We start from the raw sequence: 72,089 nt of genomic DNA on the forward strand, positions 1-72,089 counted from the left end.
TTAAAAACTGAAGACGTAATATCAACCTCTAATATGATACTGCACTTACTCGTTCAGCATATTCAAGAATCAGAATCAAGAATCTTTATTTCCAAAGTACTTTACAATAATTTGTTCACACAAAAATTACATCAAAAAGTATATAAAAAGTACAATGAATAGGCACTTCTGAGCTATTAGCTGAGTTGAGGTTGCCATCACTAATTAATTTAAGGCAGATGGGCCTGGCAGCTCCTCTTTCAGAGTAAAATATACGTAATTAGAATAGTGAATAAACCATACCAATATTTAAAACAAAGCACACAATTAAGGTGTATTTCATAATGAAATTCAATACATTACATTACCACAACATATAAAAAATAAAATTACTACATAAATTCACATACACATACATACATATACATAAATCTACACACATACACATACACACATACAGATACATATACATTTATACACATTCACACATACATACAAATACACACACATAAACATAAATTTACAAACACATACATTACTGAAACATATACCACACATACAAACACACTACAAAGATACTTAGACACAATAGATAAAGATGTAACCATTACACACTCATACAATAAAACAAGTCTTCAACAAAATATCTAATTTATGAGTCGCTCTACATCAACAATTGTAAAAAGCCAGCATTTCAAACTTCGTATGAATGTACCCCATGTTTTCGACGAGGACACATTGAAAGGTAATTTTTTATAGAGCTTCGGAGCTATGAATGTATAAAACGCTAGTAAACTTCTAATTTAGGAAAAGGAATAGTTACTCGGTTTAAAATTTGTAACCTAATCGAGTGAACATTTACATTTCCCAGTGTGTGGCCGCCTCTTGAGAAAAATATCCTGAGTACCCTATAAATGTACAAATGTCTAAGCGGAAGTATTCCAAGCTGAATATAAAGAGGAAAAGAAGAATCACGCCGATTAGCCCTGACCATAACCCTAATGATCTTGTTTTGATTTATAATAATAGGTCGAATAATAGAATAATAGGCTCCTCCCCAACATGAAATACCATATTGCAATTTAGAGTTAATTATAGAATAGTAAATAGTTTTCAAGACATATATTGGACATAAATACTGAAGAAAATAAAACTTCCTCAACGAATTGTTTAAATAGTTTTTCACATTCAAAATGTGTACCCTCCAACTACACCTTTCATCCAGAATAACCCCCAGATACTTTATTTGTTCCACCCTCTCAATTTCAACGCAACCCTGTCATGGATTTCTCCCGAAAATTAAGCATTGCTTGCATTTAAAAAAGATATCTTGTTGTATGTCTTTTCTATATCTTAGAGAAAAATTCATAAACTTCGTCTTTACGCTCAAGACCATCCTATTTCTAGCAAACCACGTTTTCAATTTGTCAAGGTCTTCTTACATTACGCTATACACTATTTGACTATTTATAGTGGAATAGCAAAGGGCAGTGTCATCTGCAAAACAAGTTAGGGAACCCGATAGATTTCCATTACACAAGCTATTAATATAGACTAAAAATAGTATTGGACCCAAAACAGACCCTTGTGGTACTCCAAATTTAATCGGGAGAGTTGAACTGACGGAGTTCAGAAATCTTACACATTGAGATCGGTTTGTTAGATAGCTCTTAAACCATTCATAAGGGATACCTCTAACTCCTCTAACTTAACTATTAGTCTAGGAAGTGTGTAAAACAACTGACTTGTAATTCTTGCTGTAATGCACCTCTGGTCTGTCCGAGTCACTTTATCGACAATGCTCTCACATCATGCCGAAAACAAGTACTTGGCTTGGCATGCTAAAAAACAATCAATTCACTTGAGCGCTCATAAGTATATTTGTCATAGTACAAAGTGATCTCACAAAATATGTCGTGACACATTGAATATTTATCTTTTACACACGTAAAAATTATCTATTGCCCCCAAAATAAAGTTTGGCTTTGGTTTATTTATAAATCTGTATATATATAGAAGAATGTAAAAAAAATTCTAATAATAAAAGTTTGTTAATGTTTCATATGCTTAACGTAAAGTAAGAAAAGAAATAACCTACCTTAAAACATGGATTACTCATTAAGGATTAAGTATTCAAATTAATCATTAATAAGGCAGATGTTCCGTATTAAATGTGCTACCAACAGTCATCGTAAATTTATTGTTGATTTATTTATTGTGAGCTACTAAATTGTACTATATTAAAATTAGTATAGTATTTCAACCTATCTTAGTAAAACGATCAATAAATAGCAATAAGAAAACAGGCTCTTGAAAAATCCAAACCAAATATGTTTTAGAGACCCCGATCTCTCTAATAATATTCATCCCCCTTATCCCTTTTATCATCCCATATTATACCTATCCTAGTGGGCCACTGGCCTGTGCGAGGACCTTGTCGAACAGAATAAGGGTTGGAGTTGACAAAAATTGGAACGGTGGAAATCAAGATTGAATCCGCGCCATCTCTAACTAAGATGTCGCACGTTTAATACCGTTCGGCCTTCGGTACTCAAAGTAATCAAAATGTGAAAATGGTGATCTAGTAATAAGAAAAATTACGGGCTCTTATCTATTTTACTTATTGTGAATTAGTTTATAAACAAACTTGATATAGACTATTGATATTGTCAACCAGTTGATTAGTTTAGTCGTTAAATGTTTATAGGAGCGTAAGCACGTGATTATAATTCGTATAGGTATTTTACAATAACTTGTATGTACATATGGAATTATATAAAAGAAGGTTCCCAGTCGCGTAGTTGTGGTCCTATCTTAAATATCTAAACCAACGTTATCACGCTTCAGAAATTGTATCACGTACAGCTAAGTTATAATTCTATGTCCTGTAGTTATAAATTTTTCCTTTTACTATTCAGCTATATATATATATATATATATATATATATATATATATATATATATATATATATATATATATATATATATAGCTGTACTTGGTAGCTGTGTTTGCCTTCAGTTTTGTCAAAAGCTGTTTTAAATTAGTTTTAGGAATTCCAAAAATTATAAACAGTGCTTTTACATGTAAGTAATTGTGCTCATTTATACGTGTATATGCGTATGCGGTTTAATCTGTCGAGAGCAATGTCACGGTTTGCTAGATTCTAGTCGATGATAGGGTGATGGGAAATGAAAGCTCTGAAGTTTGGGAAGGAAGATAAAAATGTGCTTCTCAGTACAAAGGAGACAGTTTTAATATACTTTTAATTCTAAGTACCAGAGGACTATAAGAAGTTATGACTCTTATATTCTTCAATTACTAGATACTGCTTCAAAAGGTTCCTGGATTTCCAGATAGAGAAGAATGTTACTTGGAGAGTACACGTGTCAAAATTTTGAAACGTCTTAAATAGCGGTAATTTTGCTATTTTTGCACAATTATAAATACAGATAAGTTCTAGGTGATTTATAATCTATAATAGCCTACTCAAGTAATAGTAATAGTATCTTCCCGGTAACACTTATACATTTATTAAAAAGATATGTAACTCGTTCCATCGTTCTTTTTTACTATATACCAATGCAAACCTCTCATAGGTATATTAATAATATTCTCCTGCTTTTTTACATATAGGATTTTGAACAATTATGAAACAATCTTCATGCGTTTTTAATAGAGGCAGATAACAAATAAAATACTTTCAATCCTTTTAGTGTAAAATGTTAATTTTTAACCTAAGAGGGGCTTCCCATGTTGGATAAAAGAGCACAATGTTTTAAACACTTTTTATCTTTGAGAAAGAGCCTCAAGGCGAACGCAAGTCACTCTATCAAAATTGATCTCAATCTTTGATCTGTGTCAATTTAAAAGAACACATTTGTAGAACGAATTATTTCCAATGTTCCCCCAAAATCTTTCTTGCTGGAATACAAATCGCACAAGATATAAAACAAATATGACTCTCCATCTTCATAAATAAATATTATGACCAATTTACGACCTGTTTAGGAAACTAACACTTTAAAAAAACCTCCTCTCGTTTGTTTTACACGGCCGACTGGGCTTCTTTCTTGAAACATACAAATTTAAGTCTTGTTGCTGTATGCCATATTAACTTTAATTTTTCATCATAGTTGTTATTGAATTATTCTTGTTATTCAAATATACTCGTATTTGTATTTTATTTTACTTGTAATGTATTAAATTGTCATTGTTTCATTATTGATAGATAATTCTTTAGTAATATTTATTCTTTTTCCATTTTAAAATCTATGGTTTTCAAAGTCGTATTGTCTAAAAATAAAAGTTATAAGTAACTTTAGCATTTTTCATTAATAATTTAAAAAATTTAAATTCGATGAAATATGATGACTTTGTACAATTTATGTAAATTTTAATTTTGAAATAATTTAATCATGTTAGATATATCGCTTTGTTTTATGTTACTGCACTGCGTGTACCAAAATATGTGTTGTATATGTTATATAATATTTGTTTACCTTCACTGAGAAGCTATTGCTATGTATCTAGTAACGCAACTAGTGACATTATCGGTTACCGATACTTTCAAGGGTCATTGCATGAAATTGTAGTAGCGGAAGTAACTATAATGACACAACCGAGTAACTGTACACAACCGGGTTTGGTGACAAACCGGGCAACATTTTGTTGCTCAGCAATGTTCTGGGGCATTGCTGTAAATATAGCCTATGTGCCGAAGTATCTATTGTGAGACAACAGAGTATTTGTACACAACCGGGATTGGTGACAAACCGGGCAACATTTTGTTGCTCAGCAATGTTCTGGGGCATTGCTGTAAATGTAGCCTATGTGCCGAAGTATCTATTGTGAGACAACAGAGTATTTGTACACAACCGGGTTTGGTGACAAACCGGTCAACATTTTTTTGCCCAGCAATGTTCTGGGGCATTATTGTAAAAGTAGCCAATGAGACAAAGTATCTATTGTGAGACAACCAAGTAACTGGTGACGGACGGTATCTGGGTTTGGTGACAAACCGGGCAACATTTTGAAGCAGCGTTGTATAAGGACCTTTCTCCAAACATAATAAGACATTTCAATAAAAAATAACACTTTCTATTATTAAAAAATAAATATTATTTAGACATTTTTTCTACAGGATAGTATTTGTATTGAACATATTCTATTAAGTAAAACTTAAAAAATATTTTAACAATTTATTTTATATAAAAAATACTTAATGACAGTAATTAATTAAAATAATATACTATTTTAAAAGTAATAATCTCAAACTTCACTAAACAGGTTGTATTGATGTCCAAAAACTAACTTTTACTCTAAACTATACACATGAACTCAGAATACCAAATCATAGTCTTTCAAACTATTTACCTTCTCACAGACAAAAATCTCGACAGGCTCATACTTGTTGTAGAAATGAAGAGTTACTGAAAAAATGAGTGCTATACACCTGAGTTGAAAGGCCTTTATCATTTTGACACTGTTTTGCTGTTTTTTAAGCTAAAACCTAATTTCATAAGCTAAAAAATAATTGCATATAATAAATTTAAGAAACCGTTTTTAAACGTTGAAAGTTGGCATATTATACTTTCTATAAATAAAATATTATATTTATTTCAGTTGTAAAGTATGTACAATTGTATCTTAAGTTTTAATGAACATACATCATGTCGGTCAAAGCTTATAACATGTGGGTTGGAGAGAAAGTTTTTGCTCTTATACAGCATGTGACCACGATATATAAAAACACCAAAGCAATTCAATACAGTAAAGGATATGTTTTAAGGACATTTATAAGTAGCAGTATGTCACTCCTTTTTTAAGAGTTGCTTATGATATTTTAGACTTTGATAGTAAGATACTCTCAAAAATATAAATGAATATAAAGAACATAACGTTTGTAATGTACAATGATATATGCTAATAATTTAAACAATATATGAATGTAAAACTTTTACGTTAAGTAAAAGATTATGCGTATACACTTTTGTACTCTGGATATAATGGTTGGGTGAAAACCTTACTGATGATGTAAATGAATATGACTACTTGAAGTATGATCAAAAAGAAAATTATTATCAGATCTTTAAATTGTAATTCTGGTTCTTCAATTGCTCTAATCACGTTAACACGGTTGTGACGGCGGCGTGCAGGACCGTGGGAATATGGAAGTACATATCTTGAGTTGTCGATTATATCATCATCTTCTTTGTTCTGTAGCTCAACTTCTGGAGCACGCAATGACTGTGCTTGAATTTCATCCAGTGTATCATATGCAGGGACTAACTCTGACATACCAGAGTTTAAATTGTAGTAATGAAATCCGCCAAACTGATTAGAATCATCTTCTAACGAAACACTTAATGAAGCCTTGTTATCCAACTTGGCACTCGGAACCTAAAACACAAAACATTAAGTACATTTCTAACTCAAAAATGTATTTTAACTCTTTTTTGCAACTTTTTCGTAACTAGTTCCAATGCTATAATTCAGTTTTAACCACTTAAATTGCAAAAATCTAAAAAGTCGAAAATTATTATTGTATGTAGAGTAGAAAAATATGTTTTGTACTGATTCTGAGTTTAGGATGTTTTATATACATGACCAACATAAATATTTTAATTAAATTCAGCAGAATGAGATGAATAAATTTGAAGGGATAATCTTAATTCCATAGTATAGTAATCTTGAGTATGCTCAAATTTTTTTTGCCATTCCCTCGGCACTAAATGATACATGCAACTTTTAATAAATATAACAGCATGGGGAAGAACATAGAACACATCATAGTTTAATTATACAACATAAGTCATAATTAGCTTATGCTAATTGACTAAGGAGAAAAGCATCATTATTATTTGACTCCTTAGAACAAATTAGAATTTATAAATCTTACGAGAATATTTTAATTGGCTTTTATAGGACGTGTTTAAATAATGCACTCAGTAAACTAATTTATACTATTTTTTATATTCTGAAAAATAATTGTAATAGTATATGTTATAGTATAATAGTATAGAACAGTTTATGTTGCTTATGAACAGCATTTGTTATAATAAGATTATTATTACTGTAATTATTATTAGTTTGTATTAATATCAATTGGAACTGGAATGCACGCACAGAAGTTGCTGTATTAACTGTCAAGTTTTATAACTTTTTCATGTATTTTAAATATTTCTCCTATGAATTTTAAGTATATAACATTTAATAATATTTTTTATATATTTTTTGTGTCATCAAACTAGTGTACTAACACACACAAAATGTTAGTTTACTGGCACATATAACCAATATGTACACAGAATCTGGAGCATATAAACCAGTTAGTCAAGTTTTATACTAGTATATCATCGTTACTGATTACGTTGACTTCTGCAAGTAAAAATGTGCTACTAAATAAAAGATTTAAAGTATTTTTTGAACCTTCTCCACCCACATCAGGATTGAAACTTTCAAATACGTTTAAGGGTTGGTAATAAGACCACCTGATTTTGTTATTATTATGCAGCAAATATATCAGATTCCACTGAATGACATTGGAAATTAATCATGTTAATGTTGGACATGTTGGAATAACATTGTTAATGTTGATGGAGCGATTCAAAAAACTAATAAAACTAATTTTGTTTCCTTTAATGATGTCCATGAAAAATAGGTGTTTAGGAACAACTAAATATATAGGTATTTTATCGGAAATATTCATTATATGACGACGCCTAAATCTGTTATGTCTTGATGACAAAAATACAAATATAATAATATTCATCATGTTGATCAGGGATCAGGTAGGTCCCTATGGCAGGCCCTTCTAACCCTTACACTTGTGTAACACCTAGTAAATTTCGCCAAAGATAAAAAAATCTTCTGTATATATGATTTAACTTCCTCTCAATCCCACCATGTTGGTGAGCCAAACCAATATACTAACTCTAACCATATGAAATGTGTTAGTTATTTAGCCTCTTTAAAGATATTTAGTCTCATATCATCAATAGTCATTATTTTGCAACGTAACTTAAGTGAGTTAGTTCCCTTATCTTATAGTTTACAGATATTTCCTATCCCTACTATGCTTAATAATGAGGTATTATTTTTTAATACCTTTAAAAACTTATAGAGATGTCATCAATAACCCCCGTACGGTGTTTAGTAATGTTAAATATTTTTAGAGTAAATAAAAACCAAAATACGCTTTAGACAATACAAAAGTAGGTTGTAATAAAATACAAAAGTACAGTGAAATATCAGTGTATTGACGTGAATATCTTCGAATGAAGGATACAAAAGTATGCACGTATGTGGGACTTTTGGTCAAGTTTGTTTTTTGCAGGTCCCATTTTAAAATTACATGAAATGTACAAACAAAACAAGAGAGTTTGAAATTCCTATACTCTTCCAAAACTCGCTTGGTACATGCGGTAGTCTTTCTGTGTTTATATGACAGGTGTCGGAACGTTGTGATACGTTTTTGTATTTCTCCTCTGCAAATAAAACTTTGCTCAATGATCAATACTGCATTTTTAACATGTCATTATATGAATGTCTTTACAAATGACAGTTATATATAACAGGTACATAATATATCACAGCCAATATTAATTGGAGTGATGAGTCAGACTCGGAGTAGGAAAGACGTATACAACCGCGCGTGCTGTCTGTGTTATCTCTATTACTAGCGTGCGTTGTTTGTTCCTGTCATGGACTGATCGTGTTCTACTATCACTGTATTAATGGCAAATTTATATTATTTATTAGGCACGTTTTTTATAGAATTCTCCAATTATTTTTCAAAAGACAGTTATTTCTAACTCTGTACATTTAAAGCAATATTCATTTTCTCACCGTCGAATTGGATCTTTTATTTTCTTCTTTTCTCTTAATTATTATACTTATACATTACGTGCAAAACGACTGACTGTAATATTTGCTTAAAATCACTCCGTATGTTAAAGCGAAGGTTTCTTGTGTTGATTGCATAAATGGTTACCATGGTAAATGTGTTAATCTGAGCCCCGAGGACATTAATTATTTAACTGAACAGGGCGATGTGTGGCGTTGTGACCCTTGCTCCAAAACACGACGTAAAAGTATGGTTCTCGAGACAAAAAGTAACGTTTCCCTCTACGATATTTTTAATCTCATCACGGAACTTAGGAATGACTGTAAGAAAGTTGAAGCGAATCTTGGAGCCTCATTGAAGTCTTGTCATGAAGAACTCGCAGAGACGAAAGCAATGGCCAGCAAGCAGAGGGAGGAGTTGGCTGCGTGGATGGAGACTGTGGAGAATCTGATACAAGAGAATTCTACTCCACGTAAACAGGTGGTGGACTTGGAGTCGCGGTTGGAGGATATTGAACAATATTCTCGTCTTAACACACTAGAGATCCACGGCATTCTGATTCAGAAAGGTGAGAATTCACTCTGGTCAAGGCTGTGGGATAGGCGCTTGACTACCCGGTTGACGACACGATGGTCGACACTTGTCATCGTCTTAGCGCCATAGATAAATCGGGAAGCCTCCTGGGATAGTCGTGAAGATGGTCCGGAGGCTGGACGCCGAGGGGCTGCTACAAAAAGGACGAGTCAAGCGCAATCTCAACACCCACGTCATCGGTTTGACATCGGCACCGGTGGAAGTTGTGTATGTGAATGAGTGCCTCGCTCCAGCCAGGCGTAGACTTCTTCACGCGGCTCGACAAGTTAAAAAGGAAAAGGGATACACTTATCTTTGGATAAGGGGCGGAAAGATTCTTCTGAGAAAGGACCAAGGGGCGAATGTACAGGTTGTATTGTCAACGGTGGACTTAAACAATTTGTAAGTGAATATGTTTATTTTATCTACAGGTGTTTGTATTTTATTTCCATACAATTAATTTCAAGATAAGATACTTTTATTTGTATTTCCGTTGTGACCGCTATAAATAAGTTTTAGTACTGAGTAAAAATTCAGTTTTATTTTTTAATGATTTAAATAAAAAAGTATTTATTTATATTATTATAATTAGGTTATTTTATTAATTAATTACGGGGTGTACGGATATTATGAATATGCCTAATAAATTCCAAAAATTACAACCTATTTTGATGTAATATTAAACCGTGGGAGATTTTACACAACTACTCTACTTTACATTTTACAATACTTTATTTAATTTTACAATTAAAATTAATGATTTATGCATGTTTTTACTACTTATTTACACACTTAATTCATATCAAGAAATGTATATATTCTAATTGCATTAAATATTGGTGTATGTCACAACTGTGTTATTTTTACTTATATTAATTACTAGAAATATGTCTTATGTATAACGATTAATATACAAATGTTTCGGTATAATACTTCGAAGTCAATGTCTAGTTTAAAAAGGGTTATTTTACAGTTTATTTTTCCAATATTGTCAATGTTTTCCGTTAGATAATTGTCAAACAACTATCATTATTAAGTATTCATTTAATTTTTGTTATGTTTCATCCAAGTTAACTTTTCATTAAAGTTTTGATTTTATTTAATAAGAGCTATGAATGTTTTTGCAACTTAAAATTGGTTGGAATTGTTGTCTGATGTCTATTTGCATGTTTAAGGAAGATTTTAGTAATCTTGCAATTTTTTAATTTTAACTATGTGAAGAATGAAGATTCGTCTAACGGAATACGTTTTGTAATTGATGTTTTCTGTGACTTCCAATGGCCACTAATAACAATCTCAGCAGTTTCTTGGAAAATAACAGTTTAGTATTTTTTTAATCAAAATATACGAAGTACTATGCGGCAAAATGTTGAATTTTTAGTGGTGAAATGTATAATCGTAACTTTTTTCCTGATTTCATTGTGCTCACTGAAGTTTGGATTACTAGTAACGAAATTAATTTGTATAAAATTGATGGTTACAAAAATTTAAGTCATTGTAACGATGATTATCGATTGGGTGGAGTTGTAGTGTACGCTCGGTCCTGTTATCAGTGCAGTGTAGACATACTGACAGACGTGCGGTCGGCTGACTGTCTCCAACTCACTTGCCACACAGTTAGCGTGGACTGCGTCCTCCTAGCCATGCACAGGTTGAATAGCGTCCCGATAGCACATTTCATCATTGATATCGAGCACCTGATAGCACGCTGTGTTGGAAAAAACATTATTTTTACAGATGACATAAACTCTAATATTTTGGCGGATGATGTCACAGCTGATGCGTATCTAGGCTTAATGGCCAGCTATGGGCTAAGTTCCCATACGGTATATACGAATCGACAAGAATAGTAGGCGAATGTTAAACCTGCATTGATCACGGTTTTGTTAGATTTAATAACATTACGCATAACGTTAAACACGATGCTTTAATATTACATCTTTGCGTTACAGATCATTCAATGCTTGTTTTGAGAATAAATACTGAAACCAACAAATTAAATCAAATGTGCAATGATACAATTGTTTTAGAGATCGATTATAGTAAATTGGAATTGGAATTGGACAGTATACAATGAGCGCATATATGTAATGAGAATTAAGTCTCAGATGCATTTGATTTGTTTATTAATATTTTGCAAAATTCTGTAAATAAATGCAAAGAGAAAACGGCAATGAAATGAAAAAAATGAAATATAAGTTTATTTACAAAATCTTCATAGGTACAGAGATTACAAATGTGTTTGCAAATAAATATTAGTAAACAATGAAATTTAAAACATTGTAATTTCTAAATATATATTTGTTGGAAATTAGCGTACATGGGCAAGCAGCCTGTGCGTAGGCTAGAGACGCTATCCTACAGAAATTAATGTTAGTTTGTTTTGATGGGTGTAGTTCAGAGGCAAACGAAAGAGCAACAATAACAATAATAATTTAAATTAAACAATCCGACTAAAAAAATTTATATTTAATTTACTTGAAGAAGTTATCACTTTAAAATGTAGATGAATGACAGGTGGTATCGGAGGGGGGGGAAGGGATGAGAGAAAGGACCAAGGTCAAGCCCGCCCATATTCTGATAAGATTAGGGCCTCAGCACCCTCAAGGCCAATCTGTAGAAGGAAGAAATTAACGTTTTCTTAAAAATAGATATTGATGTTGATTCGAATAATTTGAAGTGACTGAAGTTTTTATGAGATTTTATTGAATACATGGGAATTATAAAAGGAATTTGTTATTGAAAATGATTTAACTAACCTTGTAACAGGTATACCGACATAAACTGCATGCCTGGTGTACCGATTGTATTAAATTGTATTTCTGGGATAACTGGATTACCGGTGGAAGGAGTAGGCCCATAAGAATGATAAGGACTGGACTGTACAAAAGAGGCTGCTATCAGCTAGGCGCGCATCGCAGATGGCAGTGTTTAATAACGAAATTGAGTGGTGGGGTAAGGTAGACGTGCCGTACCTCCCGTCTCAGTTGATCAGAAGTTAGTGTAACGAGTAGACTTTGATAGTGCTTAGAGTTAATCTTTTGCTAATCGTCATCGAACCTGCGGGTAAGTGAACCTTTTACCAGGAGTCCAGTCAATAAACATTCTTAGTTATATTGAATAATTTTGGGGAAAGAAATATTGTAAAAATTAAATTTTAATGGGAATTTAGGAACTTGTCCTTTTGATCTGTGCAATATAAAACTTGTTGGTGCAGTGAGCACATGTATATAAAATGTTATGTAAAAATACTAAAAGAGTTTTGTGGTTGTTACAGATGCTTTCCGCAATATTTTAAATCTCTAACACTGAAAAGAAGTAATATTTAAAGTACAGTAAAGAAAATTAATAACAATATAAAATTGAATTTTGATGATAAATTAAAGGGAAGAATTGCCAGATCAGATTTGAGTGTGAAAGTTTTGAATTTTGAAAATTGAATAAAAGACAAGCTGTAAGAACTTTGTACATTTTGTTTGGAGTGACGAATATATTACAAGTTTGAATTTAAAGTTATCAAGAAGTTTTTATTTAAATTTAGATCCAGTAATTATTTTAAAGAAGAAGTTTTATTTTAGTTTGAACTTTATTTATTTCAGAAGATTTTCTTTTATTTTTTGAACCTTCACAAAAGTTTAAATTTCAAAGCTAACCTCTCATGTACCAGCAAAACGGTATACTGGTATTATAAGAATGTGATGTTTCTGGGAAAATTATGTTGTATTATTTATAAATATGAACTAAAAGATGCTTTATGTACAATTGTTGCATGGAAAGGAGTGAAGATTCATGAAAAAGAGTGTCAGTAGGATAACGCTTGTTTTTCCTTAATCCTACTTTTAAGATACATTTTTGTGTAATGTAAAGGGGCTCCAAAACTGATTTTAATGCGCCACCCCAAGCAATGTTTCAAAATGTAAGAAGAGATTGGACATAAACGCAATATTTTATTTTAATTTCCTTCTCATTTGAAACATCGCTTAAACTTCTGAAAGCGAAAATATATTTTCTTACCTTTGCTTGAATATAGGCTATATGATCAGACCATTTAAGGCGATGATCAAAAATTACACCTAGATATTTGTAACTTGTAACACGTTTTATTCTTTTACATCCACATGTTAAATTTGCAGAATTGCCACATTGATGAATTCTCAAACTATTTAAATTGTTGTTGTTGTGTTAGAGAGGGCTTCTTAGCCCTAACTTCGCCTGGTAAAATAAGACATTTTTTACTTTTTTTTAAATTGTAATCTGAATTATTGTTCAAAGAAATAGGTAGAAATTTTGTCTTAGATATATTTAGTGAGAAAAAATTTTGATCTAACCATTTTTTCAAAATCATTAAGCCGTTCGCAGCCTTTTCCTGTACTTCCATCCAATTGTTACCAGAAATAAAAATTAAGCTGTCATCTGCAAACAAAAAGAGTTTTCCATACAGATTTAGTTTAGAAATATTGTTTATATATATCAAAAACAAAATAGGTCCCAATGTACTACCTTGAATCACACCATAATCTACATTTTGAGGATCACTGTTCTCTCCGCAGATGGAAACAACCTGTCGCCTCTCGCTCAGGTAGCTGCGGAACCATGCTCGCGCAATACCGCGGACCCCTATCATTTCTAATTTTGTTAACAAAATACTGCGATCCACAGAGTCGAATGCTTTTTTTAAATAAAAAAAAACAAGCATACACCGACTATTTTTTTAAATACTTTTGTTTAAATCTCGGTTGATATCAAACAATGCGTCATTGATACTTTTGTCTGGCCTAAATCCATACTGACACTCACTTAAAACGTAATGGTTTTGTAAAAATGAGACGAGTTGATCCTTAAATATTCGTTCTTAGACCTTAGAGAAAACGCTTAACAATGAGATGGGACGGAAGTTGTTTTTGTTTGTAAATTCATTAGATTTGAAAAAAGAAAATATATTTGCTAGCTTAAAATTATAGGGAAATACACCAGTTGAGATACTTAAGTTAATTAAATGTGTTAACTGTTGAGATATAACATGAATATTAGCCTTGAAAAGGTTAACCGAGACCCCGTCCATCCCCGGTGCAGATCCACCCCTCAGGCCATTTACCTGGCGTATTACGTCATGTTCAGTCACAGTCTGTAGTGAGAATTCTGTGTTCAGCCAGTAATCAGAGTCACGTACCACTGGATCTCCCCCTGAATCAATCTCGTCGGCCAGGGTTTTGCCAACAGCCGAAAAAAATCAATGAAATCATTTGCAACCTACTTTAAAACCTCCTTGCTCAATATATGTGCACCTGGTAGAAAGTTTTGAATAGGAAAGTTGTCTCTACATTTATTCCTCCCAATTAATTCGTTAATAATTCCCCAAAACAATTTAGCATTTTTTGTACAGTCATTTAATTTCATTCATACTAATCACGCTTTGTAGATTTTATAGAGTTGCTTAAATCACGTCTTAACATATTATAATAAGTCCTAAGTTCACGATTAAAAGGTTGTTTTTTTAATATTTTACTAATTTTATCCCTTTTACGAATCAAATTTACCAAGTCATTGGAAATCCATGGTTTAAGTTTTTTCTTCCGTGTTGTGGGATATTTTATTTCTTTTTTAGCGAAAGATAAGGATTCAGTAATCACGTCCGAAAAATTGGCTGTACATTCGTTGACAATTCAGGACGGGATTCCAGTTTGAGGTGATAAGACCTCGGTAAACAGTTTCTCGTCAGTGTACGTAATCGGTGCTAGCGGTGTGTCAGTGGCAGTGGCAGTCGCATGGACTGTGATCCTGAGGCCGGTGCTGTAGTGGTCAGTGACGGTGTTGTGCAGCACGGCGGCCTGCACACTCTGCATGTCGTTGTATCTCACAAACACATGGTCCAGGCAGGTCGTGCTGTGCTCCGTCACCAGAGTCACTTTGTCCACACATTGTACAAGTCCATGACCAATAAGGCAGTTTAAATATCTGTCAGTAATATCGTCAGGTGCCAAAAGGTTAATATACATGTCTCCTAGTAAAATGCATTTTTTATTACGTTCAACATTGTTATAATAGCTGTCTAGAGCATCTATAAAACTACCAGCGTCACTTTCAAACGTTCTGTATAGTGCCAAAATGTTGAAATGAGTATTTAGGAAAGTGAAGTTAAGTAAAATGCCGTAAACGTCACCCAAAGTTGCTTGTGATGTAACTGCAGAAAGTCGCTTATTTACATAAACAATGACGCCGTCATTCTTGTTCCGTAATTTATCACTCAGTACAAGGTCAAACCCCTCAATGTTCACTCCCTCCTCCCCTTCCCTCAGCCAACACTCAGTTAGAACAATTATATCTACATTGCTTACTACCAAACTCAAATATACCTTTAACTCATCAAAGTTTTTAGAAAAACTTCTAATATTAGAATGGAAAAAGTTAATGTTACTTCTGAGAACCCTATTACTTTCCATAAAACTGTAAAAATCTTTATACTTAAGTGGGCTATCAATCTCTAAACATTCATTTGGTAAATCATTATCACCACTGCCATCAATCATTATTATAACAGGCTGCCTGCCCGCCCTAATATGATTATAATTGTAAGATAGCAATACATTATCATATTAATTATATAATATCATAAAATAATATAGGAAAAAATATTGAAGAAAAATTAAAATAAACGCTGTTGCTTTACAACTGTAATAATCATCCAAATTATAGCTATATACACCATAAAAACAAGTACATACACACATCTACACTCACGAGCACACTCACACATACACAAACATGCATACATATGCACATACATGTACATATTGTCAAAATAATATTGATTTGTTTTTAAAATGTTGTAAACAACTCCTTCAAACAGTATGAGGAGGAAGACTAATATTTTAACTTACATTTAAATGTTTTAACTACAGCAAGGAATCTATACAAATAAAATTGTGAAATAACGGTTTAGTGTTCAAAAATCATTTAAAATATACCAAGCTTCTATTCAACTGTTTCAATTAAATACATAAGATCATAATAAAAGCCTCAAACAATACTTAGCTGCATAATATAAGTTATTTTATTTAAACGGAATACAAAGCTAAAATGAAGAAAAATTACTCATATAAATTTAGTATAGTAGTAACAGTGACAAGTATACAATCTATAGCTGTATACATACATATATACATACACACATACATACCCCCCACACACACACACACACACACACACCACACCACACACACAGCCATACATACACATATAGACACACTTTTAAGTATACATGGTTTGTTAATATTGTCAAAACAGAATTTAATTATATACAGAATTATAAACTGTTCATTTACCTGGTATAATAAAGAAAAGTAAAATTTTAACTTTTATTACGAATAAAAACTCTACAATTACTTTAATCGGAAGATCTCATTAACATTTTATTGTAAATAAACTTAACTTAAACAAGGTCTAATCTTGACTACAAATAACATTTTAAAATAACGATTCTGTGATTGTAATAAAATATAATAAGTATTATTAAAAAATTAACTTCAAAACACTTTTTCTAATTAAATTGAAATAAACTTCTAAATTATATGTATCTATTATGTTAAATAGGGATAGACAAAGATGCTTTAGTTGTATAATTATTGCATTGACATTTTACTAAATTATATATTAATTTATATGAATAAATAACAAGAAGTAATTTTAAATGATGTCAGGAGAGTTTTGTTTCTATATAATTTTTGTATACTTATCTTTTAAAATGGATAACAAGAAAATAAGTTTTTAACTCATCTTGTTATAGATAAAATGAAATATAACTAGTTTGTATTATTTCTCCACCTTGTTTGTAATGTCATCAATAAACTCCTTTATTTGGAAATTGTTAAACTATTTAAATGTGGTGTTCATAAATGTATCTAAATCTCTAAGAGAACACAAATGCAGCTTACAGGAAAGATATATTTTTACTAGGTGTCGCTGTGCGGGGTCGGCTGAGTCTGCGGGTGGTGGTCCAGTCCATCCAGCTCCTGGATGCTGCGGTAGATCCGGATGGCACGTGAGTCCTGCGTCACCCGGACGAACACCTTGCCGTCCTTACTCCAAGCATAGGCCAGGGATTGGGCTCTGAATCCAGCCTTGCAGTGCTGCAGCAGGGCCATGTTGTGCTGAGTCAAGTATTCGTTGATGAACACAGGTCCCGGAGTAAACGATGTGTACAGGTCTGTAGTTTGGATCCTCTTCTTCTTGGCCGAGGCCGACCAGTCAGCTCTTGTAGTTCGACGTGCAAACTGGACCACGATTGCTGGGTGGAAGCGACGATCTCTAGGTCCCGGAAGACGGTGAGCAATAGAGATGTCTTGTCTCTCAAAGGGAACTCCGAGCGCTCCAGATATTGCCTCCAGGATGGCGTAGACGTCCTCTCCTCCCTTCTGCGAAACACCGCGGATTTAAAGATTCGCCATTCTAGAGTATTGTTCTTGCTCGATGATACTCCACTCTGCGTCCCCCACCCTCTTCAAAAGCTTAGAATTTTCATTCCTTAACTCTATACACTGTTCTTTAAGAATGTTATTCACTTCTTCGACCACAGACAGCCTAGCAGTTACCGCGGCAAGAGAGTCTTGGATCCCGGACATGCTCCGCTCAAGACCACTGAAGCTCGCCTAAAACATCGTATTGTCTTCTGAGATCTGATTCTGTATACTCTACAGTAGGCTGAGCATAGAGGGGTCCTCAGAGTCCGATCTACTTCCCACGGATGCCGTGCCTTTACTACAGTCTTCACACTGCCACATAGCGCCATTCGCGATCAATCCTTAAAGTTTAGCGACCGTGCGAATTCGGCAACACCCGGGGTGAAATTCGGCTTTGCACTCTGCGCACTTTTACATTTCCGAAGGCTTCGAAAATGCCTCATTACACTTTGAACGCACCATTACAAATGGAATGAAATCCACTCACACTCCAAATATCGCAGAACAAGTAATGCAGATTAATATATAATAGAAATATATTACACCCAAATGTTCGGAAGTATAGATATCCAGACAGACGCTCGCAGGTTGGAACGGGCGGGCAGGCAGGCAGAAACACGGTCTACTCTAGCTGTACGGAGCGCTTATCTCTGCGACCTTCCAGCTCGGCTGACTGATAACGAATGATGTGCAATGCAATGTGTGCAAATGTGCAATGATACAATTGTTTTAGAGATCGATTATAGTAAATTGGAATTAGAATTGGACAGTATAGAATTGGACATATCTGTAATGAGAATTTAGTCTGAGATGCATTTGATTTTGCATGTTTATTAATATTTTGCAAAATTCTGTAAATAAATGCAAAGAGAAAACGGCAATTAAAAAGAGCTTATGTAAACAAACACCTTGGATAACTGATTATTTATGTAGAAGAGTTGATAGAAGGAAAAGATTTATAGGCTAATGATTTCTAGACCTTATGATTATAAATTGAAGGAATACTACAGGTCATTTAGAAATAGGCTGAAAGTTAATATGAGAAATGCTAAAGAAAATTATTATTTGAAGAAATTTGAAGATTGTACTGGAAACTCACGAGAACAATGGAGAATGTTTAATGATTTAATTGGAAAAAACTCGAGATAAAAATGAAATTAATAAAATAGAAAAGGATAACTCACACATAATTACCGATGATAAGGAGATTGCATAAGAATTTAACTCTTGTTTCATAAATGCACCGAAAACCATTAAAAACTTGATTATAAATACTCAAAATCAAGTTATGTTTAATCAACAATTTCCAGGTAAAATTGTACCAAATTCCTTATTTTTTACTGCGGCAACTGAATTTGAAGTTTTAACAACCACAAAATCTTAAAAAAAAAACAATAAATCGTCTGGAAACGATAACATTAGCAGTTACATTTTAAAGAGATTTCGTATACATATAGTTCCAGTTCTGACAGATTTATTCCATCAAAGCATGTTAGAAGATGAATTTCTATCTTGCCTAAAAGAATCAGTTGTAATTCCACTGTTTAAAAGTGGAAGTAGAAAAAAAGTAATTGCTATAGACCTATCTCTTTGCTTTATGTGTTCGCTAAAGTCTTTGTAAAAATAATAAAAAGAAGATTAATTGATTTCTTTAAAATGTGTGGCTATTTAAGCACAAAACGATTTGGATTATCTAATCTATGATGGTATCAATGATGGCAAAAAATGTGCAGCTTTATATATTGATATAACAAAGGCTTTCGATTCAGTTGGATAAGATATTATTAGAAAAGTTTTGGTTAGTGGGTGTGAGAGGTCAACCCCACAAATGGTTTTAAAGTTATTTAAAAGACAGAAAGCAGTGTTTGAGAATAGGAAAAGTATACAGTGATTTTGAAACTGTTGAATGTGGTGTACCTCAATGTTCAGTTCTTGGTCCAATTCTTTTCCTTGTGTACATAAACGACCTATGTAATGGAGAATTAAATGGTAAATTGACAGCTTTTGCAGATGATACAGCACTGACGTATTCTGATTACAATTTGGGCTATTCGTAGACAAATCAATGATGATTTAAAAGTTTTAAATTTTTGGTTTAATAAAAATTCAATGCTCCTAAGTGACAAAACTAAATTCATGATATTTAATTTACGACGAACAAGTAACTTTGAATATGATGTATACTATCATCATTTTACGTACTCTGCGCTTGTTATTGTAAAAAGATTGACACAAATTTATCTTGGAAAGGTCATATAAATTCACTGAAGAAAGAGTTTTATAGAAGTTTGAGAAGCTTTAATATGTTGCGTAATGTATGTCCTCCAAACTTGCTACTGAATGTTTACCACGCTTTAATACACTCCAGACTAAGTTGTGGGCTTGTATGCTGGGGAGGTACGTATATATTCACGATGCATCCTCTCATTATATTTCAAAAATCCTTTATCCGCATTATTACGAAATCAAACAAGACCAAATTCATTCCTGGCCACTATTTTTTAATTTTAAAATACTCCCCTTGGGAAATGTTTACTTATATAAGGTATTAAAACTATTTTTCATAAGAAGCTCAAACCTGGCCCTCACACATAATATTAGATATAATTTCCGAAGTTTGCTTGTTCCAGTTCCAAAGCCTAATCTAACTGTTTTCAAACAATTTTTTACTTTTAATGCTCCAAGATTGTTTAATCATATTTCAGTTAAATTAGATCACTTAGCACCGTTAAATAGTTTTTAAAAAAAGTTTAAAATTGTGTTTATTTTCGTTGGATAATTGTGAGTGCTTTCTGAAAATTTTTGAATGAAATAGTTAATAATATGTACATATTAGTTTTTTTATCATATTTCATAATTCCAATTATTCTTTTTATTTTTACAAGTCCATGACTTGTTTTATAAATTTTGTATGGTTTTCTTATATTATTTATGTAGCGGTTTAATTCCTTCTATGAGTTTAGTTTTATTATGTTAGTTTAATCTGATGTGCATCCTTCATCGGGCTTTTGTCTATTGGATGCTCTATTATTTCACAATTATCGAATTTTTTTGTAAGTTCTTTTTTATTGTTAAGTTTACTTTTAGTTTTTTTTGGAAGATTATATTATTATTTAATTATTTTTAAGTTTGTAAATATTTCAAGATCGATGGTTTTATATTTTTTGTTGTTTTCGTTTGGTATAAATCTATTTTAAAGCTTGTAAATACTGTGAAATAAAATCTTTTTGAAAAGAATGAAATGAAATTTGAAACTCTGTCAGACTACATACTATACACCAAACATTTTAGGTATAATCTCATTTAAGATATTCCAACCATTTCACAAGTGCTATTGCCCGTAAAAAGAAGCATATGTAAGTATTTAACGCTAATTAATGATGGCGAAAAAAGTTGGCGTATAGACATCATTTGGAAACTGAACAACGAGTTGTTGCCGAAGTGTTCTTGTTATATGTGGACAAAAAGCTGAGGAGAACTCCTACTACACATTGCCCTAAATGGAACTTTGCAAGATATTCAGGATCAGCAAGGCAAATTGAAGAGAGAGTTCTTTCATTTGAGATGAAAGAAATATCACTTACACTGCAAGTGCTGTTGCCAGTGTAACTGAAGAATGGCTTGGAGAGCAGTATCTACATGAAGCAGCTTCAAGTAACCGAGCGTTAGGTGTAGTTACTCTACCTGGCACTAATCAGAAGACATTTTGGGTATGCACCCCTAAAGGAAAAGATTACAAAACTGGAAGAAAACGATCCAGAACAGTTTTTTCTCGGTGCAATGAAGGTTGTCATGGCACTTGCTCTGCCAAGCACATTTGTAAATAGAAAAAGTGTAAATACATTTCAAATAAAATAGTGTGAATATTTCTTGATAAATAGCGTTCTTATACTGTATTGAAACTGTTTATGGATCCTACAATCATCTGTTTACCGGTACATCCATAATATGAATATTTATTTTAAATTTCTTGCAATGTAAGAGTCAGTTGCTTTAACACTTATAAAATTTTGTGAAGTACAATTATGCGTATTTCTACAAAATGTGTCATAAACAATTTATTTATGAGAGAAATAATACAAAATTGTGTTTGGACGTTGCTTTCTAATTGTATAATATAATAAAATAGCTTCCCACACTAAAATTATTTTAACGTTTTTAGTTATTTGCAAAAAAATATAAAAGATTTTTATGTAATCTATTAATTTTTTTTTTATTTAAAAATACTTTAAACCGCAACAATATATTTTGTTGTTGATAGCATATATCAATACGATTAATTTGGTAACTTTTAGGTCATTGTCTAATTTTTATGAAAACTTATAAACTTTAATCTAACAGACTGCAAAATCGCCAATTTTAGCCTGGCACTTTTAAGTATTCACAAGGGGATATAAGATGTGAAAAAAATTTGCAACATCTCATATTTGCTCCTAGTCCTGAAAGGGTTAAAGGATTGCGGAAGTAACATGATTCTTCCGGTCATTTGCCATCGCTCAGTGATACATAAAATCAGTAACACTATGTTTGAGATTTATAATCTGATCACTCCCTCAGGTGAATAACTAACCTAACACATACAAACTTGACTGCAGTTATGTGTTAAGTTAGTTTTTCACCTGAGCAAGAGATCAGATTGCAGATCTCGGGAAGTAGTGTTACTGAGTTTCTGTATCTCTGAGCGGTGGCAAACGAACTAATTAAATTACAGCATTAAGAATGATAATATTCGAAAATTAAAATAACTAAATATAAGATAAAGTAAAATATAACTTAAAACAAACAATAGTAAATCATTAATTAAATACACTTATTCAACTCTCACTACCAGACACACTCGCCTTAGTTCAATTGGCATTCGAATGCTCCAAATGCCTCACACAAGGTAACCTTGACCCCAGAGACCAGTCACCTAGTCTCTGAATTGGCTGCGAGCACGCTTATCGATGGTCTTAGTGATTACTGAAAGAGCATTCCACAACCGGCAGGCATACATTGTATACTGTTTATTAAAATTAGTTGTTTGATGAATCGTAACATATAACAAAGACGCAGCTCTCATTGGGTTTCGTTTATTTACTCGTATTTCAGTCATAAACTAATAATAGTTGTAACTTTGACGGGGAAATACTAATATACATAACTGAATGGCAGTTAGGGCGTATAAAACACTAAACTTAAAAAATGTTGCAGCAAAATTTTAAACTAAAATACATACCTGATCAGAATCTCCCAGAAATACACTAAAAGCTGCAGTGTCAGATATCTGTTCAGTGGGGCAGTTCCCCTCCGTGTTCTCATTTCCAGTTACGTCATTTCCATTTGACTCGCCCGTTTCTTCATCATTTGCCTCGTCTATGTCTGGTATCGGTTTCTTACATCGCTTTTCCTCATCGATGTTTGATAGCACTAAGGCAACTAGTGCAACCACTGACTTGAAGTGCGATAAACTTGAGTACCTGTGGTACAAATAAAGGTAAAAACTAGTTTGTAAACGTTTCATTTAGAGTAGAAGTGTAGAAATGTCACTATAAGTCGATTTGGAATGCAAGTTTTAAAAGAGCTTAAAGATTGATGCACTGAAATGAGCCCAAAACGTATGAAGAGCATTTAGTACATGACGAGTACTTTTGTACAGAATAGATATTTTAAGTAATTTTAACTGTGATACTCACTCGATCTGGAAAACATCGAAAAAAATTTACAAAGAAAAACCAACAAAGTGCACTCTTGTATCCTGAAACATTATGGATCTTTTTTAAATATGATACAGGGGGGATAGAGTTTTGTTCTTATATGTATATTGTGACTAATATAAACGGTTTCAAACCAGGAACAAGAAAATTAGTTGCCGAAGAAATACTACATGAATCAATACCACCTTACTGATTGAGGGCTTTTACAGACTTTGTCTATACAATGTCCGTAGGGCCGAGGCCCCTAAAGAGTTGGTTGTAAGCTTTTGCCTGTACACAATCCCACGACTCGCAGTCGTAATCTTATTACGTACCTGGACGCTCTGAGTCATCATTTGACGTTCAAAAATAAGTTTTTATTTCTTAATGCATTGATAGAATGTATTCATGTCCATGAAAAAATACATCAAATTGATCAAAACAAAATATAAATGTAATATTCCTGCATATTCATGAGGAATTGGTACCTCAGGCTACTGTTGCAAAGTATCTTGGAATTCAATTTGGTGAATGTTTAAGGTGAATGTTGTTTGTAACTCGTTGGCTTTTTCAATATTATTGCTCTCACAGTATATGCAAAGTATAGGAACCAATATCTGATGAAAATTATGTACCACGCACTGATCTAGTCTCGGATGAGATACGGTCTGATAGTCTGGGGCTCAGCATCTCAGACGCTGTTGAAAAGAGTGTTTGTTCTTCACAAACATGCGGTTCGGTTGATAGCTGGACTCAGGAGAAGATGTTCATATAGAAACGTATTTTCGGGTTTAGATATGCATTTTTATTTATGTTTATGTGTACATTTACATTAGTTTATATATATTTTTACCATCGACATTGTCATACACAACCTTCATACTTTCAACACTTTGGTAGTGAACTTCTGATACATCCGAATAAAACTATTTTAATGGGAGGTATGGAGTAGCCCATTTACTTTATTTTTTATGTATTAACATCAAATGCTTACAAAACCTGTAAGGCTTTAAGCAAAGTAAATAAATATCGTGATGATTTCAATGGAATCTGACTTGCTGTTATTATTTTTATTATTTTATTTTACACAGTAAAACATATATTGTTTACATTATTCCAAGAATAAAATATAATTATACAATAATAACAATATATTAATAGAAAGTAAAAGTTAAGCTCATATTTAAATTAACTCGAGAACTTCATATAAACAAAAAAATACCCTTCCGACCAGATAACGTCCTAGTTTTGAGAAGTGAAATCATACGGGGCAAAGAGTTGAATTGTGATACATGTTTCACTTCATTTTCTATATTTATAACTAATATTAGTTTCTTTTGCTGCATCTGTGTTCTTCAATTTTAAACAAATTGCTGTTATTCAACACAAATTCAATGCATTGGTAAATTAATAAAGAGAGGAATGATACTTAAGATGCAATCTGATGGAAAATATTCTCTGAAATTCTCTCGCGGACTGAGACCCCAGACAACCAAAAATATCCCGATGGAAATAAAATTCTATTCTATTCTGAAGAAATCAAAATTTTAGTACACTTATCTCAGCTTGGATCCAAATACTTCAAGTTAAGCCACCCTAACATTCTTGTAGCCTACAACGTCAAAAGCCTTAATAAATCCAATAAGATGGTACAATTATGCAACTTTTATTCAACGAAGTCAATGATTTACGAGAAAGAAACGGCGAAAATTGTGAAGGTTTTATAATTGAACCCCAATTGAGATGAAGGTATTTTTAATTAAAGAAAGTAGTACAGTAGAGTAATGGACTTAACTAATTTACTGTATTACAGTAATGCACAGTTGATTTTATGTCATGCATAAATATATTATTTTCTCAAATATAAAAAAACTAATTGAGTAATCGATATTGCCCGCAATCTATGAAGGTTAAAATTTCAATTCCTGATAAATAGGATAGCTTTACTGTTCTTAAAAACAGTTTGAAAATCATCCTGAGTGTTTGATAACATTAATATAATAGTCAAGTAAGGGGATAGCTCAAAAACATATCGCTAGACAAGTAATGATGAAAAAGATTTTGTGGAAAGAAAGTTTAATTAAATATATTAATACTGGGAGACTTTTAAGACTTAGATTAACGGAAAGACTCGCCTGTTTCCTAGAATAAAATGATTTAGATTTTAACGTAGCAGATTTGTCGATAAAGTTATTATTTAAAACTACAGCAAATTCGTGAAGATCGTGGATGACTATCCCGTTGATTTCATGCGTCTCATGTTTACATGACTATAATTATAAACTAAATTATAAACTAGAATTGGTGATATTTTCCAATGGTTACCACCGGTAACAACCCATCCCCTGCCATGGTCGAATATTATTACGCTAGCAAGAAGTTCAAATGTTCAAACTTGTTTAAATTTATTATAAACAAGGCGCCATTGATTTTATAATACTTAAAAGTTTAATTTATAATCCTTCTGATGGGCCATTGATCTGCGAAATATAAGCATCTTGAAGTTTTTGTCTGTTAATTAAACACTTTTTTATTAAGTAACTCTGAACCCTCATAAACTGATAGTGTTTTGTGAATTAAATGGAACGCTCTGTTTGAATAGTCTCTAATAGCTTCTATAAATAAAATTTATGATTTGTGTTTCAACATCTCTTTTTAACACTATTCCAATTTTATTGTTGCAATATTTTTAGATAGTTTTCTTATACAAAATTATCAGTTTTGTTTTATTTCAGGTTCAGCGCACTTGCTTCTAAGAAACTACTAAATATAAGGCTAATTTTCTCTCTCTGAAAGATTAACAGAAATGATTAACTGTACCTCCCCTGTCTGATCTCAGGTTGATGCCTGTAATAGTTGTTTGTAAACTATAACCAAAAATCATATCTAATATGGTATTAGAGGTTTGGTTATGACTATTAGAATGACATTAAAGTCGCTAACAAACCAAAATATAAAGTTTGGATCGATTTATGTGTACGCGCATTTATTATTACGATATTTACCATCACGAAATTGTGTTTCAGTAACACTTTGTGTACGAAAACCAAAAAAATAGACGTTCAAAGTAACGAAATATCATTAATAATATATGTAAATTGTATATTCTCTTTGTCAATATTTTGTTCAACGTCGTGCTTCTGCCGGGTCTATGCGTAATGCACACAGTGGACGTCAACCGCTCAGCGGCGGTAAAAAACACATATACTAATTTCATATCTCAAAATCTGTGAAATTGTATATACAATAAATAAACCTTCTATCAAAATACATGTCGATTCATATCCCAATATTTCTATCAGGGATGAGATTGTTAGAAATTACACAAAAGTATAAAAAATATTTATAAGTAAAATACATGTTATTTAAGTAAAAAAATACACGCCTATATATTTTAATGTAAAAATATGTATCCTGAGAGCCGACTTTGTAGAATATAAATTTAAAGAAACAGGTAGAAGATTTTACAGAGGCCTTTCAAAAGGTGTTGTATTATTGACTTATATTTTTATGTTACCAGGTGGTCTCCAAAACGGTAAATATTTACTTAAGTAATAGCAGTTTTTGTAGAACATAAATAATAATAATAATAGTAATAATGCTCTCAGACGGTTTGTAATTTTACACTTTGTAATATTATTAGTATTTAACATATACCAGAAGGGTATATGGGGTGATTCCTACCACATCTTGACTGGGAGGTACTGAAAATTTGTAGTAGTAAACCATCCATTAGATCAGCCTAGATACGTCTAGGCATGCAAGGTGCTATAAGTTGGGGTCTAAGAGATGGACTGACCTTACTTCGGGTGATCCCCAATGAACTGGTAAAGTACCTCTCCAGGGGTGACACTACCAAGGTGTCGCTCAAGACCGAAGGGGGATTCTAATCCAACCAATGTTTGGGCTCGGAAAAAACGCTTATTTAGAGTCCTGCATGAGGTGGCCCTGCTACCAACATAACCCCAGGATCTAGGCTAGTGCCACGAATGTGCACTCTGCGCGGTGACGGCCCTCGGCAGTAGTGGTGCCAGTCCGGATATGACCAGTCTTCCCGGAATCGCACCATTCAAATTAAATTTGACTGGGGGCCCCCAATCCTACAGTGTGAGGCGACCCGTGCCTAGGGGATGCATGGGTCGCGAACGGAGCCCTTGGGGATTGGGCGCCCCCAAGCGTAAATAGCCTTACCTTCATGCGGGGCTCTGACGGGACGGACTTATTACTTTGCTTTATCGGTACTCGTGGGACCTTTATGGATTCTAATACAAAAAAAAAAAAAAAATTATAAAATAAATACCAACAGGTCTTGATCTGGAACGATTGCACGATTGCAACAGGTAGTTGCATCCGGCAACCTGGCTTTGGATGTCTCTGCCTGTTCCTCATGCACAACTACAGGCAGACTCAGCAGTTGGTGGTGCAAGTGCAAAGGTTGAATCCATTGACACAGACTCTGAAGCATGTGAACTGGATTACAACCTCAAGCTCTCTTTTAAATAGCGCAAGCTATGGGCGATGGAGCAAAAGAAAGCTGAAGGCAACTGGCTTCCGGACAGTGAATGGAGGAGGCAAACGGGCAAGATGTCAGCTAATGAAAGGAAGAAATTGAGAAAGCAGAGGGAGTCAGCACCGGGGGGAACTGCAGGCGCTAACTCTACTCCGGGTGGGAGCGCCGGGTGGGCGCTCGGGCGGCTCTGCGGCGGAATAGTCCCTGCCTAAGAGGCGCCCGACCGCATTTCCTGAGCAAGCAGAGTGAGCATGCACGAATACCAATCCCTCAACGGTGAAGTGAGTGGGACACACATTCGGGAAAGTTCAGACGGGACACAAGCTTGCCTTGGTCCCTGAGAGCTTTCCTTAGAGACGCTTCTCGGAGGAGGAGGGCGTAGAGCTGCGGGGGCGCATCCTTGACGAGGTACTCTCAGCGTAAGTTGTGTTCCTTCAGTTCAAGAGGTGCTTCTCGGAAATGGGGGCTCTCGTCATGCTGTGTGGCAATGACGAGACCAGGGATTGGCTGCGGGGTCTGGCTCTAGGGCTGGGGATCAGTGACCCTGGCGGGATAGTTGTGATCTGTGGGGACTACAGAGAAGTCATAAGATCTATCAAGGTCTTCCACAGGGTCGATGGTCCTATGGCCTAGAAGGACTCTGCGACCATTCTTATAGCCATTGTAAAACAGAATGCTGGGATCTCCATGGCCGACTGGAAGGTTGTTGGAGTTATCCACACGGGAGCCTCGAGAACGATGGTCATTTTGGTTGATGAGCAGTCTTCACCTACTCTTAAAGGGAGGAACTAGAGGGTGTTCATTGGTGATCAAGGTCCTTCAGGTTAACCTGAAGCACAATAAAGCTGCTTCTGCTGTATTCTGTAGACGCTTGCTGTCCAAAGATTTTATGTGGCCCTGATAGAGGAGCCTTGGATTTGCAAGGGAAAAATATTAGGGATTTATATGGAAGGGTTAAAAGTTGTTTAGCGCCCAGGTTAATTTTTGTTACAGGACTCTCGCCACAGTTAGGCTGATGGTGGTTGGGACTGGACGAACCCTGCTGATTGCATCATCTTACCTTCATCTGTGACCATGATGACGGGTAAGGCTAATTGGATATACAGTTAGCGTGTGTCTGACGAGCCCTCCCTCTCTGATCATGCTCACATCTACTTTAAAATCGGATAACTGTTGTTTGAACAAGTTCAGTATAGGAATCTAGAAACACAATCTAGGTATCATACAAGGAAAACCTCAGGGCACAATTAGGATCTGACTCTACTAATGGGTAACGGATTCACAACACGGAGCAGCTTGACAAATCTGCCGATAGTCGGACTTCTGCGATTTTTGGCTCTTTTGACCTCAGCTGTCCTGTTATCAACAGGAGTAGATCTAAAGTAGCCTGGTAGAGCTCTGAACTGGCCTCTTTGAGGAAGAGGGTCAGGGCATTATTCAGGAGAGCCAAAATTTGGGTACTTGGGAAAACTCTGCACCGGTATCGATAGTGTGCAGGATTGTGCAAGGCCTCAGAAGCTGTTAGGAAAAAATCTTATTTCACCGCTTGGTGGTCTCAAGGACGACCAAGCTGTTTACATTACTGAAACGGAAAGAGTTCTAAAAGTTATTATGGGAACACACTTTCCGGACTGTATTTTTCATGACAGTGATCAACCATTCGACAGTGAGGGGAGACCTAACGTGTCGTAACCTTTAGAAGGATCGAGTTGGCCATCAACTCTTTCAGTCCCTATTAAGCTCCATGGGAAGACGGGGTGAGACCGGATTGCTTACAGAGGGGGCTGGATATTCCCCTTCCCCAGCTGTGCAGACTGTTCGGAGCCTCCGTGGCCCTCAGGTACATTCCACTATCCTGGAGAGTGTCCAGAGTAATTTTTATACCGAAGCAGGGAAGGACTCGCATGAATCGACCCAAGTCTTTCAGGCCGATATGCCTGTCTACCTTTCTTCTAAAAACCATGCAGAAGATGGTAGCTACGTTTGTTTGTGAGGGATCTCTTTTAGAGCAACCTCTACATCCAAATCAGCATGCCTACACTCCTGGAAGGCCCTGCATCAATTGGAATGCAAGGTTGAGAAGACGCTGGCAGCAAAAGAGGTAGCCATAGGTGTCTTTCTGGACATCGAAGGGGCCTTTGACAATACAGCTACTCAGGCGATTATCAATGCAGTCTCTAGACGTGGTATTGATGGTCAAATATGTGACTGGATAAGGGCCTTGCTCACTGACAGGTTGGTTGTTACAACCCTCATGGGAGCAAGTGTTAGTGCGAGGACTATGAGGGGCTGTCCGCAGGGTGGCGACCTTTCTCCTCTCCTGTGGAACCTAGTTGTGGACGACCTGATAATTTCTTTGAATAGTAGTGGTGTCTTTGCACAGGGGTATGCAGATGATATTTTGATTCTTGTAAGTGGCAAGTTTAACACAACAGTCACCGAACTGACCACTGGTGCTCTGAACATGGTGGGAAATTGGTTCAATAAGGTGAGCCTCACTGTCAATCCCACCAAGTCAGCTGTGGTTGCGTTAACAGGAGGCGACAGATGGAGGGCATTGGTCCATTTCTATTCAGAGGCTCTTCCATTGAGCTGAAATCTGAGGTCAAGTACCTAGGCGTGATCCTAGATGGGGTTCTAAACTGGAGACCTCATCTAGAAAGGGTCATCGCCAGGGGTAAATGGTCTTTAATTCAATGCAGATGCGTGATAGGTGGGTTTTGGGGATTGAAGCCGAGGTTTTTGTACTGGCTTTCTGTTTCCGTAGTCAGACCTGCACTAATGTATGGAGCCGTTGTCTGGTGGAAAAAAACGGAGGCCAAGATGGTGGTAGCTCGTCTGGCGGGTATCCAAAGGATGCCTGCTTCACTATGTGGCTTTTCCTAGTGCGCCAGGTGCAGCTCTAGACAGTTGTCTCAACCTCGCCCCCTGGACATTTTTATTCGGGCTATAGCCAGGAGTAGTGCCTACTGTCTTTAGCATACGGGACTCTGGTCGGTTGCAGCAGTGGGCAATGTAGAATTAGCAACCTGATTCAGGAGGATGTTCTGCACACGATCTCTGATCAGTGAAATTTTCAAACCCAATTCGTAGTGAGCACGTAGGAGGTAGGACGTACACGTGTTAATATTTCATCCAGTTCTGTAGATTCGAGGATTTCATGATGATGTGGATTATTATTATTGTTACAATTGTCATGAACTTCTGCTATTGGTAACAAACTCGTTAAAAAAACTCTAAAGCTTAGCTGTAAGATTCATGTTGGGCGCTAATGACAATTTATTACTAATATGAAAGTTACTACAAATTTTCATACAAAAATATTTAAAATGTCCACGTTTATTCTGCATAAATTCATTAAGTAGATTCCTAAAACAAGTTATAACTGCTTTTTATATTATCATTAAATAATGGTAATAATACTTTTTTTTCTTAACATAACCCAAATATTTGCTATATCCTTTACTTTATTTTCTTACAAAGAAATTAGAAAGTAAGTATTATACTTCAAACAGAAAGTATATTTTAAAATAAAGATGTTTACACAACAGGGTAGTATTATGAATTAAACACGTTGCTATTAAACTCTTGTCTGATTTTATACTATTATGTTATTTAGGTCCTAAATCAATTAAATACGACTAGGAAACTGGTTTTATATAAGACTATGGGTTTAAGTGGAAATGAGAAATGAAAAGTAACAAATAAATAATGTGATGCTCTTTATTCTCACAGTCTTTTTTATTTACAACTTATTGCAACTATCTACTTAGTTACGATATTCAGCAGTCCATTAAATTATTAGACTACATTCTTTTTTTTGTATATTGTTCATTAATTATGTTTGTGAATTTTGAGGCAAAACAGTATTATGGATATTTTCCAACGTTGTCTTTTATATTTCGAGGACTGTAGCCGGTCCTCTTCTTCGAGTAGAAAATATTGAAAACATAACTTTAAGCGAACACAAAGATTATACTCAGTACGTTAATCAAGGTAACAAAATATTAACATATTATGGGGCATATTAAGAGAGTACAGACTCTCAAAACGCAATGTTTATTATAACGTAACTGTTAGCGATATAGCGAATATCAGTAATAATGTTGTCCATTACAAAATCTGTTCGTTTGTATACTTATTCTTGATATTTTTAAACGTTCTAAATTAAATATGAAATACTAGTTATTATTCTATTTATCTGTCCGTAGATAACGCATTTGTAGGCTATCTATAATTATCTGTATAAATAAACTTAATAAAGACAGCTCTGAGGTACTTAATAGTCTGATGAATATAAGTATTTAATTGCTAACAATGGACTTCAGTCACTAACTAGTTATCCAACCCTCACAACAAAGCAGCCTGAAAGATGCATTGATCATCTGCTTGGAAATTAAGTCACTTATACGAAGTATTAACTGATACCGCGATAATAGCAAGCAACATAAAAGATCAGTGTATGACAGCTGTGTGGTTATGGTAGTGGGATTGCATGGTGGGGCGGGGTGGAGGCAACAGGTGATGCCATGTCGGTCAAGGTTGCCTCCTTGGCTTATCGCACGTACTACAAGAAACGGACAGTTTACTGGGTAATATTGTTTGGAATGATGTATATTTACAAACAAATGCTTCGCGTTCTTTTAACGTTTTGTAAAGTATAGTTAATACATAATTAATGGATTAGCTTGAGAATGAAAAGATGAACTTAAACTCAAAAATAATAAAAAAAATAATTAGGTTGAAGTCATTAATTTACGTTGATAATAGTAAACGTATAAAAGCTAGCAGTGTATTGATATAAAGGGTTAAAAATCTGCCCAACGATAAAAATTTGAGGGAATATTTCAAAAATTTCATAAATAGGCTTAACAGTGATATCCGAGTCACTAAAAAAATAATTATTCCTCACTTTTAGTTCTTTGAAAACATTAAGAACGATTAAAACACACATGGGAAATATTTAAACAGAGAATAGTCAGAAATGTAACAATACTAATGTAGATGTGAAGTAGCAAATATTTTAACAGTTATTTTAAATGAGAGTATGATGTACTAAGTAGATTTAACGATACACCAGATAAATTTTAATCGCTCGACTAAAAAAAATCAATTTACTGGCTTTCATAGGACAATCCATTTTTATAGAGACTGTTCCAGAATATGAACTTATAAGTGTTGTTGAGTCCCTACAAATCGAATAGAAAACAGTGTGTAAGAACGGAAGTCAATTGGGTGAGATAAAGCATGGAGTGCCACAAGGATTGTGGCTAGGGGCTGCATTGTTCTTAATTTTTATGGATAAGTAGTTTCTTTCACTCACTTTACAGCACTGAGATGTATTGATTACAGTTCAGACAAAAACGTTAACTTTACGTTACGTTAAAAATTAATTCTGAGTTGAAGGTTTTGTGAAGGTGGTTCAACAGTAATATTTTCTTTCTTAGTGTAAATAAAACTAATTATGTAAACTTCAGTCAGTGAGAAAAGTTAAGTTTTCTTTTTAAAACTGTTTATTAAGAATTAATTGTCTCTGTACACTGTGAGATATGTAGTGCACATTGTGCTCAAAAAGAACAAAAGGGCCATATTAAGTATTTTAGTGGTGATGTTAGATTCAAAACTAAATTAGAAAACGCACATTTCATAGCTTAAGACAACATTAATTATAATTCATATTTTTTATTTTTTTTAAAGAATGTGTGGATAATTACCGGAGAGAGAACACTTTATTTTCCCCCAAATCACAGTATAAAAAAATGTATAAACTTTATATAATTAGCCTGGGTAAAATTTAAAATAATTTTTAAAAGGAGCAGACTAACAGGCACACTCTGTCCATAAAATCAAAACTATCGAAGTTATGGTAATATAGGTATAGCAGTACGCCACCAGAAAAAAAAAACAATATTTCTTTAAACAACTTACAGATTGGGTAATTACAGTGCAAAATGTCGATAAATTCCCTTTTGACAAACAATTACTTCTTGAAGGTAAATCTTTTTACTTCAATCAGGCTTTGCTTTGGATGTTCTTTTAAAAAAGTCTACCTTTTTATGTATTCATAAAAAGAAAGATGTTAAAAACGTTTGATCTGCATTTCTGTTTGATCACTTATCAAATCTCGAAAGATATGTATCAAAATGGGTATACCTGAGCACGATACTTTATTTATTTATTTATGGCAATTATTTTTGATATTATATTTTAACTGTAAATATTATTAGTATACTACTGTATTCATTATTTTTTATTGTTTTTTCTAAATAGTTATGGAAGATTACTTACATATAAATTATCAAAGAACCTTTATATTTTAACGATTATTTATAGTTTAAAAGTTACTTAACGAATAATGATTAGCAATAACTTTTAAGGATAAGTTAAAATATTAATATTTATTTTATAATTAAAAATGTTTTGTTTATAGTTTAAAATATGCTTATGTTTTAAAGGACTGTTCAAAGATTTCTATGACATTTTAAGATTACTTATAGTTTAAGAACTATTTAAAGATACAACTATTACTTATGTATTATTTATAGTTATTTTAGATTATTTCAAGATTAAAGATTACTTTAAAGATTTAAAAATACGTATAGTTTAAAGATAATGTAGAGATTTACTATTCAATAGAATCTTAACTATAATAGAATAACTTAAGCGCTTAATAATTGATCTATTGGCATTGTTCCTACTATCACTACTGATTATTTTCGTAGTTTTAGATAGACTTATTTAGCTGTATTTTAATATAGCATTTCAAGTTTTTTGTATAAAAAAATCTCCACTTTACAATTGCCTAGTAATATATTATTAATAGTCAACTAAGGCTCAATCCTTATCCATTTTTGCTCTAACAGTTTGAATTTATGCACTGATTTTATATTCTTACAGAGGGCTTTCGGAAGTTTTCCACCACATTTTAACGGAACCAGTACCTATGAAAATTGAACAAAAAGGTTTCTTTGAACATGTGTTCCCAGGAACCTATACGTATAGTTTTCGTCCATTCTTATGTGTGTTTTTTCCTAATATTAATGTTTTAACCTATGATGACTAGTGGGGACGTATTTATATGTGTGCCAAGTTTCACGTTTATACATTGTATCCACTCTGTGTGAATTCAATAGTGCCTTATTTAAGTATAAAAGCTTTTACTAAAACTATATATGACATTAATAGAGATATAAAATGAAATAGTTTATACATGGAAACCACCATCAACACAAATCAATTGTTATATCTGAAAACTCGAACGTTAAAAATAGTTAATTAATAAATAAGGATATTATTTAATTATTAATAAAAACATTAATAATGAAATTTCTTTTACACTTTTTTAGTACAATAGAATAAAAAAGGGGAAGATTAAATTAATTTTTTCAAAGAAAATTACTTTGAAATCCATAATATACTCTTAAGCTATAAAACAAGAATCTACAGTGTCGATAAAAAATCAATATATGTTGCTAATGTCTGCCCTTTCAGTGACTAAGTTTAATTAAAATTAAATTCATCAGTAAATTTTATAAAAAAATAATGTGTATCTTCCTGTCTGTCTATCTAGGAATATCTAGACAACGATAAATCCAAGTTTAGAAAACTTTACTGTCGTATTTAGCATGATAACAGTTTTTAGAAAACATCATAGGCTTTTATTTTGTATAAACAGTATAGGTTCTTCGTTCTATAAATATGGGAAGCTGCTTATTATTTATGTATCTAACTTCTAATACAGGTAATTCAAATCAATGTTCCGAAATAAAACAGCACAGCTAATTTCATGATCTAACATTCCAAAAATAACTTTGGTTTACCAACATTTAACAGCTCACTTATTTTTCATTAATTATAATTGATATGTATAACACTCAAAAATTATCATGCTAAATAGTTGTAGTTGATTTTCATTGATCAAACACCATGAATGTATTTTACTACTCGAAACTGCATATTCAATATTTTATTGGTAGTTGGTATGTTTTCACTCACTACATTATAACCATTTTTTTTCTGCATGATGGGCTTAAAATTAATCAGTTTTTTTAAATGTATTTATTCCTTGTAACCTATGGTAACATGATGTCATTATGTTTAATTCATTGATAAAGATAGATCTTTTTTACCACAGAGTTATTGTTTTGGGTAAGGACGTAAATAGCCTGGTGTTTGATCGGAGGAGATAGTTATAGTTTTTCCATTTCATTTCAATTGTAATATTATTTATCTTTGTACTATTTTGATTAAGTAACTTACTAATAATGGTAGTAAATGAAGGTGATGCAAATGTTTGTGATGGGGTTGGGTGCGAGGAGTTTGAAGAATCACGTGATGTCTGTAATCATGTACTTTTTTTGAAGATATCAATAGATTGAAACTCCTTCATTTAAATATAAGGAGTTATTTTAAAAATTTCAATAATTTTTATTAGTGTCACTCGAGGCACTCAACTTTCAGTTTGACATCATCATTGAAATTGACGGAGACCTGGCTGGGCGAGGGACGCTTTTTGCTTTGATTTAGACGGTTTACGATGTTGTACGCACGATACAGAAACTAAACAGGAACAATGGGACACTTATTATACGTGAAAAAAGGGACTATCAGCTACTGTAACGGAGGTGGTGATTGGTGACGTTTTTGGATTGACTGTTGACTTTACTTTTCACAAAACTATATTTAGCTTACTGGCGGTATACAGGACACCATGACAGTAACAAAGACATATTCATTGAAGAACTGGTACAGATTTTTACGAAAGAAAAACGAAAGATAAAACATACATTTTTCTTGGAGATATTAAGTTATAGACATATTACAAAAACAACTTGCATGTAGACCGATACTTGAATACTTTGTGTGGACATGGGTTTGTAAACTGTATAAACTTGCGACCAGAGTGACTGGACGACAGCCTGCCAGACCTTGTATTGATCACGTGTTTGTGGACCATAACGACTTTTGATAAGGTAAGGGCCGGGATTTTGGCGCACTGACATCACTGACCACTCAAGTACTTTACTAACTATACAGGTTGTGGAAAATGGGGTTGAGGCTCGCTGCGATCCTACAGTTAGTCGTGGGTTCGTAGATAAGGAACAAATTTACGCTCTCCTCCGCGAACAGAAATGGGATTCTGTGACTTGGGACGAACGATGTGTTAGAGAGCTCTCGGTGTTTTCGGGAAATTGTTTCTTCTATCGTTGAAAATTCTAAAAAATCTCCAAACAAATGTTCATCCAAAAAGAAAAAAAAATTAAACCCTGGATAAACGGAAGGCCTCATCACGTCAATAAGAAAACGCGACAAATTGAGTAAACAAATTAAAAAACAGCCCTTTAATACCGATTTGAAAAACGCTATATTTTTCAAATTATCGCAATAATTTAAACCATCTAATAAAAAGTGCAAGGAAACGGTACTACAGAGAGGAAAATGAACTCATCGTCAAACAATCCTAGAGTTTTTTGGGAAACAGTCAACGAAATTGCTGGCAGACAAACAAAGAAAGATTCCTTCCCTATCACAAAATATTTGAAAAACTTTGAGGGAGAGTTGAACCTAAATAAGTGAAGGGAGTGGCCGACGAGTTTAACGCGTTTTTTCTCCGAGGTTGGATCGCCAGCTGGCCTTAGCCATTGACGACAGTGGGACTCCATTGCTAGTGAACGACAGCGACTTTACTACAGGACACTGACTTTGGTAATGCACACGGTTACTGAGCTGACATACTGATACTGTGAACAGACTACGAGGTGGCTCTACCCCGGGCCATGATGGCGTGTCTGCTTCTCCTGTTAAAGGAAAATGTACATATTTTTGTAAAAAACCATTATTGCACATTGTTAAACTTAAGCATTACATCAGGAATTTTTCCAAACGAATTTAAAACAGCTAAAGTCATTTCCTTTCATAAGTCTAATGATGTCACGTGCAAAAATAATTTTGTATCGTCCAATTTCATTGCTCAGTATTTTTTCTAAAATAATTGAAAAAAAGTTGTAAAAGGTCAGTTTGTTCAGGTATTTGAATCAAAAATCTATCTTAACGATTTCCAGTATGGATTTAGATAGGAAAAAAAAAAAACATTTCAGACGCTTTGTTTGCTTTATCAAAAAACATTAATGATGCTATCACTTGCAATGATCGTTGTTTGTTAGTCTTCACTGGACCTTGCAAAAGCGTTTGATTCCGTAGACAGAAGTAAAACTATTACACACAACTGGAATCCATAGGTTGTCGAGGGCTATCCCTATCTTGGTTCCGAAGTTTCCTCTCTGATCGCAAACAGTTTGTCACGGTTTGTGTGGGGTAGACAGTGGGAGAGGGCCATTGATGTACGGTGTTATTCAGGGAAGTACCCTTGGAACCAATTCTCTTTCTTGTTTATATAAACAATGTTGTCAAGTTAGATATATCCGGCCAGTGTTTTTATTTGCCGACGACACTGTGGTTTTATGTCGGGGGAAAAAACTGGGACGATGTCTATAACAATGCGTTACATGATTTGTCTGTTCTTAAAAAAAGTGGTTTGATTCAAAATATTTTATCTCTGAATGTTTCAAAAAACGAAATTCATGCCAATCTCACTAAACACAGAGATCAGACCACATTTTAATTCTCTTACTCTGCACACTTGCGGCAGCTGCATTAATACAACTTGCAAATGCGAAACAGATTGAAAAAGTGGAGAAATACAAGTATTTAGGTGTAAATATTTGATACGAGAATGAAGTGGATGCCCATGTTGAATATTTAATGAATAAACAAAATTCGGAAATACATATTTGGATTCAAACAATTACACGGATATTAACATTTTCTGAAATAAAACTTGTCTATTTTGCGTACTGTCAGTCTTTGTTTTTGGGGGGGGGGTATTGTTGCTTGGGGTGGAGCGCTCAGAACAACTTTGGAACCATTATATAGTCCAAAAATCCAATTTTAAAAGCCGCGATTGGAGTTGGTACTAGGTTTCCGAAACATGATCTATTTAATATTTTGAAGTTCTCAGGGCATAAGACAGCTTTATGTAAAAACCATCTTTACTCTACATATTCATAACAACCGAGATTAATTTTTAACAATGTATCCCATACATTACTCTACACGAACCGCAAAGAATCGATAGGAATACAGCCACTGCAGCTAAAACAGGTCTTTTTCAACCAACAAGTCCATTTTATATTGCGCATATATTTTATAGGAATATTCCGAGCTATTTGAGAAACTCTGGAGGATGTTCTGTAAGCTCTTATAAAAAGAGAGTGCATGGCTGGATACTTAGTATTGGGCAAAGACGCGGCCGATTAAAGCGTCATAGTCTCGGGATACAGATAAGCCTACCTTGTCCTCTTCACTGACCTTGACAAACAATCCACTATCCGTTATCTTACAGTTAATCACATCCTCCGGCGGTTGGCGCGCCTTGTCTGTTGGTTGGGCCTTCGCGGGTGGCTATTGTTGGGCCCGGCGGTGGTGCTGGACGGTTTGCCAAATCACAGTTTTAAGACCGCTGGTGTTTGATGAACAGCAGTCGTCGTATTGGGGCCGGGGCGGTGGTCGCTGGCGGTGGCCCGGTTGCGGATGTGGTGCGTTGGTACGTACTGAAAACGCGCTTCTCGTCGGGCTGGCTCTCTCGTTAGAGCAGAATTATGTCCATAACCACAACATGCATTTTTTTGTTTATTTTATTTTATTACAGACTTTCCCTTTTTTTTTTTATTAAATTTTGGACCTCCTCTCACCCAATTTATTACCAATGAAAATACTCCATACTCGTCATAATGTACCAGACCAAAAAAATGTCATTTTAATTTTAACCTCCTCAATTAATTGTATATATATTGGTTATGTTACATTAATGGCTCGCACCCACGCCACAGGCTTCAGCCTATGTGGGTTTCAAAGGTCAATTTCCTTGAATGTTTTGTAAAGTTTTATTTTGTAAAATTTTTGGAAATAAATCTTTACGTTTTGAATTGAATTGAATTCTTATATGGATTATAGATAGTTATAGTTGAATCAACATTGTATTAGTGATAAATTTTAATTTGTTTTTGTATGAACTATTTCATTTGAATATAAACTGAGAAATAAAAAATTGACATTCGAGAGAAAACTATAAGACGTATTGTAATTACTTTAACTCTTTGCCTTTCAGTTTATATAACCTTAAGAACTATAACTAATGTATGTGAAACACTTTTAAAAATACAAGCTCCCATAGAAATACTTTACTGCTTAATCTGGTTGTGTACTGATAAATAGGCTCTAAACAAAAATTTATTTGCCTAAGATAAATTAATATAAACTACCATAATGATAAATATTACAATGTTCTAGGCCTATTTTTATTGAAATTATGTTAATAAATAGAAATTTAATAGTTATATGGTTACGTTACTCTGGGCAATCAAATAATAGTTGCGTCATCCCACCTTTAAGGTAAGTGTAGAAGAGTTTGTAGGCTTAAGCTGGTATATAGATTATATCAATTTTTAATTAATTTTATTTCAAGTCCATTTTAACCGATTTTCGGCACATAATTGAAAATAAATTTGCAACTGGAATAAAGCTCCCTACACTAATAGTTGATCATCTTTCAATAAGGCCTTATTAAAAACTGTTGTAGGTAAAAACATTTTAAATATATACGTTAGTTACTGCTCCAGGAAATGAAAAGTATTTTATTTTATAGATACAATTGTATCTATTAAATAAAATTTATTATTTAAGTCAACATAATGTAACAGAAAGGCATATTTGTAACGTTTTTAGAAACATTTTATTAGTATTTTCTTAAGGAAAATAAACATTTTATAAATAAAATTTACTTCCCACCAACCAATTTTTGTGTATGCATTCTTAACGGAAATATTTTAAATTTTGGCCCGGTTATGAAATTCTGATTTAAATTCCTTCTTTCGTCATGAAATAATAAACGAAATTTGTGTATTTTCTCTGACTTTAGAAATTGAAACTAATAGGGCTCTGACCAAAGTTTACTTAAAAAAAATCTATAAAAATTATTTCAACCAAAAACTAAAACTCTGAGCATTCCACTATACGTAAACTAACACTATTCACTATCATATTATTATATTTTATCCAGTAAAGTATTCACTATATGAAATTATATTTTAAAAATTGTTTGAGAAATCGTTCACCCACTTAATCTTTCTCTTTTTTATAAGAGTGATTAAATTATTGCAAAACAAGAACATTTTCGAAATACTTCTATGCCAAGGAGCCTACTTTGACATACGATTACCTTTTCCTTTTGGTTGCTAAAACAGGAAAATCTAGTTCAATTAATGTAAGATTCGACAATGAGTTGTAAATGGATTTTCGAACTTATTATGTGATGCACTGTGATATACGATATTGAATAGAACTGAAAAAAATCTAATATATATTGTATAAGTATAAATCCATACTTACCGCCACCCCTTCCAGAATACAGAACCATGAGGGATATTACACCACGGAATCTTCTGCATCTCCGCAAGACAGGATCCGGAAGCTCCCAAAATCACACCTATTAAACCTACTGTATGCACACTAAGGAGGACAAAACTGGACTGCAGCTGCGGTTTGTTTGCTACCGAACCTCTGAGGTTATTTGCAATTGTTCATTAGCCTACGCCATATAATTCCTCTTTTACGACTAATAAACCAGAAACCTTATCTAAAAGTGCTTTTCTTGGATCTCGGATATACTTGTTTCTGTTAATAAGAGTACGCCTTTAGATGCTGACTAATACATCCAATTAAAATATTTCACCGTACACGTCAACTTGTTTGGTGAACTTCTTATTAGTCACGTAGCTGTTTCATCGGTTTCTGTCGATATGTCACGAACCTGCTGCTGAATGTCGAGACTGTCGTATAATTGGTGATTCTGCGAAGTTAGTAAATACATTCCTGGAGTATTGTACATGAGCAATTCTCTCATTTGAAGTAAGTTTGCTTCATTTACAAGAAAAAAACATAAAATTTGTAAAATAAAATGAATAAATAAGTGATATAAAAAAAAATAGAACGTTACTTATTGAGAAATGAAATGTACCTTATTCCTCAGGCGAAAAAGCCTTACATTTATTGTTTTATATTAATGTACATGTACCCACATTACCTAGTGTTTTTCCACCTGAAGAGGAAGATATCTTTCAATATTCGAAACTCTGTGTTAAATTGTTTTTAATATACCATAGAAGTCATCCGAAATCTTATTGTCTATTCAAACCATCAATAATAAACTTGAAAGAAAGTATAAACAAGTGTATATTTGAAAAAAGGATAAATACTTCCCATGATTAAAACTTGAGATTAAAGCAGGTACATGTACTGAAACATTGTTCAGTGGATCTACAATCTATTTGGTGGCAATTGAAGTAGGATGGTTCTGTAAGCAAGTTTTGTATGGATAATAATGTTATCTTCCCACTCATAAAACCCGCCAAACATTAAAAAATAGTAATATCCTCACCAGCCTGCTGTTTAAGGGCTCAAAACAAGCTAAGGAACTACCGCTGCCCGTGATTTAAGTTCAAGTTCAAAATCTCTTTGTTCAATAAATTACAAATAATACAAAATAACAATTTTCTCCCAATGCGCGTGCGGGAGTACGGTTGGGTTTAGAGTTTTTCTTATGTTTTAAATGCAAATATCAAGTTCAATAATAATATAATACCACATTCTACGATTGTTTACTACTATGAGGTACAAGCGGTACAGACTAAGCAGTCTATATGTTTTATACAATTACTTGCTTTATACAACTATAACAAATATATAAAATATAAAAAATGCAACCAATACAAGCATAACAAGAAAAAATAAATATACAAGCACATAAATAAATAAATAGACAAGCACATATAACAAAAACAATTTAGATCCAGATAACAATTAATCAATACTTTAGGTTTATTCAACTAGCATATGTTTTAAATATTCAAGTGCTTTCATCTTCACCCTGGATTTCTTTTCAAACATATCCTATCCAGTATTTCGAATCAAGTTGCGTCGCAGAGCAAAGTCAATCAATGTGTTAGAATTCTGAAATAAATTACAATAATATTTGTTTTTACATGAAACTTCCGTAGGCTGCAACGTTTTCAGTAGTACTCAGTTACTTTGTGTGAGCATTTTTATTATTATTGTAACATTAGTTTCTATGTTGTGCTCTATTCAAAAAGACTAGCGTCCAGTTATTCTAACTAGTACATACAGTGAGTTTAGTACCAAAGGTACTTTAAATAGTGTTATCTGTCATTTTTAATTAATATAACCGATTATTTATCAATAGCCAGTTTCATATTTGAATAGAATACTTCATTTTTTTCTATATATGATTTTAATAAATAGAACGTTTAATAAATGTGTTTAATGATAGTTTTTTTACCTCAATTAAATCTTTCTTGGACTAATTAGTGGTACATAAGGCTGCAAGCACGTCTTAATACCATGCTTAAAATGAAATTAAAATACTAATGTTTACTCTTTAGATTATTTGAATTCTAATAAAGCACGTTGTCGTTGAGGCAAAATAAATATAAATGAGTTCTAATGATTATAGCTGTTTAGTTTTTATTCATTATTTATTTTAAAATGTTACCTATATCATATTGTAATTTGTTGTAATATTGTAATCGGTAAATAATATGGTGATAATAAGATATATATAGGGTGTCCAGGAATTGATTACCAGAATGTTTTCGGACCAAATACAAATCTAAATATAACATTAAAACTTTCTATAACTCAATAATTACCCAAATAGAAACCATTTGGTTTTGCCGCTTAATAATTTTTATTTTGAGTACGGCTTGTTTTATCAAGTTGAAATTTTGTATAAAAGTTTGTATCCTAAAGACATAATTAAAGAAAAAATTTAAAATTGTTAGTAGCTTTACTTTCAAAATGGTGGTTTCCTAAAAACACTAAACGTAAAATATCCTATAAACGACATACGATAAAAAAGTTACATACATTTCTCTTTAGTTAAACAATTTAATTGCAAATCCAACGATACCATGCTTAAGAAACTCGGTTGATAAATAAGGGAGATGATAAATCAAAAGAAATGTAAATGCTGCTATTGTTTAAAAACACAATATCTTCCTTATTTATCAACCAAGTTTCTTTAAAATGGTGTCTTTTTGTGTTTGTAATTAAATTGCTTAACTAAAGTGTAATATGTATATAGGTTTTTGGCTTATGTCGTTTTAAAATATTCAAGTTTAAAGATTTAAGGAAGCCACCTTTTTAAATATAAAGTTTCTACCAAATTAAAATTTGTCTCTATACTTATGGCATTAGGTTACAAATACATATTTCAAATTTCAACCTATTATAAATAGACGTTCTCAGATTAAGAAAAATACACAATCCACGAGTAGGCTTGGATTACTACTAGATAGTATTTTTCAATCTGTTTCTGAACGAACCATTTAACTTTTATACTGGTGGTATCACGCATGCTGGAGCATCACGACCTATTCAAGAACCTGTAGGCCTGCTTTGTGTTATATGACATCCACACTGTTGGTATCACGCATGCTGGAGCATCACGAACTATTCCAGAACCTGTAGGCCTGCTTTGTGTTATGTGACATCCACACTGTTGGTATCACGCATGCTGGAGCATCACGACCTATTCAAGAACCTGTAGGCCTGCTTTGTGTTATGTGACATCCACACTGTTTGTATCACGCAAGGTGGAGCATACGACCTATTCAAGAACCTGTAGGCCTGCTTTGTGTTATGTGATATCCACACTGTTTGTATCACGCAAGGTGGAGCATCACGACCTATTCAAGAACCTGTAGGCCTGCTTTGTGTTATATGACATCCACACTGTTGGTATCACGCATGCTGGAGCATCACGACCTATTCAAGAACCTGTAGGCCTGCTTTGTGTTATGTGACATCCACACTGTTGGTATCACGCATGCTGGAGCATCACGACCTATTCAAGAACCTGTAGGCCTGCTTTGTGTTATGTGACATCCACACTGTTGGTATCACGCATGCTGGAGCATCACGACCTATTCAAGAACCTGTAGGCCTGCTTTGTGTTATGTGACATCCACACTGTTGGTATCACGCATGCTGGAGCATCACGACCTATTCAAGAACCTGTAGGCCTGCTTTGTGTTATGTGACATCCACACTGTTGGTATCACGCATGCTGGAGCATCACGACCTATTCAAGAACCTGTAGGCCTGCTTTGTGTTATGTGACATCCACACTGTTGGTATCACGCATGCTGGAGCATCACGAACTATTCTAGAATCTGTAGGCCTGCTTTGTGTTATATTACATCTACACTGTTAGTATCACGCATGCTGGAGCATCACGACCTATTCCAGAACCTGTAGGCCTGCTTTGTGTTATGTGACATCCATACAGTTGTTGATTAGTGTTTTATTAATATTAATACTGCAAGAATAATTGTCAAGATTTTGTGGTCGATATAACGAAAAAAATTATATTTTTATTGGCTGGGCTAGACTCATTTTATGAACATAAAATAATATTTTTACTAGCTAGGCTGGGCTGATCTAACGAAAATAGCAATATAGTTTTTTTGGCTAAGCTGAGCAGATCTTATGAAAATAATAATACTATTTATTTATTTATTTCAACGGGATTAACCCAATACATCAAAAAATATACAATGAAAAATTTACAAGTGGTGGCTAACATACATAAACTGATGAATGACTAGGAGCTACGTCTTACTTACAAACAAGCACATAATTAATTGATATCAAAACAAACATCCCTAAGATACCAGTCAACAACAAAAGAAAAATAAAATATTTAGAAGGAAAAAAAGATAACAGAATTAATATCTATGAAAGGATAAAAATTTTATAAATATCTGAAAAGTTATAGAAAACGAATAATAAATACATTTCCAAAGAATTAAAGTAGTGCACACACACACACACACACACACACACACACACACACACACACACACACACACACACACACATATATATAATAAATAATAATAACAATAATAATATCTATAACAAATGTCGCTAATAATATATAATTATAAAAAAAATCAATAACCATAAATTACGCTTGCAGTTTCTATAATACCAAGGCATTTACAGTTTTCTTCTTGACCACAGTGACACTATCAGCGAAGAAGTCCACGTGAGGAGATACTATGTTTCCTAGACGTTGGATACGTATGAGGGTACTATTGGCTTCATAGTTCGAACCAACGTGACGTCTGCCGAATAGTTCTGAAGATCTCGTACCCATTGGACAGCGAAAGAAAACTCCTCTTAAGATCTCTGGACAAACAATGCCGCCAGTGATAAGTTTGTGCAGAAACATAACCCCCTGGATACTTCTTCTGGTTTCCAGAGAACAAAGTCCCAATTCTTCCTCGATAAGCCGCAGCGGTACGTCTCTGTAGGCGAATCCCAGCCTATAACCAAATAGACGGATGAATTTGTCTTGTATAGATTGAATCTGGCGCACCAAAGTTACTTGATGAGGAGACCACATGACACAACTATACTCAAACAGAGGTCGAACTAGTGTGCAGTATAGCGTCCCGAGTACAGTAGGATCATGAAAGTCTCTGGAAGAGCGAGTTATAAAACCAAGTGCCTTAGCAGCTCTGGCACAAATGTTGTTAATGTGTTCGTGGGGGCTTAAGTCTTCACTCAGAACTATGCCAAGATCTCGGACAATGTTGCTTCTTGATAATAGGGCACCGTCAAGCGTAAAATTGAAATATATGGGAGACTTGGTTCGATGAAATGTGATACAAGAGCTTTTATTAATATTAAGCGTCATATCATTTTGACGACACCAACTCTTGACTGCATCTAGGCCACACTGAAGATTCAAGCAATCGACTTCACTTTCTACGGAACTGTATAGCTTAATGTCGTCGGCGAAAAGAAGAGAGTCCACCTTAATGATGTCAACAATGTCATTAATGAAGATGTTAAATAAAAGGGGTCCCAAATGCGAGCCTTGAGGTATTCCAGATGTAGCGACGAACTCAGAAGAAAGGGATCCAAAAGATTTTATCACAAGTCTTCGATTAGACAGATAACTGCCAATCCATTCAAGAAGGTACCCGACAACACCATAAGCTTCTAATTTGGCCAGAAGATGGGAATGACTAACTTTGTCAAAGGCCTTCGAAAAGTCAAGATAGATGGCATCGAGTTGTTTGCGGTTGCAAAAGGCCTCAACATTGTTCGTACTATTGGTTGGCTGGTCTGATCTAACAAAAATAATAGTATATTTATTACCTTTGGATGGGCTGATCTTATGAAAATAATAATATATTTATTGGCTAGGCTGGACTGATCTAACGAAAATAATAATATATTTATTCTTTCGGCTGGGCTGATCCTATGAAAATTATAATATATGTATTAGCTGGGCTAGCCTGATCTAATGAAAATTATATTAATATATTTATTGGCTGGGCTTCGCTATATGACCCGATTATGGTGTTTAATTAAAAGGGGATCGGCCTCTCCTTTATTAAAAAAAATAAAAAAAATAAATGTTATATTTTAACACATCTCAACAAAAATATTCGTCAAAGTTTTTATTTATTAAGCCTTTGTGATATAAAAACTTTATTATGTGATAAACGAAACTTTTATTCCTCATGTCAGATTTTTATATCATAGTTAAAATGGTCGTTTTTACCAACATGAACCCAAAATATAGAGAAATATAAGAAAAAAAACGCTCCGGCTACTTTCTGGAAATTCAATTTGACTCAATATTAGAACTATAGGATTATATGAGTTAAAGTGACAGAGTTATAGTACGCTTAATGCATATAAACCAAAAATAAAGAGGAATTTACAAGAAATCGGCAGCTTTTTGGTGATTAATATTGATTCAATATTGAAACTTATGCACACATGGTTAAGAACTATTATTGGTTCCACGTGCCTTGGAGTTGTTCTACTTCCATCATTGTTCCACTAGATATGGGTTTCACAGCCCTCTTTCACGACTTCCTCATTGGTACGTTGTGTCTCACCATTTCGTCTTTCCATGATAGAGATGCAGCACTTTATAAAACGTTATTTTCCTAACTTGTATGTGGCGGAGAGCAGTCAATATGCGCGAGAGTTCCTTCTCTAATTACATACAAATTGTGCCGGCTCGATCACTTTTCTACCCAACCTTCTGTTAACCCCGAACTTATGTTTTCCGTAAATAAGCGAGTCTACACTGTCTCTCAACATGTTTTATCTTAACCATTTTATTAATCGTTCATCATGTTCTATTTCAAAGGTAGATTTGACCGGTAATCAAAATATTAAGTGGCCTGGAACTGGCAATCGACTTTATAATGTCGATCTAACACGCACCCATTTGACGGTTCATACAGTACATAGGTCAACACTACCACCACTGATGTATATTATTTCAAACATAACGAATTACTGATTTCAGCAGCGAAATTTGTTTTACTAACACTGATGTCACAGTGACGTCATAACATTTCCAGAACGATCTTTATCATCTGGCCATTTTGAAGCAGATATCTGTGTGTGTTTTGGAGTTTAGACTTAGTCACACAAGCTAATTATTTTGTGAGATTGTGTTAATTACTTATAAATATAAATATTTACTATGCAAATTTTTAAATCGATATGGACTGTCTTTTTTAATAATTTCATTGTTTTATATGAGATATTTTTTAACTAGTAAGCTTAGAACAATATGGGCTTTTATGCAGTGCAGTAAAAAGTGTTTCAGAGCTACAGTAGTAGTGATATATCATGGATGTGGTTTATTATGTTGGTTTATAGCTTTATTTGACGCTCTTATTTAAATACTGTCCCAAGTCTTTGCTGATTTTTGACATTAGAGAACTTGTTAACCTGTCAGACTGAACAACGTAAGCCTTGGCAGTGACACCTAGGTTTCACTTTATGCTTCGTGGAACGCGGGGGGGATATAGTAGGGGGGTACTGTACCCAAATGTGAAAGTCAGATCGGTCAGCCGCAGACACAACTTACAGTTGGAGGAATTGAACTGTGCGCGTAGGGTTCAAATACTACCCTTTCGACAAATAAACGCTGTCTGTGTTGCGGGTTGCGTTTACGCGCTAGCCGCTGAGATGAAAGCGCAACAATCTCTAACGACTTTAAACTTACGATTTCGATTTGCAGATTAGTATTGACGAATACGTCATTTTCAAAAACACGTTAAGCAACACTATAACAACTGAAAAACAAGGATGAGTCCTATTATTACCATTATTTGGTATTCTCTTATTATTTAATTCCACCACAATCAGCACTGTCACAAAACAGACTGATTTTAGCGAGTGTGATGAGTTATTTGGGCCATTACGATTCCTAAAAGGAGGGTTTTACCCATGAGTCACAGGAAATGTTTTCGGGACGCAGCGCATAATGCTATCCCGCTACCCCTCCCGGATATCACCACACACTCAAGGTCACGCACACAGCTAAAGTGTTTGAACTGCAATCCCCGCCGAACTGCTCCCAAAACACACGTAGTCCCGAGTGACCAAGGTCACAGCATGGTCCTTTCCGGTCACCAACCGGCACTACTACAACCAGAAGACTTTCGCATGCTGATTGGGCAGTCAGTTCATTGCTGGCTAAGCTGGTCCGGGCCCCTGTACTATCTGACAGCCTGGGAAGTGTAAGAAACCCCCAGATTTTAAGCTGTACCCTCTACCCAATAAAGATGTCCAACGAGGCTGAGCCACGCCCTAAGTTTGCCCGTATTGTTTGGTGTGGATAGCCGGGCTATTTCGATTAAGCCAGAACATGGAACTTTGAAACGGATGCGCGTAAAGTGCTCTCCGCCATTTTATTCGCATCTTACGACAAACAGGGATACGGCGGTCTATTCTAACCCGGAGCCGCACGGGGAGACAGGGTTGTAATAGTAATAATAATAATTCTTTTATGCGACAGGACAATATACATTGTATTGCAAACAATGTTTTACTATGTAGCAGATACATTTTTTACAGTCTAAAAAATAATAACCCCTTATTAAATTGCAATATACGTAATATTAAAATTCACTCACTCATTTGCCTATTATTATCGGATGCGGATTGCATGTAAATGTCTAATCGCCCAAGCGGCGCCCCGGAAATTCACCAACAGAATAAAACTCACCCGACTCCAAAAGGCGGTTAAAACAAGATTTAAATTGAGTTAGGTTTGGAATGTTTTTCAACGTTTTAGGAAGCCCGTTGATTAATCTTTTACGAGCTATGCAGAAGCTGATCTATGTTAACGTAATTGATAGTTGCTCCTATCCCGTGTCTTGTCATTGTGGATCTCTTTTTACACTTTAAGAAGCAGTTACTCGTGAATATAGAGCTAGGGACAGTCTGTAGTCAGAGTTACCTGAAAGCATTTCTATACGGCTCTCTTAAACCTAGTCTTAACATTAATGTAATGGATTTTTTTAAAAGTCTAAACATACCTAATCATTGTTGTTAGAAACACTTTCCTCAGAAGCGAATTCTTTATGACAAATGAGGGCAAATAATGTAAAAATAAGTTTTGAAAGAATAAGTAATGTGTGCTTGCATGATGTTATCTTTGAGCACAGTTTGTCAGTATAGTAACTTCAGGTCAAACCTTTATCAAGGTGCATCTTCAAGAATGCACTGGATTCTGTCATTTCAATAAGTACATCGTCCACAAATACACAAGGTTTTGCTATGCTTTCATATTGGTTAAGAAAGGATGTAAAAACAATTAAATTTATTCTTTCGTTTTCAGTTTCATTTCAGAAAAGAACTGAAACAAGCGTGCTGTTCTAAGAAGATTTAATCAAATCTTGAGATGTTTTTGAGAACATACATAGAGTCGTGTCATCAGCATATTGGATTATTTGTCCATTTTGGCCTGAGGATTTTAGGTAGTTTACATATATTAGAAACAAGACTGGCCCGAGGATAAATCTCTGAGGAGCACCATAAGGCATACTAACTTTATCATCAGCGATCTGAGCAGACTAGTTTCTGTCTTTGAGATGAAAGTAGAGCCATCTATTCGGCAGATCACATATACCATGCGATTCCAACTTGTGCAACAGTGTTTCATGATGCACACAGTGGAAAGCTATATACAGTACAAGAAATGTGCTTAGTTATGTTCATGCCTGTCCAGTTCACTGAAAACAGAGTCCAAAAATTGTGTAACTGCATATATAGTAAAATCTTTCTTCATAAATCCAAATTGTTCCAACTCTAAAATGTTCAAGTTTTCAAAAAAATCAAAATCAGTATTTCCAGAAAACCCTTTTCGTCAACTCTACTGAAAACTAGAGGTATTGAAATAGGACGATAGATGCTTGGTTGCCATATATAGTACTTTTCAAAGATTGGAATGACTTGGAACGAGCGGATTTAAAACGGATGGAAAAATTGATAAAAAAATATGATTTGATAATTTTGGTTAGCGGTGTTAAAATATGCTTGAAAAGCTATCACATGGAATGTACCGTTGGTGTCAAAATATTTGTTCGTATCCAGGGAATGTACAACATGAGCCACCTCCACCTCGCTAACAGGAGACTGCATCATTGTAGACACTGGGCTAGCTTTTAATGTGGCATAATAACCCATGGAAAATAAATGGTTTTAAAAAGTATACGTTTGTTTTATAATGCAGTTGATCTTATAAACCTTCACAGCTTTTATAACCTTTCTGTAAATTCGTTTTATGATTTTTAAACCCTTTCAGGGCCAGAACCAAATATGAGATGTTGCAAAATTTTTTCACATATCATATCCCCTTGTGACTAGTCAAAAGTGCCAGGCTAAAATTGGCGATTTTGCAGTCTCTTAGATTAAAACTTATAACTTTTCATAAAAATTAGAGAATGACCTAAAATTTGCACCAAACTACTCGTATAGATATATACTATCAACAAAAAAATATATATATGTAGTTTTTAAGTAATTTAAAATTAAAAAAATAATGTTTTAGTGGATTACATAATTTTTTTTGTAAATAACTAAAAAAGGAAAAATAATTTTACCGTGGGAAGCTATGTTATTATATTTTTCATTTATAAAGGAACAACCATACAAAATTTTCTGTTATTTATCTCAAAAATAATTTTTTTATGACACATTTTGTATAAATACGCATAATTTTACTTCGCAAAATTTTACAATATACACATGATTGTAGGATCCATAAACAGATTCAATACAGTTAAAAACACTATTTACCAAGAAATATTTACACAATTTTATTTGAAATTTATTTACACTTTTTCTATTTACAATATGCTACTTACAATTTCACTCCCGTGAGATCGCAAATTGTCAGTCATTGTAACTACTACACACAATACCTAAGCAGGTAAATACTAACACTACTAATATTTACAACCACAAAATAAAATAATGAAGAAGAATCCAGCATACAATAGTACGATTACACTAAAGCATAAAGAATTAACAACAATAGATCGAGTCAGCTGATAATGTCACGTGACAATTACGAAATAAAAATGCATAGACCTCCAAAATAAAAATAATATTCATATTAACTATCTACAAATATACCAGGGAATAAAAAAACATAAAACTTTAATCATTTGACGTCGTATTTATTTAAGAAAACGACGAATATCAAGGCGGCAATATATTGCCGCCTGGCACTTTTCAGATGCGAGCTGTGGCGGCAATATATTGCCGCTTGGCCCGAAAAGGGTTAAAATCTTATTATTTTTAATAATAACAAGTGATATAACCTTAAATGTTATCGGGATACAGGTATACCGCGAGTGATCAATGATCTACGTATGGTTTTTACAATTCTCTGATCCTTCTGAAAGGGCAAAATATTTAAAATTAAAATTCGATCAATCATTAAAAGATTTATATTGTTTATCAGTAAATTTAATATTATTCTCTTCTTTTCATTTTTAACCATTTTTATTACAATATACTGATATGGGTTCTAGCGAACATCGGTTAGTAAAGACTTCCTGCGTAAAATGATCATAGACATGTGGCACGCATGAAATTAACGGTTTTCAATGTTTGTAATTATAGGCCTATTATTGATGCCTGGGCTTTTATATACAGTTACTCTTATAGTTCACTGACCAATTCGGATAAAAACAATCAAGAATATCGGTGTCATTCAATAAATAGAAATCGATCACAATAAATAGAAATCGATCAAAAATAGTTTTAAGTTTGTTTAGAAGAAAAAACAATTACAAAAAATTCGACTTTATAAAAAAGGTGGTAAAAAAAATCCTAGAGATTGTACAGATCTCAGGGATAATGATTTTTTCCAAGAGATCCTGAGTTCACTTTTATACAGTGTGCCTCACAATTTAATTCTGAGGCATAATTTATTTTTAAAGATTTAATCTAACATCTTACTTTGGAAATATTACTAAATATCCAAAAAGGTTCAAGGTTAGATTAAAAGTTGCTGCCAGTGACTAATGTTCTATTTTAAAGAAATTTGTGTTTCAGAACTCTAACCACGTCCTAAAACAAAACAAAAAAATAATCATGTTTGTTATTGTTAAACAAAGTTATTAGCTCATGGACCTTATAGGTAGCTTTTAAAAACGTTATAAGAAAATTTTGAATTGCCAACAATTTTTTTTATTTTTTAATTGCATTTTAAAGATTTATTTTTGAATCTGTACCAAATATTTCTGTCTCACTACTGAAGTTTAAACTAAAATTTTCTTTTTAAAATTAGTTATCTGTTTCCGGTTATGTTACATTTCACGGCATATACATGGTAATCGTGAGACATGGTTTGAGGACATTTAGGTTCCGCAAGTGCCTCAGAAGTGGTGGTGGTTGTAGAAGACTGCACAGACGATGGTGGGTGACGAGGATGGATGTGACAGATTAGGACATGGCAGGGCCCGCGAGGTAAGCTTGTGCACTTTGGTGAGGCTCCACTGTATCAAACCTGCCAGTTCTCTCTTGCGTCACTATAACAGATGCACGCCGTGCTTAGTAAGCTTTCTACGGTTTATCTTGTTAAGTCATGAATCGAGCGTTGTGCCTAATGGCCAACTCATGGGTGTAGGCTTCCAATAGGGTGATTTCTTCATTAATGTTGATTCATCTACGAGCACGTTGCGGCAATACGGCACAGTAGAGATGACTAGGCTAGTGTTGAAATGTCTGCCTTCCAATAGGGTGATTTCTTCATTAATCCCGAGCAGGTTGCGACGATACGGCACAGTAGAGATGACTAGGCTAGTGTTGAAATGTCTGGCTTCCAATAGGGTGATTTCTTCATTAATCCCGAGCAGGTTGCGACGATACGGCACAGTAGAGATGACTAGGCTAGTGTTGAAATGTCTGGTAGTTACGTGACTCTCCAGATATATACTATGTTGTTCACCTGCAGCCAGATCTTTACTATTAGTACCTCGTAATACCAGACACCGGTGGAGTTGGGCTCTGGTCGATGATGTTGGAGAGTTTCGATCAAGGTTGCAAACGTCCGACACCTCGGAGTCGTCATTTCCCTGAACAGACCAGTATTCCACGCATGGTTATCCCCCCGAATAGCCACTGTCCGAAAGGCAATGTCTTAACTTTGAATTTCTTACTGCACGTATGTTTTTATTTACATGTGTACTTTCTTTTGGCTCAGAACTAGGGTTGTTGCATTTTTGTTTGTTTAAAGACAGGCAATCAAACTTATTCTTAGATTTAGTTTGGCACTTTCAACTTCTTGGTTTATAAGTTTGTCCAGCCTCCTTCATTAGTTCTTCAGGTTACACATTTATAGGTCTAATGTAAGTCTTTCAATCTCTGCCTCTAAAACCTCAATTGTAGTATGAGGCTGTGAACAAGAACGCGATGTCCACAGCTCTGTGATTGCTCTCACACACGGTCGGGACTGTCAATAACTCGTACTGCACACAGGCGTACCGAGAGATATCGGAGGTTCATTGTTTACGGTCATGGCGACTGCGGCGCAGTTGTGTGTTACTCGTGGAAACTGTATTGATACTGACTTCCACACAGGCAGCAGTGCATCTCACCTCCTCTAATCATATATGAGGATGTAACGTCGTTAGAGGAGTACGTCACGTACTGTATGTATCTATTCCACCACACTTTAGTACCTATATTTTACTAATTTTTAAAGGAGTATCAGAATTTATATATAACGTAGTAACACGTTGTTAACAAAAACTTAGTGTCCGGTTGCCCGGCAATGTAGGAATTTAATTCCTATTTATTTCCATAATATTACAGACTAAAGTACCAGTAATTAGAGTAAAAAAATACATGTAAATATTATTAGCTTAAAAATCGGTGTGTAAAATAGTTACAATGGTAGTAACAAATTACAAAATAATGATTTTAACTCCTCTGCATCATGACCAATGCCAACCCGGTGAAGAATACAACCTTTAAATATTCAATAGTTATATACTTAAAAACTTTGTCCTTGTAAATATCTTTTTTTAAATTTAAGTCCTAATCGGATAGCAAGTTTCCTAGTTAAGTATTTTGAAATACTCGGTTAAAAGTTCCAAAAACCGGTACCTTTTAACGTGGTTATCAATATAAATAGAAGAGGTTATCATTTATAAATTACTGGCTTCATAATTATAAATAAACGCAGAAATAAGAAGCTAAATGTTTATTCAACTACTGTTATTTTAAATTTACCAGCTAGTTCTTGATAATGTTCAAACTAGGGTATCAATACTTTTTTATCCGAGAGTAGGCCTATTATAGTGGTGTGGCGCTGTGGCGGTTACGGTGGCGATGGCGGTGGTGGTGGTGGTGGTGGTGGTGGGAGTGGCGATGGTGAATTCTCTCTAGAAAATATGTTGACTTACACAAACCATTCAGACAACCTTTAAATGACTCATAAGTAATATAAAATAACGTATTTTAGAGTGAATATTTGATGAGTATGCAATATAAACTTTAACATTTCCGCCATGTGCGTGAGCTTAGAATATACTCGGTAGGTGGCGCCATTGAAAATAAGGCCGTGCGAAATCGACTAGTGATTTTATACAAAATTTTGACTTTTAAACTTAAGTAAAAAGTGAACTTGTAGACTCGTCAAGCGCCCAGGGACAGTGGACATTGAGTGAGAGTTTGGAAGATTCGAGTGAGTAAAAGCGACAGCTCTAGATAAGAAATAACCTCAATACAAGCTAACCAAGACAAGCCCATGACAGTAAGCACGTTCCATCGCTCGCTGTTCGAACTTCTGCGCGGCTCAAGTACCAGTGCCTTCAGTCCTGCCTGCAAGCCCTGATAGCTCAGTGACACCGCTCCTGGATCGGTTCCACGGCAGAGTAGATACTGTTTGCTGCCGCAAATAATAAATAAACTGATTGGTTTAAAATAAACAACCAAAGGAGCGTTTATGTACATAGTTTTTAACTCGAATTTAAACCTTTTTATATTTATTATTTTAAACTATTTTAATCTATTAATAGGTATTACTCTTTAATATTTTATTACAGTCATTTATTTATTTATTCAAACTTTATGAAATTGAATTAACTCGCATCGGAAAATCTAATTTAGTATTTAAAACCATAAGTATAGAGAGTTACACGCTGAACACTGGCGATATCATCTGGCGCTGCCTGGGTCGGAGTTGCAAAGCTACAATAAAAACGGACGTAGATAAAACATCAATTACAGTGACTCATAGCAAGCACACTGGTCCGCACCCGGTTACCACGAGGACGCTGTCATCTCCTTCCTCGACTCCTCGTCCTGACGGCGAGCCGACCGTCTCTTCCCTCATATCAGCCGCTTCACCTGCAGCTTTGTCGTGTGGCTCTGACACGCCGCCCGTCACTTCTGCCAACTCACCTGTCCCGGACCTTCCAGCATCGGAACCAGAGGTGACAGACCTGACCGCTGAGAATGATAGGCTCAGAGAAGATGTGCCGCGGCTTAAAGATGAAGTGATGTGCGTCCTGGACCACACAATCGAGTCGGACACGCGGGTGCTACAACACACGGACTAGGTGTTAGTGGCTAACACCTCACGACACGACTCGTCGATGCGCGCTACACTAATTCTAAAAGCTAATTTGAGCGCTTCACTAATTTGAGTCTCAGCGGAACCAAATTAGGATTTTGTAAATCAGGTTACCAGGTTTTATAAATCAAACCCCCTCAAAAACAATATATTATGATTGAGCTCACACCCTAGTCCAAATATTTAAATCGCCAGAATTTCATAATACTCAGAATATCCAGTTCATTCCCATTTTTACTAATTAGAAAGTAGAAACATAGGGAGAGTAGAAGTGTAGAACTTAGGCAATCTCCACCCGACAGAAATTACTACTCATATCCGGGTTCATTTATTACGGTCAGTACCAGTGATATGCATAATTGAAATATTAATAAATAAACCCAGTCAATACAATACCAGATTAATGGTAGGCTAATTCATTACACCAAGTATATCCTTGTAAATCTTGTAGTAGATAAAGGTACAAAAAATGTTTGCGTACTTTAAACTTTCTGCTTCTAAACCTAATTTTCGTGTAAAAACGTGAATAGCTGTTTAATAATATTAAATTCGGTTACTAACAATCACTTAGTAATGTTTGGAACAATTTCGTAAAAAGATCGTCAAAAGCTGCACACTCCTCAGAGGGCATGGAAATTTCCAGAAACGAAAACAATGGAGAGAAGTTTAAATGAGACTTGTTTACTGCCGGCATTGTTCACGTTTCTAAGAATTGTAATAATTAGAATCTACCACCTCTACTGTAAACTGCAGATGTATTTATGGTGTTGTCGTTAAGGATTAGTGGACTTTGGGTTAGGGATACTTCCCTGGGTAAAAAGTCAATAAAGGGTCGTAGTCGGTCGGTGCAGTCCCACTTAGAGCTAAGTAGCGCAACAAAACCTTTTAAATAGCAGTTACAGTAGCATTAACATTAAAAATAATTTCATGATATTTTCTTGGATTAGAATGTACTAGTACTAGTTTGTGTGTTACAAGAAAATCACGTTAATTAAAACAATACCGTACCCATGAATATTTCGATATAAAAATATATAAACAAACTAAATTTGAGTAGCTTCTACGATTTAAAAATGTATCGGAGAGTAACTATCTAAATTAGGCTATTCATTCAAATCAAACAATTACTTCGACACATTTATATATCCAAGATCACAGGTAATGTTATGCAAAATTAACTATGATTTGTATTACGAAATATTAGTAGTTTAATATGAATACATATTGCCTTAGTTGTAAGCTGGACTGTCTAAAGTTGTGTTGTGTTTCTCAGTTCAACGAAATCATACATCATAGCATAATTATTATAGCCTACTTTACAAAAGTGCTAACACGCCATGTTACCAAACTTAATTGTGTTAACATATCTTAAAATATAGCGCCAATCATGATCAAAGTATATTTTAGTATATGAAATGTAAACAAAGCTGTAATAAATTTTAGAATGTAGGCATTGAGATTTCTCTCGTTATAGTGCAATCTTGATAATGTCACGATTAAACGAATTTCCGGAGTAAGTTAGTAACAATAAGAAAGTAATGGGTCTACCAACAATACAGTCACCTTGTGGTGAGAATACCTAACTGAGTTAGTGACAACCATTCTATCATCACAATTCCATCTCCTATAACAGAAGGTCACGGGAGTTTGTTGCTCTAAACTAGTGCCGTAGTAATTTAAATTCAGTAATGAGTAAAATGTTCAATTCCTTTTGTAAGCCACATCTCCCAATTAACTATAGATAAAAATTATAGGCAAATAATAACAATAATAAGTATTTTTTGTTCAGCTGCCTTCAAAATATGCACGATTAATACTTACTTAATCTCTGTAAGATTTAAGCAATGAGCCAGAAAGTAAGCTAAAAACTTAAGTAGTGAGTGTGTAATTAAACACGTGAAGATTGAGTTATAAACTGGAAAATTAATAATGTTTCAATAAATTCTAATTAATATTTAGTGTTTTATGTTTTACAATATTGAAAATATATATGTGGCTAAACATTATCATGCCCATTAGTTCGTTTAATTTGTCATTTTTTTATATTCTTTTCAGAAATAAGTTAATAATAACTAAACAATTAAATAAAGGGAAATAAAAAAATGAAAATGTTTTAGATAATTTAAGAATAAAACTATTATATTGAAATTATAAAATAACAAATATACTGAATTTAAAAACATGTAATTTCATAAATATAATACAAAGTTGTTAAAGGTTCTCAAAAGCAGTATGTGGACAGAACCAAGGTTCTTTGTTTAAATTTTATTACATAGAAATGATTCAACCTAAAACGCAGCAGTGTTTTTTTTTACATTAACAGTGTAAAATATCCTAAAGGCGGTTTAGAGCATTGACCATGTCCATGCACTGAATAAGCATACCCCTCTCCCACCCTGTAAGCAGAGTATACTAGTGACGGGAGAAAGTATTGCAGTGACTCGCGGCGCATCGTAAACTCAGAGAAATCAAGTACTTTGTGGTGAAATGCGATTCAGATCTAAAATTACAGTAAAATTTAATAATAAAAACTGCATATGAAACTATCGCTTGAAAGTAGCTACCTCGGATTTGTATAAACTCTAAATTTACCTTTATAAATATAAAATTACATAAACGTTTATATTATATTATATTTATATTATATTTCAATATTATATTATAATTATTGAAATATTGTGGTCTATACAGAAACTTTGGTGTGATTTGTGAATACACAAGTTATTTTACTTTAAAATCAGTTAAAATTAAAAAGGACAAACAGTAAATTTGCTTCATTACAGTGCGGATGCGAAGTGACTCAGTTAGAAACTACTCCCGGCAAGGTGGTAATGAACGTCGGAAACGCCTGAGCAATCGTGAACAATCGAATCGACCAGTTTTATAGTTATTTGATAACCGAGCGTTACTACCTCACACAGCCGATAAGCCTCGATTGTTCTGCCTGGGCCTCAGTACAAGCTCCTTCCAGTTCTTATTGTGATCTCTTAATATGTCAACGTCAACAGTTGCTCCGTAAGTAATTATATTTTTGTCTACTATCTTCGCAATATCATTCTTAATACGACTTTATGATTATATTCATACTCGGTCTTGTCAGAATATTTATTATAGTATATGTATGTTATATATTACAACTTTCAACAGTTGACGTATTTTATAACAGATTAGCATTGAAATCACACATTAATAATAATTATTAGAAATAAATGTTTTGCATAATAAGGTGGTTGTGATTATAATGTATACTTGTTTCAACTAACTTTTAAAGATGCGTACGGATTGCAATAATACATAAATAAAATGAAAATAGTTTAATATATTCTAATTTTATGAACTTAATAAGTATAGTAGTATTTACTTTATTATACTTAATAAGATGTCTTTTTCATGTGTTATATTAATAAACATTTATTTATATGGTTTATGAATATAACACATGAAAAATACCTCTATGGTTTATTAATTTTATTAATTGAATACAATAATAGACCCAGTTGCCACTTTATAAACCGTATACAACGTTCAGTTTATGTTTGAAGTAATCATATATTTTAGTATAAAATGGTTTAAGATGGACATGTTTTGTGCGTTCTAAAATTAAACATTTTTGAGATGGTAAAATATTATACGTAATAAACGGGGTAAATCAAACGTCGTCATAAACGAAAAATTACTCATGTCATTTGAGTTACGAGGTATAAATAATATGTTAAGCAATACATAACCAATTAATAAATACAATAGTTCTCTCCCTGCTGACGTTGATCACATTGATTTCTGGTTCACAGAACTAATAAATTACTTGAATTATACTTATAAATAATTAAAGGATATTACATATTTCACATTTTCGCATGATTTTAAAGCCACATTAAAAAAAAATTAATAACATGATACATGTATAAAATTGCTAATCATTAGTGGCACAGGTATACAATTGGAAAAGTAAAATATTTTTAACATTTAATTCAATTGGGTATATATATATATATATATATATATATATATATATATATATATATATAAGAAATAACAGATAGGCTTTCTATAGTTATTTTAACTTTAATCTATACATTTTATTTATGTTAAAGGAAGACTATATTAATTCCTTTAAGTTCCTAACGTTTTAAAATGTTTCCTGTTGTTGGTTCAACAGTATGTTTGACCAATGAATTTTTCTTATCTTTATGAAATATATAAAATCTTTACGGTGTAATAGTGACTCTAAGGCCATTACATGTTTGACTAATGTATTGCTTGTTACAAAATTTACAACTAATTTGATAAATTGCATTATTATAGTCACAAATTAATGTAGCAATGGTGGGTGTATTAAACCAGTTAAATACATGTAACCTTTATATAGTCTCACTCCTCCCTCTGATAATTAATTCTATATTGAATGGAGATATTGAGACTTTCTACCGAGAATTCTTATATGATCAACCAACAAGTTTTTCATATATTACAAATATCAGGCCTTTCTGAAATATATATTTTGAGGTTAAGACAGAGCTATTTGTCCAGGTTCTATTTGTGTCAAAGACCTAGTTGAAGCCATTTTGAGCACATAATCTGAGTGAAAATAAGTTTATTCTTACTTTTTCCATTGCATAATTTACTTTGAGATGATTTAAGGAGGGATTCCATTCAATTAGCCAAGAAATCGGATATGGCAACATTGGAGACCTACACTTTTCGCCACTATTTTTCTTTTTTAATATACTAAAAATAAGAAGTCATTTGATGGAGTTTCATTTTTAATCATTTATAATTTCCCCAACCTACCCTATTTAAACGGGTAGGCATTTGTTTTGTCATACAAACATTCCCCTCAGTAGATCTCTTTAACTCTATTTATAAAACAATTTGTAGGTGAGTGAGTCTCTTAGGAAACCATATATATATATATATATATATATATATATATATATATATATATATATATATATCTGTTGCAATTTATTTTGTTGTTTAAGTACTATTAGGTAATCTCTTTAATGGTAGTGTATCTATGAACATGTGTTGTTCAACATTGAACAACATCGGACAGCAGCGGACCCTCTCTCTGCCACTCCGTTCAAACCCCGGACAATGTCCCTCTCATTGTATCCATTCGCCAAGGCGATGCGCTTAGTTTCGGACGACTTGTGTATAAAATGGACTATCTCAGCTTTACCCGCGTATAAGGACCTTTTACAAAAATGGGTGTTAATACAGTAAATTGTAAGTAATACATCGTTAATCCATGTTTACAAACTCCATTTTGATAACATACTAAAGTAGCATAGTCAGTGACGTCATGCCAAGGTTTTTACAAAAATGGGTGTTAATACAGTAAATTGTAAGTAATACATCGTTAATCCATGTTTACAAACTCCATATTGATGACATTCTAAAGTAGCATAGTCAGTGACGGCATGCCAAGGTTTTACAAAAATGGGTGTTAATACAGTAAATTGTAAGTAATACATCGTTAATCCATGTTTACAAACTCCATATTGATGACATTCTAAAGTAGCATAGTCAGTGACGTCATGCCAAGGTTTTACAAAAATGGGTGTTAATACAGTAAATTGTAAGTAAGACATTGTTAATCCATGTTTACAAACTCCATTTTGATAACATACTAAAGTAGCATAGTCAGTGACGTCATACCAAGGTTACTGCTATCTCGGATTTCTATTGTTCCTGGTATTATTGAGAACGCACGTCGGGTGTTGGTTCACGTACGCTGACTCATAACAGTCTGGTATTTATAGACATTAGGTAATGACTTATTGTACTTCATATGTACATGCCTATGTTTAGTGCTCATAAATTATTAATGCTGATTGAATGCTGTACACTTTTATACTAATCATTTATAAGCTCTTAACATGTATTATTATTTACTCTTATCATTATTATACTAAAATGTTAGTTTGTGCAATAAAACAAGTTAATTTTTTTAATGTGAAATTTTCTCACGATATACTATGAAAAAACCCCTTTTTATTAAGTCTATTTGATACAAATTTTACATGTATTGACTCCTCCTCATTAAAATTATTTACTTAAATTTGTCGTGTGTATGGGATGTGCCAATGTAATCACGTGTTATAGTGCACTCATGCTATTTAATTTACAGTTGCTTTCAGAGTAGTTATTCGTTACTGCTCTCTTTAAGTGATAACTCAAAGACTTATATTTGGACTTATTCATCCTGCATATTATAGACAGATCACTTGTTAGTTTCTTGTATTTGTATGGTTGTTATTATGATTTCCGAATAATTTTTAAAATATTTATATAAGCTATTTAAACTACTACCCTGAAAAAATTAAACTTGCTTCCAAAGACTTAACTACCTCAGATCGTGAATTAACGTAAAACTCCACAGACGCTTAAATTGAGCACCCGAGATACACTTCATGGTCTTAAAACATCTTTATGATATTCAACTTCCGTATTTGTCTTCTATATGTAAATTTTATAATTATAAATTATTATCTAAATATAAAATTCACATACTCTCTCACAATGAAACTAAGATCCCATCGATGGCTCATAGACAGGTAGATTTCATGTGCTGGTTTTAACCGTCAAACTCCCCAAATTATAAATGAGATATTTAGAAAACGAAACCATTAAGAACCAGCAGCACTTCCCTCTTAAATGTAGTGTAGTTTTACTACTTAATAAGTATTCTCTAAATAGCTCAATTTAAAAAGTTGAATTAAATAAAAATGAGATTAAAACATGTACTATAACGGCCATAATTATTAGCTATCCTATTAACTTTTCAAAGAATGCTCTAAGAAGACTCCTACTAGAATGCAAGCATTCTACCTTAATGAATTACTCAACCTCAGTGACTTCCGTGATATCAGTCTCATCTGTAAGAATGCTGTCAGTCCCTTACACTACTAGTCCGCTCTTCCCAGCTCTTGTGCTCAATAAGACTGACCATGAAATATTTTAAAAACTCATCTTTCTAATCGTGCTGGCGAGCATATCTTCACTCTTTGCCTAAAGTTTAGTACGTTAATAAATTCTCAAATAAGGAACGTGCTCATCTAGAGAATGTTTCTCCAAAAACTCTCTACTTCAACGTACATTTTCCTGCAAATTATATGACCTTAACTTTTCAAAGCTTAACTCTTTCTGAGCCATCTCATTCGAATAAAACTTCAATTCCTCCATTTGCTTCGTCTGTCATTAAGAACGTTACAAGATCTATCATGAGCGTTATACCCAATACGTTACCAACACTGCATTTCTTGTCTAGGCAACCACAACAAAAGAATTCCAGTTCTAATGATTATGTGTCTCATTCCAAAAAATGCATTGTAGATTGCCTCAATTGATTTAAAAAAATAAAATCATAAACTGATAACAGTTGGTCGACTCCTCATTCAATGTGCAAGTTGACAATTATGCCACGTTGTGTAGCTCTCTACTGCCATGTCTCCTCACTAATGAAACGTACTAGCTGGGGTTGAAATAACATACCTGATGTGTACTCAACTCGGCTTTTTCATCATGAGACAAGAACCTCGCCTCGTGCTACCACCTTCCCTCCACATTCACAGCTCCAAGTATCTCAATCTCGCTCCTCTATAATATATTGCAATTCCAATTCAACTTTTCAGAAGTCGTGGAAACAGTGCCTCCTAGTGCTCAAAAATATAAAGACATTAAGTTAAAGGTAGCAAAAGAATTTAATAAATATTTCTCTCAAGTCGGTTCTAATCTGGCGAATGCGATTGATTCAAGCGGTCCACCTGTAGTAGACGACACTGACTATGCCACTTACTCGACCTTTACACTTCACACTGTCATGGAGGATGACTTACAACGGCACGTCAACCAACTACGTGGTGGCTCAGCTCCGGGCTAAGACGGAATATATGCTTCTTTTTTAAAAGACAATTTAAGTGTATTGGGGATACCGCTGCTACATATTATAAACGAAAGCATCCGCTCTGGAAAATTTCCCAACGCGTTCAAAATTGCTAAAGTGGTACCAATTTATAAATCAAATGAATTTACAATGAAATCTAACTACAGGCCTATATCATTATTGAGCGTTTTAACTAAGGTAATTGAGAAGATAGTAAACGAACAGTTAACTGAATATTTAAATATTAATAATATTTTAACAGACTCGCAATATGGTTTCAGAAAATCTAGAAACAGTGCAGATGCACTTTTTTGTTTGAATAAAGATATCAACGAGGCTGTTAGTAGCAACAGGCGTTGTCTTTTGGTGTTTCTGGATCTCGCAAAAGCGTTTAATTCGGTAGATAGGGTCAAACTACTAAGTAAGTTAGAGTTAATTGGCGTTAAAGGAAATTCATTAAATTGGTTTAAATCTTATCTAGAAAATAGGAAGCAGTTTGTTACAATTAATGGCGTCAATAGTAGGGAAACCACCATAGATTACGGCGTCATTCAAGGGAGTACGCTCGGCCCCACATTATTCCTCATATACGCGAATAACCTTGCTAAAATAAATATAACGGGTAAACTTTATCTCTTTGCCGATGATACAGCGATATTCTTTGATGGTAAGAGTTGGGAGGAAGTGAGGGGCAAGGCCACCAAAGATATTGAGTCTGTTAAAAAATGGCTAGACCACAACCTACTCACACTTAATGTTCCAAAAACAAAATTCCTGCCGATATCATTAAGAGACAGAGGAGACATACCTATCCAAAACATTAAACTGCATAGTTGTGGAAATTTCGACAACACACCGTGTAATTGTGAGGAAATTGAAAGTGTGACGAGTTATAAATATCTGGGTGTTTTTTTATCGCAAGTTAAGCTGGACAGAACATATAGATTATTTAAATAAAAAACTTAGAAATGTATTTATGCATTTAGCCAAATTAGTCACTTTTTAAATTTAAAGGAAATTAGAATGGTCTATTGCGCGTATTTACAGTCTATTTTAGAAAATGGACTGATAGCATATGGTGGAGCGTACAAAACAATTCTACAACCGTTATTAGTTACACAAAAGGCAATAGTTAAAGCAGCTCTAAGAGTAAATAGGCGATACCCTTCAGATGCTGTTTTTGACAACTTAAAAGTTTTTGACATACGACAGTTATTTGTTAGAAAATTGTTGATGCATATACACAAGCGATTCGACAAAATCTTCGACGAAATAACTCACAACTACAACACTGGAAATGCGGACAATGTTGGAATACGTATACCAAGACTTTTAAGAACTTACTCGACCACTAATCCGTTCATTTTAGCCCACTATTTATACAGAAATATACCTGAAGACAGCAAAACAACTTTTATACAACCACGACATATAAAAAGAAAGTTAATACATGGTTACTGGAGGTTGGAAGGGACAGAACTGAACAAATTATAACATCAATCTATAGATAAAAAAACAAATATAAACTTAACTTTCGACCTAACGTAGTACAAATGTGTTGACATTGTGCGCTAGCGTGTATGAGTGTGTGCGGTGTGTGTGTCAGTCAGAAGTCAGAAGAAGTCAGAAACACTTTATTCAGTAATGGTTTACATGTTCACATTATTTAAATTCCCAAGCGTCTCGTAGAACGCGTGCGGGATATCACATTGCACATCGTAAATATCACCTTATATTATATATTGGCAGTCCAAACAGTGTCACTCAACCATTCATAAATCATTTTTCAAAGATACACAACATTCTGTAGGCAGTTGAAAGTATTATCAGAATTCATTAAATAATCATTACGTTAAATAAATAAATATCCATTACAGTGCTATAAAAATTAATTACAAAAAATACAGACAAAAAATGTTTACGACAAAAATAATATAATAAATAATAAATATATACATATTATGCATTTAACAAATTATGTTAACAAACCATACTTTTACAAACCCCAAAGTATACTCCCCTCCCAACCACGCACTGATATTACTCCACATTTTACTTACATTTAAACATAATATCAATAACTAAAGCTTGTTTTAGTATTTATTATTTTATTATTATTAGTTTATTATTTTATTATTTATTATTTTAGTTTTAATATTTATAGTACATGTAAATAAATATAGTAAAAAACAACACATATTACATTGATTGAAACGGTTGTGGAGGCTGAGTTTATATAAAAGTTAATAAATATAATTCATATCAACATAGCAACCAAAAAAATATATGGTTGGGAATAAATAATAATTTAGCAATAAATAACAATAAATACAATAAAAAACAATAAATACAATAAATAACAAATACAACAATCAATACACCAGTTCACGTACAACAACAGAGAAACATTTATGGAAACAAATTAAATGATCTTTATATAAAAAACAAGATTAAAAATAAATAATATACAGATTCTGAATAACTATCTTTAAAGGTTGGGACACACATAACCGCACCGTGCCCGACACGTGAGTCGGCCGATTGTCGGTGCGGGCTCGGCTCGGTTACCGTGAGGCCACACATGTCCATATGCAGTCCGAGCGCAACAATCTCACTGTTTGTACTAGAGCATGTTTCTTTTGAATTCGAAGTGACAGATACTTAAAAAATATTTGGAAGATTAAGTATTGCTTGAGAAAATTGTTAATTTCATTGTTGTTATTTTTATTATTTGCTGTGGTGAATGAAACATAGCAATGCTACAGTAAAGCTTTGTACAATCAGCTAGTATGTAAAATTTGTAAATCATTATCTTGGTTATATTTTTATCCCTATAATTCTTGTTAATTTTGTGTTTCATTGCAATAAATTTCGGTCAAATACACTATAAACAGTATATTTGGTTTTTTTTTAAACCCAAAAGCTATAGTGTGATACCAAAGAGTTTGCCATGTTGCAAGCCCGTTCATAATAATTTGTAAAACATAGTAAATATTTGTAAAATATATACTGGAACATACAAAAAACACATTTTACAAAATTTTTTCTTTTATAGCTCCGTGGACATATAATTTATGGCCAGAATTAGTCAAATATAGTAGAAACATAAATATATTTTCTAAAAAATTAGACTATGGTTGATCGGTCAAAATGATATTGAGTATATGTTTAAGATAATAAATTAGTGTATGGTTAGTCTTGTCTGCTAAGTTATAATAATATTTAAATAGACACGTTAGAGCATTATAAAATAATTATTTATAATATAATATTTAATGTTACATGTATAAAGCCTGATATTTGAATTGTAAATCATGCATAAATCCTTTGTATTTACTACAGCACAATATTTATACTAAATTTAAACTTTGAAACGTAATATTACATTATTTACTACATAAGCTACAATAACTCATTTTTATCATTTCATTCTTGCTCGATTCCGCTATTTTTATTTTTTACCCTTTTTGTATATAGTATCCCCAACCCAGGCACAGCCTCTTATGGGGTACCTAAATTTCCCTTATTTTGTAAATCTATTGGCCTAATTATTAGTTTTAAAAAAAGAAAGGATGTAACCTACTACATAAATTAGAAATAAAGTAAGTAGACATTTTTTTTTATTTGTTATTTACTGCTATTGTAAATACGTTATGTCATAGTATTATTTATTATTAAGCACTGGCAATAATATTTATTTGTAATATTCAGTTTGTTATTATGGAGAAATAAACTGTTTATTATTATTATTTATTTTTAACATGGGGTTTTCTTGCTTGAAAATCTTATTGTAAATAAAATATTTTTATTTTTACTTTATTGAAGTGAAAAGAATAAAAAATTAAAATGTCATAGAAACATTCTAAATATGACCCTTACAAAATACCGGAATAAATTTATCAAGTAACTTCAATACATCAAAGAAAAATAGATTTTTGCGCAAATAATTACACGCTTGTCATTTTTTAATTAATGAAATATTATAGATTTTTCATAATTCGAATTTAGTTGTTTAAAATCACTTAATGTACAACATGGTTTTCAAATTTGTTGTAATAAGAAAATATGCACAATAAGATAATATGACTAGTTTACTCTAAGGTAAGAAAATGTAATACTTTTATCAATAAATATGATTTTGTACGCGAACACAGGATATAGAGTTAGTAGGCTATACTAAATAATTCAATAAAATAGAACGTGTAGACTACTTAAATAGTTTTAAAAAGAAGAACGCAACAGTAAACAACATAATATGATGCCACTCGTAGACCTCACCGTGCCCGTCAAAATTCAAACTCCACATATCGGTGACGGTGCGGGCACGGTGCGGCCACGACGGTCTGGTGTCGGTGCGGACATGTGTGGACTTGCAGGTTGAATACTGCGCTGCAATTCTTTCACCGTATGACGGCCAACAATCGGCCGACTCACGTGTCGGGCGCGGTGCGGATATGTGTGTCCCAACCTTAAGGCAGTTCCAGGATAAATTCTCTGACTTTCATTTTAAATTTGGGTTTGTTTGCAAAAATAATTTCGTTACCAAAATTTTCAACGAAATTGTTGAATACTTTAGGTCCCTTGTAACAAAATTGGTTTCTACTTCTTTCTTTAGTTAAATTTGGTACTAGAATTTTAATAAATTGAGAGGCCCTAGTCCCTCTATTGACAACTTTCAGAGTAAATTGATTGAAATATTTATGTGTGTATGATAAACAGCTTTGGTTATAAATTTGGTTAAAAGTTAAAATATTTTTCTCTTGAAATATCTAACTTAATATGTCTATAATATTTATTAAAAAAATTATTCGATGTGATTTTCGCTGGCAGCTAATTATACTTTTTAAAATTGTTGTGTATGTACCACCGTAAATAATAATTCCATATCTTAAAGTGCTTTCGAACCACGAGTGATATAATCTGAGTAAATGTTCACTTTCTAAATAACCCCTCATATGATATAAAGAATAATTTATTGATCTCAACTTACCACTCAACTGAGCAATATGCTGATTCCACCTCAGATCTCTGTTGACAACCATCCCTAAGTAGGTGACAGAGTCTACGATACTGATATATGAACAGTTACATGAATACAAACAACTATGAGGGTGGCAGTAAAGCTTATAATCATTCTGCAGTTCCAATAAGTTCTTATTTTGGTCAAAGAATCTAACAAGCATTTAGATTTTGTGGTATTTATCAAAAGCTTATTGTCAACTAACCAGCTAGATATCTTGGTTAGATCATTTTGAATATTAATTTTTAATGAGTTTTTATTATATGCAGAGCAGACCAGGGCCGTATCATCGGCGTATGCAAATATTTTAGAATTTAGTTGCAATTTTAATAAATCATAAATAAATATTAAGAATATTACTGGGCCCAATATTCCTATGTGTGTGTGTGTGTGTGTGTGTGTGTGTGTGTGTGTGTGTGTGTGTGTGTGTGTGCGTGTGTGTGCGGGTGTGTGTGCGCTGTTCGAGTAGTGTGTATTGGGTGTATGTGAGTGCGAGTGATTGGGGACGTACGAGTGATTAGGTAGGGGGTGGGGGGTGGGAGGCTTGCAACTGTCATAGTCTTCTCCCATGTAACCAAACAAATCTTTAGTATATTCTTTTTAAATTATTAAAAACATAATCAGTTAATAATTGTAGTTTCTGAATATTTATATATTTATTTTTACAGAAATTTTAATTATTTTTATAGAAATTCTTTTTAGTTTGTTGTAATTAGGCTACAATAAAATATTAAGTAACAATGCGGTACATTACAAGACTCATTCTCAAAACACAGGTTTTTACTTAGTTTGGGAATTAATTTCTAAGTTTTATTTTATAGAGTTTTACAGCAACGTAATTAGTTATTGTAGTATATTTTATTTCACCTAAGGAAATATGTGTAAACTAGATGTAAATGTTTTTTTGATGAAGAAATAAATACTTTTTGACTTTGACTTTGATATGAACTGAAGTCTTGTATGGTTGTAAAGAGTCAAAGTAAATGTCATAAAAAGTTCAAATAAGTTTATGGATATGTATTGCAAAATTTACAACAACATTTCAGTTGTTGTTAGACAGATTTTGTATAATTTTAGTGACCAAAAGCTGCGAAAACCAGTAATACTATTGAATTTAATATTTTAATCTTGTCCAACTTACACTACTCATATCAGATAATACGTCTAAATAAATTCTTCTTTCAACTCTCGTTCTTCTGAATCATCAGTGCAAAAAAACTGTCGAAGGTAAAAACCTTGTAAAGAATAAAGTAAAACTCAATATAAGTAGAAAATAACAATAACATTACCCAAGACAAAACCGTTGCCTGCCATATTTTGTTTCCGTTTTAAATTTTTGGTATGTTGCCAAGGTGCGATCGATGTCAATTTTTGAGAAATGTTAAAGATAGTCTAACTTGACATTTTAAAAAAGAAACTACTTGTGTTGTAATATTTTAGAGTAGTGATGACATAATTTAATTTCTGGAAAAAGTTACTATTGCTCAATGTAACCTCGTTTCTCATCCCTTTTACTTTACCTTAACCTGCCGTATATGTTTAATTGTTTAAATTTTTTATTTTGTAAATGTATTATGTCTACATCACGAAATATGGTTTATCTGCAATATTACGGGTGAAATGTTTTAGCTATAATTTATATTCATCTAATTATTGATTAACTTAAATGTAAATTCATTGTAGTTTGTACAGTATCGAAGTCTCCCAATTAACTGTAGATGAAGATACTAGGCAAATAATAACTACAATAAGTATTTATAGTAGCTCGCATCCGTTGTTTGATATTGTTAGTTGCAGTTGCAAACTTGATGATGGTACTGTCATTTGCACAATTGTTGTCACTGAAACTTGATTCAAGAATGTCGTCAATGATCGTTACCTATAGATATACAATTATTTAACATGCGAGTGTGTTACCTAAGACATTTAAAAATTACTCATTATTCAATTCTCATTTATCTCAATTTAATTTTTGTCTGCATATATTCCTTTTGTACATTATTTAAATATACAAGAAATAGATAAAAATCAATATAATGAACAGCAAGAACTTATTATTTAAACCATCTTATGCTAAACCAAATTT

The 72,089-nt window shown here is 33.5% G+C and overlaps 1 protein-coding gene across 1 annotated transcript; it reads right to left on the minus strand.

Annotated features, from left to right (window-relative positions):
* Window positions 1-5,078: 5,078 nt before the first annotated feature.
* LOC124368568 lies at window positions 5,079-41,607 on the minus strand. Its single transcript, XM_046825810.1, has 3 exons — window positions 41,486-41,607; window positions 23,073-23,313; window positions 5,079-6,379 (listed from the first exon to the last, which is right to left on the minus strand). Exons 1-3 carry the CDS (start codon window positions 41,542-41,544, stop codon window positions 5,954-5,956), a joined length of 726 nt encoding a protein of 241 aa, XP_046681766.1. The 5' UTR covers window positions 41,545-41,607; the 3' UTR covers window positions 5,079-5,953.
* Window positions 41,608-72,089: the final 30,482 nt, after the last annotated feature.

Source organism: Homalodisca vitripennis, chromosome X, assembly GCF_021130785.1.
Source record: "Homalodisca vitripennis isolate AUS2020 chromosome X, UT_GWSS_2.1, whole genome shotgun sequence".
Classification (NCBI taxonomy): Eukaryota; Metazoa; Arthropoda; class Insecta; order Hemiptera; family Cicadellidae; genus Homalodisca; species Homalodisca vitripennis.

Bases quoted from the DNA above. Each gene is read 5' to 3' on its own strand.
- LOC124368568 (XM_046825810.1), bottom strand. From the start codon at position 41,544: ATGCAGAAGATTCCGTGGTGTAATATCCCTCATGGTTCTGTATTCTGG. The intron at 23,314-41,485 runs GTAAGTATGGAT...TTTGTACCACAG, and splicing joins GTATTCTGGAAGGGGTGGCG to GTACTCAAGTTTATCGCACT. The intron at 6,380-23,072 runs GTATGTATTTTA...TTTGTGTTTTAG, and splicing joins TTCTGGGAGATTCTGATCAG to GTTCCGAGTGCCAAGTTGGA.